At 33.4% G+C, this 72089-nt stretch overlaps 6 protein-coding genes across 7 annotated transcripts; 2 read left to right on the forward strand and 4 right to left on the reverse strand.

Annotated features, from left to right (window-relative positions):
• Positions 1 to 4620: 4620 nt before the first annotated feature.
• On the forward strand, positions 4621 to 8660 carry LOC107798787 (cytochrome P450 CYP72A219-like). The gene is given in 5 exon segments (NM_001325657.1): positions 4621 to 4913; positions 5616 to 5833; positions 6581 to 6822; positions 6955 to 7339; positions 8204 to 8660. Coding segments are annotated over 5 exon segments (1554 nt in total). The 5' UTR covers positions 4621 to 4630; the 3' UTR covers positions 8630 to 8660.
• Positions 8661 to 10694: 2034 nt separating this feature from the next.
• Positions 10695 to 14771, reverse strand: LOC107798788 (eukaryotic peptide chain release factor subunit 1-3-like). 2 transcript variants are annotated; one of them, XM_016621827.2, is made up of 3 exons: positions 14642 to 14771; positions 11043 to 12493; positions 10695 to 10833 (listed from the first exon to the last, which is right to left on the reverse strand). In XM_016621827.2, the coding sequence occupies exon 2, from the start codon at positions 12477 to 12479 to the stop codon at positions 11166 to 11168; it is 1314 nt and encodes a 437-aa protein (XP_016477313.1). In that variant the 5' UTR covers positions 12480 to 12493; positions 14642 to 14771; the 3' UTR covers positions 10695 to 10833; positions 11043 to 11165. The 2 variants fall into 2 exon arrangements, with proteins under 2 accessions (XP_016477313.1, XP_016477312.1); XM_016621826.2 differs by lacking the exon at positions 14642 to 14771 and adding an exon at positions 13491 to 13784.
• Positions 14772 to 17766: 2995 nt separating this feature from the next.
• On the reverse strand, positions 17767 to 19212 carry LOC107798786 (eukaryotic peptide chain release factor subunit 1-3-like). The gene has a single exon (XM_016621824.2). The coding sequence runs from the start codon at positions 19210 to 19212 to the stop codon at positions 17884 to 17886; it is 1329 nt and encodes a 442-aa protein (XP_016477310.2). The 3' UTR covers positions 17767 to 17883.
• Positions 19213 to 21779: 2567 nt separating this feature from the next.
• LOC107798793 (autophagy-related protein 18b) lies at positions 21780 to 28973 on the reverse strand. Its single transcript, XM_016621831.2, has 11 exons — positions 28803 to 28973; positions 28625 to 28698; positions 27308 to 27381; positions 27096 to 27205; positions 26061 to 26152; positions 25536 to 25648; positions 25219 to 25338; positions 24474 to 24619; positions 24148 to 24258; positions 22800 to 22865; positions 21780 to 22198 (listed from the first exon to the last, which is right to left on the reverse strand). The coding sequence occupies exons 1-11, from the start codon at positions 28859 to 28861 to the stop codon at positions 22063 to 22065; spliced, it is 1101 nt and encodes a 366-aa protein (XP_016477317.1). The 5' UTR covers positions 28862 to 28973; the 3' UTR covers positions 21780 to 22062.
• A 4196-nt stretch (positions 28974 to 33169) lies between these two features.
• On the reverse strand, positions 33170 to 39628 carry LOC107798790 (putative LRR receptor-like serine/threonine-protein kinase At2g23950). The gene is made up of 11 exons (XM_016621829.2): positions 39187 to 39628; positions 38947 to 39079; positions 38350 to 38421; positions 38107 to 38250; positions 37127 to 37198; positions 36866 to 36925; positions 36531 to 36628; positions 36311 to 36445; positions 35878 to 36222; positions 34486 to 34865; positions 33170 to 33784 (listed from the first exon to the last, which is right to left on the reverse strand). Exons 1-11 carry the CDS (start codon positions 39266 to 39268, stop codon positions 33434 to 33436), a joined length of 1872 nt encoding a protein of 623 aa, XP_016477315.2. The 5' UTR covers positions 39269 to 39628; the 3' UTR covers positions 33170 to 33433.
• A 29378-nt stretch (positions 39629 to 69006) lies between these two features.
• LOC107798785 (S-adenosylmethionine decarboxylase proenzyme-like) lies at positions 69007 to 71691 on the forward strand. The gene is made up of 3 exons (XM_016621823.2): positions 69007 to 69169; positions 69299 to 69480; positions 70242 to 71691. Exon 3 carries the CDS (start codon positions 70360 to 70362, stop codon positions 71506 to 71508), a length of 1149 nt encoding a protein of 382 aa, XP_016477309.2. The 5' UTR covers positions 69007 to 69169; positions 69299 to 69480; positions 70242 to 70359; the 3' UTR covers positions 71509 to 71691.
• Positions 71692 to 72089: the final 398 nt, after the last annotated feature.

The following is a 72089-nucleotide window of genomic DNA, read 5'->3' on the forward strand; positions in this document are numbered from 1 at the left end:
TAAACAAATGAATGACAGATTTTGAAAAAAAATAAGAGACCAAAATTTTTTTGTAGTTGAATTTAAAAATAATGTTCAAATTTGTAGTAGAAAGTGATTCAAATTTACAGCTTGTTTGGATGGTTGTTTTATATCGTTTCATAATGTATCATATCGTATTATATTGTATTGTATTGTACTGTATCGTTTGATGAATACAATGTTTGGATGAATTGTGTCGTTTTGCCATCGTTTCATATTATCACGCACCAGTAATATGATGAATAAGCTTGCAATATTATATAGAAAAATTATGATACAGTATATAAAAAGGTAGGGTAAATGATAAAATAAAATTATTTAATAATAATAAAGGGTGATATTGAGAGAAAATGACAAGGTAACGATGCGACCACACCAAATCGGTCGTTATATAAAGTGGCACATTTCATCATTACGTAACGACGAATTTAACGATACGATACGATAAAATTTAAGTAACAATCAAAGTAACAATACGATACAATACAATTAGTAACAACCATCCAAACAAGGTGTTAATGAATCCTACAGAGTTCAAATTATTTGAGATAGAGATTCCGAATTCTAGATGATTAAACTAAGATATTTGTAAAAAGCAAGAAAATGATACAAGAATTTTGTTCTAGTACCTTGTCACTTTGCTTTCCTTTATCATTATTTTTAATTAAAAAAATTCTGGAGCCATCTATTTTCACATAAAAAATATCCAGACATACCGGTATGAACAAGAAAAGGAAATATCTAGAAATCCAAAATATGTCATTGTCTGTTTTTCTAAATTTTTTTACTTTAATTAAAACCAAATAAGAAAAGACAAGGAAATTTAATGCACCTCAGTGTGAAATAAAATTGGTTAAATTATTGCTCTAGTCAACCTTATTGGTTGAGTCCGACACCTAAATAATAACTTTTGGGACTCAAAATATGTTTCTAAAGTTTTTTAAAAAAAATTACTTTTCTATCTAAAACGCAGTATAACGTTATTATAATAGTGCGTTTTACACCTTGCTAGAGGTCTGACAAAAAAACACCCTTCGATGTAGGGAGTATATGCTATTGCTTTCTTTTTTTTCTTTGATGTAGGGACTCAGGAATTGACCGATCAGGTTACTATGATAATAAAAATTAAATATGATAAAAACACCCTTCCATATCATTTGTCATTAATTATTTTTCTTTTTTATTTTTGTAAACATTTCCACAAATTGAACTCCCTGTATTTTTTTTAATATATTTAGTTGTTTGATGTAAAATATATTTTAATATTAATCATTACTTTAGTCACATGTATCTTTTTTCTAAGAGCCTACTTTTCTCTCTATCAAAGAAAAGTAATAACGTAATACATTCCTAGTAGTTTTTTTTATTTGGAAAATATTTTTACTTATATGATAATTTTGAGAAAAAATTGAATTGCATTTTTTTCTACTTAGATAATTTGATTATTTATTTTAAACATTAAAGAAAATATTTTTTTCATTAATTAAAAGCTTAATATTAATTCATCCCATGTTTTAATATTTAGATATAATTACAATTTGGGATAATGTTGAAACTTTCCTCTGAGATTTTCCTTATAATACAAACTTCTATTGCGGTTTGAGAATTACACTCACCTCTCTTATTTTTATTTTTTATAACGAAACAAAATTCACATGATAAAATCTAATAACATCTATTTAATGTTCAAATTGCCCTTTAATGGCATTAAATATTTTTAATATTAAATTTAGTAACACAAAATTCTTTACATGAGTACAAAATAAAAGTAATTTGCGGTTAATGCGAGTAATAAATAAGAAATTCTTTACATGAGTACAAAATAAAAGTACAAAACAGGTCATAAATAAGAAATCATTTCTTTGAACTCTGAGAATGAAGAAATTTGCGGTAGAAAGTGATTCTCCTTTAAAGGGTAATACGCAATGCGAATTTGAATTAATCGGAATAAATTTTCGAATATCAAAAACTAAACTCAAATAATTATTTCTTTGTACATATCAAACTATTTCCCCTCTCCTGACTCCTCCACCCTATAAAAGTAAAAGATATTTGCAAAAAACAAGAAAATGATACCAAATTTTTGTTCTAGTAGCTTGTCACTTTGCTTTCCTTTGCTTCCTAAGAATACAATCTCATTTATCATTATTTCTAATAAAAAATTTTCTAGAGATATCTGTTTTTACAGATAAAATATCCCGACATACCGACGTTTTGATACCACCAAGAACAAAAAAAAAAGGAAATTCCAAGAAATCCAAAATATGTCATTGTCTGTTTTCTAACTTCTTTTACTTTAATTAAAACCAAATAAGAAAAAACAAGGAAATTTAATGCACCTCAGTGTGAAATAAAATTGGTTAAATTATTGCTCTAGTCAACCTAATTGGACAAATAAAGAATAAAAAACACGTGTACAAAACTACATCCTCATTTTCCAGCCATGTGTATTCATTGATCACAGAAATTTCTTTAATGGACAGTATGCATTTATTGGATTATGAAACTTCACTTGATAAAGACAAGACAAAATGTAAAAAATGGTCCCTATATTTTGGAGTACGTTGAAAATCCAATAATGTTTGATTGACAACTTGGTATTTGTTTTATGGGTTAATGGGTTATTGGAGCGGGCTTAAGAGAGATCCGCCTATGTGGATGTCACGTGGATGTCATGTCAGCTAATTAATGCCTTTGAGAAGGTTTATATGGACTGCCGTTAAAATGAAGGCATTATTGGTCCAGTTTACTAATGTGAGGGATATTAATGGTACAGTTTATTAATGGTGGACAAAATTGAACTATATCCAATAGTTTAAGGATATTATTGGACCTTTTCCGTTTTCATTATCATAGTGACCGGTCAATTCATGAGTCCCTACATCAAAGAAAAGAGAGAAAGCAATAGCATATACTCCTTACATTTAGCGCGGGGGATTCTTATTTTGTGTCTCATACAACTGATATTAGTTGTATAAGACAACTTTTTTGTCTCGTAATTTCATGGACCCAGATTAAAGGGGTAATTTTTGGGAATAAATAGAAGGACAATAAAAATGGTGTAGTATCAGTTATTTGGATGAATTTTCTACACAAGCTGTAATATTTTTGTTCTTTTTTTAGTTTTTGTTTCTTTTCAGAGTTGTATTAATCCCCCTTGGGCAATAAAAATTTCAATAACCCAGAAGTGTAAGATTGAGTCCACAAATTTGTGAGATAAAAAGGAGCCTCATACAACTAATGTAAGTTATATGAGACACAAAATAAAACTTCTCTTAAGGGTGTGTTTTGTCCGACCTCTAGTAAGGAACAGAGGTGTAAAACGCACTATTATAATGCGTTATTGTATAATATTGCGCTTTACTTTAACGGCTAAAATTCCATTAAAGTAAAGCGTAGTTTTATACTGCGTTTTAAGTAGAAAAATAACTTTTTTTTAAACTGTAAAAGCGTAATTTGAGTCCCAAAAGTCATTATTTAGGTTTCGGACACTAACCTGGTTAAGTAAAAGAAGAAACTTCATCCTCATTTTCCTGCCACGTGTATTCATTGATCACATAAAGTTTTTAAGGGACAGTATGCATTTATTGGATCACGAAACTTCAGTTGATAAAGACAAGAGAAATGTAAAAAATGGTCCCTATATTTTGGAGTAAGTTGAAAATAGTTCCTTAAATATACTCCTGAGCAATTTTGATCTTTTAAGTTTATCAAAAATGAGCACTTTTTATCTCCGTCAAATATTTATAACCAGAAATTTCAGGAAAGTCCCGTCAAATCCCAAAAACTACAATAATAAAAACTACACCAAACACCAAAAATAGATTTAAAAAATTCAATTTATGTCGCACTTTTTTCTTTTTAATTTGTCCCAAAGAGAATGTCATCTTATATTTAAAATAATTTAACTTTAAAATTTTTAATTTACCTTTAATGTTATAATTTGTAGCCACACAAATGTCTAAGACTTGTTTTATATCACAAATTTTAAAAATCTTCCTTCTTAAACTCCATGTCAAATCATGTGATGCCATATAAATTGGGACGGGAGTAAGTAGCAAAAATAAAATAGCTACAACAAACTCCAGAAATTGACCAGGGACGGAGCCACAATATTAATTGCGGGTTCAGCCGAATCCAGTAGCTTTTATTCATACCCTATATTTGTATTAAGAAAGCCGATAAATATGTACACATTATTAATTTAAAATCCAATAACTTAAAAGGATTATAATCCTAAATCCATAAGGTTCAAATCCTAGCTCTGCCTCTGAATTTGACCATATAATATCAGAAACTATAAAAACTATACCACCAAATACAGAGTTCATATTAAATCATTTTATTTCATAGTTTTCATTAAATCTAACAACGAAAGTTTGCCAAATATTTAAAGAAGTACTTTTGATAAATTTAAAGGACAAAAACTACTTAGAAATATATTTAAGGGACTAGTTTGAACATAACCCAAATATAAGGAACCATTTTTGACATTTTCTCATAAAGACAACTTGATACTTTCTTCTCCACAACTATATATAAATGCATGTTATAGAAGTAGGAATACTGTAAAAGAAAACTCCATTATTAGAAACACTAAACAATAAAAATGGAGACATTATTTAACATCAAAGTTGCAGTTTCATTAGTAATTGTGATAATTTTTCTGAGATGGGTATGGAAATTCTTGAATTGGGTGTGGATTCAACCAAAGAAAATGGAAAAAAGACTAAAAATGGAAGGTTTCAAAGGAAGCTCATATAAGCTATTATTTGGAGATATGAAAGAAATAAATACAATGGTTGAAGAAGCCAAAACCAAGCCTATGAATTTTACCAATGATTATGTGGCTAGAGTCTTGCCTCACTTCACAAAGTTGATGCTCCAATATGGTATGTAATATTATTTTTGAAATTTTACAATATTAGTGCAATTTAACTGATTATAGCAGGTCATGACGCTATTTAAGAGGTTGTTATATCAGGTTTTGACATGTAGAGTTACTCTATGCACTCACAGTGTAATAATTACACAATCAGGTCATTATCTATGATAAGCTTTAATTAGTAATCTGATAAAAGTAATAACTAACTTGATGTCACAGGTAAACCTACACTAATAGCGGTGGCGGAAGCAGAATTTTCACCAAGGGGATTCAAAAAATAAAAAAAATAAACACGTAAAAAAGCTAAGGGGATTCAACTCCTGATATATATGCATTCAAAAAAAATTTAACATTATATATATAGTGTAATTTTTGGTGAAGGGGGTTCTGAACCCCCTTCCGCCTACCTAGCTCCGCCCTCGACTGATAGTGTAAACTATCTTTACATTGGGAGTCTGTCTATAATAAATCATATTTTAAATGAGGCTCAGTTCAATTCTTGAATCTCTTTTAACTTCCTTATAGATTCCCAATAGTTTGAGATTTGTGTATTCTCTAATCCTATGTTGCTCGGACTCTTCGAAAATATCACCGGGTGCATGCCGGATCCTCCAAAAATAGTGTATCTTTGGAGAATCCGACACGAAAGCGGCTGCATTTTGGAGAGTCCGCGCAACCTAGCTCTAATCTAGCTTGTTGTATCTTGTAGGCAAGAATAGCTTTATGTGGTTAGGGCCAAAACCAACAATGTTTATCACAGACCCTGAACTAATAAGGGAGATCTTGTCAAAAAGTTACATATACCAGAAGATTCAAGGCAATCCAATCACTAAGTTGCTAGCACAAGGACTAGTAAGTTATGAAGCAGAGAAATGGGCTAAGCATAGAAAAATTATCAATCCTGCATTTCACCTTGACAAGTTGAAGGTATTTTTAACATCCTAAATCACTTGATGCTAACTTATATTATTTTAGATGATTTTATACTACCACTGTATTAGGATGAATTCAGAATTAGAGACAGATGTATCAGTGACGGATCCAGAATTTAAACTTTATGTGTTCAACCTTTAAGGTTTTTAGCGTTGAACCTATCATATTTTTAAAGTTATGGGTGCATATCTACTGTTTATTACAATTTTAATAGATTTTTACACATAAATTTATGCTTCCTGTCGAATGTACAGGGTTCAGATGAACCAGGCATCCACCTATGGGATTTACAGTTTACATTGGATGAACTGTATAGCTGATATTACTCCCAGAAAGAAAAAAAATGTTATCGGTACAAGGTGAAAAGCCAACGCTCGTAGTAAAAATTGGATAGGTTCGATCTGTTGTCATTAGGGCTTCCTTAGGCTAAGTTCAACTAAATCGACAATTTTTTATTTAGAAGACCATCAATATATATATGTGAAAAGGGAAAAGCCCGAAACTATTATAAATATTACATGTTTTACCTTGAATCCATAAAGTTTACGTTCTGGATCCGCCTCTATCCATAATATTAGTTATTAAGAGTAGGAAATATAAGTTGTTTTTAACAATTTCACAATGCACGTCCGAAAGCACATATGCGCTGGACAAGACTTAATCTAGAAATATCAGTAGCCTATTTTGATAAAGTCTAGATGTGAAAAATCCAAGTATGACTAATTTCTGGTGTATATGTAGCATATGCTACCATCATTCTACTTGAGTTGTTGTGACATGCTCAGAAAATGGGAAAGTATAGCTTCATCAGAGGGATCAGAAATAGACGTGTGGCCTTTTCTGGAAACGTTGACAAGCGATGCTATTTCAAGAACAGCTTTTGGTAGTAACTATGAAGACGGGAGACAGATATTTGAGCTTCAAAAAGAACAAGCTGAGTTGATTTTACAAGCAGCGCGATGGCTTTACATCCCCGGATGGAGGTAAACACTTTCAAGAAAAATAGTTCTGTTATTTTACTATCATAGAGTAAACTTGACTTATAGTTTTCTGACTTCACTAGTGGATAAAAGCTAGTGATCATATGTGAAATTAACGCTGTGTTTTTGGCATAGGTTTGTGCCAACAAAGAGGAACAAGAGGATGAAGCAAATCGCTAAAGAAGTACGATCATTAGTGTTGGGAATAATCAATAAGAGAATAAGGGAAATGAAAGCAGGGGAAGCTGCAAAAGATGACTTACTGGGAATACTATTGGAATCTAATTTCAAAGAAATCCAAATGCACGGAAACAAGAACTTTGGCATGACTATCGACGAAGTGATTGAAGAGTGCAAGTTATTTTACTTTGCTGGGCAAGAAACTACTTCAGTTTTGCTTGTTTGGACTTTGATTTTACTGAGTAAGCATGTCGATTGGCAAGAAAGAGCTAGAGAAGAAGTTCATCAAGTCTTTGGAAGTAACAAACCTGATTATGACGCATTGAATCAGTTGAAAGTTGTAAGTACTGTCAATATCCACCATACTAGCTTTTGCTATCCAAAATTTGGTATTTTAGATTTTTTAGTGCTTAGCCTATATCACGTCTTCCTTAAAAGGAAGTTTTGACATAACTGGTAAAGTTGTTGCCATGTGATCAAGAGGTCACAGGTTCCTGGTCACGGGTTCGAGCTATGGAAACAACCTCTTGCAAATATGCAAGGTAAGGTCGCGTACAATAGACCCTTGTGGTCCGGCCTTTTCCGGACCTCGCGCATAGCGGGAGCTTAGTGCATCGGGCTGCCCTTTAGCCTGTAACAAGTCTGAATGGATGAGGGTCGGGGTAGGCTGACAACCAACGTATATTAGTCAATTTACGATGAATCCTTACAATACATTATTTTTTGGCATAACTGGTAAAGTTGTTGTCATGTGACCAGGAGGTCACAGGTTCGAGCCGTGGAAATAGCTTCTTGCAAAAATAGAGGGTAACAACAGACCTGTGGTCATGCCCTTTTCCGGACCCCGCGCATAGTGGGAGCTTAGTGCATCAAGCTGCCCTTTCGCCTGTACCAAGTCTAAATGGATGTGGGTCGGGGGTAGGCTGACAACCAGCGTATGATTAGTCAATTTACGATGATTTCGGGTTCGAGTCGTGGAAACAGTTTCTTGCAAAAATGCAGGATAAGACCGTGTACAATAGACCTTTGTGGTCCAGCCCTTTTCCAGACGCCCCGCATAGCGGGAGCTTAGTGCATTGGGCTGCCCTTTTACCTGTACCAAGTCTGAATGGATGAGGGACAGGGTTGGCTGACAACCAGCGTATGATTAGTCAATTTATGATGAATCCTCACAAGACAGTATTTTTACTACTTACTTTTACAGGTAACGATGATATTCAACGAGGTTTTAAGGTTGTACCCACCGGGAATTACCATAAGTCGAACTGTACACGAGGATACCAAATTAGGGAACTTGTCATTGCCAGCAGGGATACAGCTTGTGTTACCTGCAATTTGGTTGCATCATGACAATGAAATATGGGGAGATGATGCAAAGGAGTTCAAACCAGAGAGGTTTAGTGAAGGAGTTAATAAAGCAACAAAGGGTAAATTTGCATATTTTCCATTTAGTTGGGGACCAAGAATATGTGTTGGACTGAATTTTGCAATGTTAGAGGCAAAAATGGCACTTGCATTGATTCTACAACACTATGCTTTTGAGCTCTCTCCATCTTATGCACATGCTCCTCATACAATTATCACTCTGCAACCTCAACATGGTGCTCCTTTGATTTTGCGCAAGCTGTAGCGCGGATATATTGATTGGTTATCTACTGTAGGTTACTAAAACATATATCACTTTTTTGGTCGTAGAACCTTCTATCTTTCTTTGTACTTTGTTTCTGTTTGATGACAGTGTTGTCCAAGCCAGCTTGTACGGTTGTATCTTTCTTTGTACTTTAAGAGTCCATCAGGCTTCGAGTCCATCCCCTTTTTATATATAAAGATAACCAATCGATGCACAATGTTAATTATTTTTTGGCAAAGGAGATTCAATTGATCCAAGGATCCAATCTAATAGAGACAAAAATAAAATATACTGAGTTTTTCCCAACAAAATGACAACAAACCTAGTGTAGTCTCACAAGTATGATCTACGTAGGGTAGTGGTCCTTGAGCCGGAGGTCTATTGAAAACAATCTCCCTACCTTCGCAAGGTAGGGGTAATGTCTGCGTACACACTACCCTTCCCGGATTCCACCTATTGAAATTACACTTTGTTTTTGTTGTTGTTGTTGCCTAAGTCTTAATGGACAGAGTTACCTAATGTCTATCTAAAAAGTCGCTAGCAACTTAGTCGAAGAACGAGCAAGTTGATCCGAACACCAGTTATTTTTAGGCGAAGCAGATCTTTAGGTGATAAAAGAGGCTGCTAAAGAGTGGATTGTTGGGTATGTTGACCCTTAAAATCAACATTTCAGCACACTGAACTGTACCTTGGATTAACCGAGTATCGGTCATAAACAGTAGTTACCTTAGCATATTGCCAAGCAGTCCAGTATTCCAATGATATACTGTACTAGTATAGGCCAGTCTTCAGAATAAACAATCATAATATCTCACAATATGAATGTCATGAACATTGCATAATACTAACTTCAGCAGAACAGACTATCGGCAGTTCAATTCGAACAAAGACTATTCATGATCTGCAAGATAAGCAGTCAACTAAAAAACGAAGAGAAGAGAGAAAAGTGAAGCCAGTATCATAATCCTGACCAAGCAGTCGCAATCACCCAACAAAGTAGTACTACTATCAACCGTACCACGACATGAAATAGTCAGGGAGATCACATACTACTGACTTCAGTAGAATCATACTTGCATATCAGTAAAAACTCCCAACTTCATAGATACTATCATAGTATTTATTCATAGTACTGAAATCGGTCTATCACACGACATACCAGTCAAAAAGATCTCACAACGTGAAATAGTCATTGGGATTATATACAGCCGACTTCAGCAAAATCATACTGCATATTACTCGCTAGATAATATGATAATAATTAAGCTACTAGATAATATGATAGTACTCGGACATTTCACTCTTCCAAGGAGCGCATAGCAGGTAACTCCCTATCAACTCCAACAGAACAGATTAGGTTCTTGCATAGCTGCTACGCTGCCACATGGATCTTCTTCTCAGTTCTTTCAGCAGACAAGCCACTATAGAGATGAAAGCGACCCTCTTCAGATTGGTCAGACAAACATGAACATATCGTTAGCAGCTTCATTTCATCATCCATCTAGTAAACCAGGAAGAAAAGAACATTAGGAAGGAAATGATGCAAATATTCCCGATCTTCAAAAGAAATTGCATGCAAAATAAGATAATTGTTCTATCATCAAATTAAGGAGATCTTTACTGCTAAGCTGACTAAAACTTAACATTCAAAGGACATGCCCACGGACCTGAAGAGCTCCCGGTAACTTGTTGCTAAGCACATGAGCGGCCAAGTCAAACGCGAACCCTCGCACACCAGTGCAAGTTTCTTGCTTGACTCTTGCACCGGCGTTTATGAGATGAAAGTTACCTTCATATTGCTCAGACAAACTCAAAGAAATTAGTGGCAACTTCTCCATCTAGTAAACCAGGAAAAAAGAAACAAAATATTAGAAAGGGATAATGAAAATCTCCAATATTCAATAGACATTGCATGCAAAAGAAGATAGGTGGCTCGATTAAAAAAGTTGATCTTTACTACTAAGTTAATTCAAAACTTCACACTCGAGGACAAGACAAAGTCTATGCCCACTGACCTGAACAGCTTCCAGTAATTTGCCACTAAGAACATGAGAGGCCAAATCAGGCGCAAGCCCTCGCACACCACCGCAGGCTCCCTGCTCCACTCCTGCACCAGCACTTGTGAGATGAAAACAACCTTCCCATTGCTCAGACAAATGTGAAGAATTTACTGGCGACTCCATTTCTTCATGCAGGTCATCCATCTAGTAAACCAGGAAGAACAAAAAGAATATTGGAAAAGAAATTAAGAACAAAACGAATATTAGAAAGAAATTAAGGCAAATATTTATAATCTCCAAGAGATATTGCACACAAAAGAAGATAGGTGGTTTTGATCATCAAAGTTGGTTTTTACTGCTAATTTGATCATAACTTCACATTCAAGAACAAGACGGCGTCTCTGCCAACTGACCTGAAGAGCTCCCTGTAATTTTTCGCTAAGCACAAGAGCAGCTGGGCCACGCAAGAGCCCTTGCGCACCAGTGCAGGCTTCCTGCTCCATTCCTGCACTGGCATTTGTGAAGTTGCTTAATTGCTAGTCAGAATCTTCATAAAATTCACCTTCATCAGAAAGGTCATCAAAAGCACGAACATCAAGCTGGTAGCGGAGAATCCCTCCAATGCCACCAAAACCACGGCAAAACTGAGATCCTTCTTGTGATTTATTGGTAACAAACTCCAGACTACAACCAAACCTCCTGTACTCATTTGCAAACCACTCAAGCAGTGGCAATTTATCCTGAATTTCTAATTCTGCATTCGTAGCAGGGTCGCGGAAGTTACTTTGGACAGTGTCTTGCTCCTTATTCAAGTGTTTGATGACTGTTTCTCCAGAAGTGTTATTTTTCAGCACATACCTAGTCATGTCCAGATTTTCCCACACAATAAGGGTCTCAATAGCACCCATTTCCAGAACTTTCAAGGTATCATCAACCCCAAAAACATACTTCCCAGTGTCCTGACTAATCTCCTCAAAATACTTGCCTATCAATTTCTTCTCTTGTATAAATTTCACGTTGGCCAAGATCTCAGCAGACAACTCAATTGCTTGATTGAAACCATTTTCTCCTCCATAAGAAACATCGACCACATTCAATATTTTTGCCTGAAGACGAGGATCAAACATATCAGACTGGCTAAGCTCTGTCTTAAAGTCAGCTGATCCAGCTAGTATCAGGCCTGAAACATTGGGCTGACTGGTGGCAGGATTAATATAAAACTGGGTTGCAAGCTCTGCTGTTTTCCTCACATAGTTGTGCCGTTTCTCCATCCGAAGACGAGCAAAACGCAGTGCTGACTGTCCTCCTCTTCCGTGTTTTTTGGGCAGATCAACACTAAACTTGTGAAGAACCTCCCTGGTATTGCCACTCAATGTCCCGAAAAGTGTCCCATTTCCATCCATTATAATAAATCCAAACTTGTCATCAGATTCCAAAAGTTCATTCAGGGCTTCTGTGTGGAACTTGTTATCACAAAGATATAGAGATGCATTAATGGGCCTGAAGGGCTCAAAATCAATTGTAACCTTCTTCTCTTTCCCATCTTCAGTCATGATCGTTCCAGTGTAAAGCACAAGCCCATTTGGTGGAACCTTGTTATAGAGTTTAAGCCTCTGCTGAGCAGATGTGATTGCACCCAACACAGATTGACGATTAACTCTACTTTTAATGTTCGATGCAGTTCCAAACTCATCTCCAAGCATCTTAGTGACCCTAGATACTTGATCCCGTGGAGGCATGATAAGAGAAATCATGCTGGTACCATTGCCTCGAGCAGCTTCAAGTGCCTTTATAAGTTTCTTGATCTTCCATATCTCGATATTCTTATCGTTATCATGACCGTCAGCCATCAATGTACACCGAACTGTAGTTCATAAAAACAAAAAATCATCAGATATTAGTGCACAACCAAAGACTAAGATAAGTAAGCTCCAAGTGACAAATCAAATGCCCGAGCCTTCTAACAACCAATCAATGACAGCTATTGAGTGCTAAACTTATGATGGGACAGTTACAATATCCACTTAGAAGTTCGTATAGGAACTTTAATGAGCTTGTATAACATCCAATTTCCCCAATTCCAGAGCTAATATCTATATGTGCTGATAATCTTCACGAGTTTACTTCTTTTAAAAGGCCTAATGTTTACGGGGGCTACTATATCGCTGTAACATCAAACAAAAGCTAAAAACTATGTGATCACTGCCTCATTGAGTACTGAATAGTGAATATACATCTTGATATAATAAAAAATTAAAATCTTATAAAAGTTGATTTTTTCCTGAAGCGCATCTTATTATAGCTATTACAAAATCTTCTTTCTTTTTCCCCCTTAAAATTAGAATCTTGTGAAAGTTGATTTGAAGCTTCTTATTACAGCTACTACAAATCTTCTTTCTTTCTTTCCTTTTTTCCTTTTAAGGGAAAGCTCTTTCTTTAAACCCTCCCCACCAAACCCCCCACCCCACCCCCACCCCCACCCCCAAAAAAAAAAGTCTTCTAAGAGACCTTTTTTTCTGCAAAATATCTTCTAAGAGATTTAACTTCTTTTCTTGGATGATTAAATGATAGGCAACGTGTACTTCTCTTCACTCCACAACACCTCCTACTTCACCCCTTGGATATATCAATAATAAATTATCAAATTAACCGGCTAACTCAAACCGCGAAGAAGATTAAAACAACATGAATACTTGACAAACAAAAAGCTAATTCACTTGATGCTTTTCAAAGGGATAACATACCAAAGCAAGACGAATCAGTAGGTGGATTCAGTGTTTTATCCAAAAGATTATCAATCAAGTCAAAACCAATAAATTACATGCCTTCTTTAAAACAAGGATGGAGAATTTTTTACCAACCTTCCATGAACACTATAGTACACATTAAATTACTCAACTTTAACAAATTTCTCAGGCAAATTTTGTAATTTTGGACAATAAATTCAAATTTTTTTCAACGTTGGGGTCCGAACCAGCTTGCGCATGCCTCTGACTATTCCACCGGGTACCTGCTACCTCCCACCAGAATAAGTACAAAGTAACTGCCCACCATGGCTTATCCAGGTGAAGAAATGATGTGGTTTTGAAAGAAAACACAGAAGAAAATTGCAGAATTGAAATCTAAGAAGATGAGCTAATAGTATCTCATATCATAAGAACCAGTATACAGCCATTGTTTCGTACATATACTCTCATAGTTGGGCTAATTTGTAAAGTAAATAACTAATGGGCCTAATTGAAATATAAGACAAGGACCAAACTGTAACTTCTCAAACTAAGTAACTAACATAACTACTTTTATTCCATTACTACTCTTAAAGCCTAAGGTACTCCTCTCGTCTGTACAAGCTCTCATTCAGGTCATATCAAGAAATCACTAGTGTCTTTTGAATCCATTGGGATTTAATTTCCTACAATAAATTCTTTTTTTTTATGATTGTAGTGTCCGAAGTAGCTTGCGCGCACCTCGACTATTCCACTAGATTCCTAATACCTTCCACCAGTATCAGGTAACTTTACCCACCAAGCTTTAGTCAAGGTAAGAGATCACTAGCTTCTATTTTTTTTGTTTTTTTGTGCATCCGTTGGGATTTAATTTCCTACAATAAATTCTGTTTCTGTCTAATCCCGCCATAAATTTCCAGAAAAAAATAAACAGCCTTAACTCTCTTTGATTTTACCATGTTCTCTGATTAAACCAATTTCATTAATCATAACCACGTTTAAGATCACTTTGTTTAAAGGCGCTCACTAATTTCTCCAATAAAAGTAACTCATATAAAATAGTAAGAGTACTAGATTTTAAGCAATAATCACTAATCTAAATCATCAGTTTCATAATCCAAACAAAACAACATAATCTAATCGCTTCACCTAGTTAGATCAATAAAACATAATAAAAATTAAACAAAAAACACATATTAATAAACAAATGAATAGATCACTCATCAAGGAAACACAAATTTCAAGTTTAAAATAAATAAATAAATAAATCGAAACGATGAACATACCTTAGGGAGAATTGAGACGAGAATTCGTCAAAAAGAAAAGAGAGAAAAATAGAAAGAGAGACTGACACGGCAGTTATGGAATTTCTAAAGAAAACGGAGGGAGCGTTTTGTATATATAGTTATTCTAATTGGGCCCCACAAAGAAATATAAAATACCGACTTTACTTCCCTATATATTTTGTTGGCGTTTGAACATAAGAATTGTGAATTTTTTTAAAAAAAATAAATATTCAAGTAAAAATGGTATTTGAAAATTAGAGATATATTTGGATATGAATATCAATTGGAGCTATTTTTGAATTTTTGTGAGTGATTTGAAGTGAAAATTAATTTTTTGGAGCTTTTCAATTTTCAAAATAATTCTGAAATTCAACTTAAGTGAACGGGCCCAATTCTTTATTTTCATTTTCCCCTAGATTAGAAAAGTAAGGGAAAAAAACAAAAATAGCCATATTTATCATTGGCAATTGAAAAATAGCCACAGTTCTAAAAGTAATCGAAATCTAGCCACTTTTTTATGTAAAGATAAAATCTGAACAAAAATACCCTTAAAATTTCGGAAATATTCTAGCATAATATGCTGGAGTTCGAAGTTTTACATATGAGCTTCCAACATAATGTGGTGGATTTTCATAATGTGCTAGAGTTCCAATATAATATGCGGGAAGTTTATATGCAGGAGCTCCATAATCGAGCATATTATGCTGGAACTTTCCGTGTTCTGGAGTTCCAACATAATATGCTGGAAATTTATATGCAGGAGCTCCATAATCTCGCATATTATGCTAGAACTTTTCGTGTGGCGGAGTTCCAACATAATATGCTGGAAGTTTATACGCATGAGCTCCATAATTCTGCATATTATGCTCAAACTTTTCGTGTTTCAGCAAAACAATGACTATTTTTCAATGACTTTGCAAACACTGACTATTTTTCGATTACCAATTCGAAAATGACTAGCTCATGCTATTTTCACGAAAAGTAACCATCAACAAGTAAGTAATTTATTTTATGACAATAATATTCGAATTAACTTACGTGCATTTAAAACAAGCAAGTACTTATTTTAAATCTAGTTTAAAAAGAATATCAAAGAATTTTACAAAGAAGAGGATCTTGAAGGACGTTTTTCTTTAGTGTAAAACTATTCATTCTTTATTTATTTGAAATTGTAAAAAAAGATTCAGAAACTATTATAAATGATATTAGTTTTTTTTTTGTAAGTAAATGATTTTATTTACCTGTATCAATATATACAAAACAGCAAATCAAATTGATCCTAGACAGACCTTAGGCTCAAACAACTCTATCTACTCAGCAATCATACAATTCTAAGGATAAAAGTTCTGTTCTTCAAGCTTCCTTGATAGTCTACTCTGCATTAATCTTCTACTTATCACCTCTTGAATAATATATTTAATTAGCACTTCAATATGTTGTTGTTGCACTTGAAAACTCTCATATTACTTTCTCTCCAAATATGGTATACAACACAAACACAAGCCAGAATTAAATTTCTAGTAAATACATACTTGCATCCGGTGTTTATATCAAATCAAATAATTTAGTTTTAGTAGTTCAAAATTAAAGAAAAAAATATAACAGTTAGGGATACCGCTTCGTCAAATTTTTTTTACTAATCTTTCATATATAATCCAAATGAAAAAAATAAGAAAACAGTAAAATATAATAAAATGATAGCGCTTGTCACAAAGAGCTAAGTAACTTATGAAGTTGGAGTTTGAAAATTTCTATGTGAGGCCAGCCTCATTTTATGTTTTAATACTTTTGATGTGAGAGTTTGAATAATGCAACTTATTCAATGTTTTAATATTTTTGAACTACTAACCTCTTAGAGATTATCAAAGCACTAAACTAGTGGATCATAAGTGGTGAGAATATTACAATACATTTTTAATATTTAGGGGTGATGCTGTTTTGGATCTTAGTGCCAAGCTTTATCTCCTCTATTGATTTGGTTAGCGTGTTGCATTTACCAAAATATGGCCACTGCATTGTGTGAATCCCATCTGCTGAAACAGTCAAAATATCCAATGGCGAGCGATGAGCATCTATCTGCATCTCTGTTATGTAAGAGCCGACGGCTCGGTGCACAAAACATCCCCATTCACGCAGGGCCAAAGAATGTGATGTAGACAGCCTACCTTAATGTAAATATTAGTGTCTGCTTCCGCAGCTCGAAATAGTAGTAACTATAGTAACATTATCACTAACTCATAGTTCAGAAATCAGCTATCCCACAACATACCAGTCATAAAAATCAAGCAACATGATATAGTTATTGACATTACATACTACTGACTTCAGAGAATATAATACTGCATATTATTCAAAACTTCTTGCTTCCTAGATAATATGATAGTACTTAATCAATAGACTACTCGAAGGAGCATAGCGTAAAGCTGCTAAACCGCTATATGGATCTTGTTTCCGTTCTTTCAGCAGACGCGCCGCTTGAGGGATGAACATGACCTTCAGATTGCTCAGACAAACGCGAAGAAATTACTTGCGATTTTGTTTCTTCATGATGCAGGTCATCCATCTAGTAAACCAGGAAAAAGAAAAGACTATAAGAATGTTGCAGATTTTTCTACTTTACGTTCAAGGACAAGACGAGGTCTCTGCCCGCTTACCTGAAGAGTTCCCAGTAATTGGCCGCTAACATGAGCGGCCAATCCAGGCGCTAGACGCTGTGCACCAGTACTGGCTTCCTGCTCAACTGCTGCACCGGCATTTGTGAGATGAAAGTGACCTTCATATTCCTCAGACAAACGCGAAGAAACTACTCGCGACTTCATTTCTTCATGCCTGTCATCCATCTAGTAAACCACAAAAAAAGAAAAGATTATTAGAAAGGAAATCACTACAAACTTTGTCAGCTAAATTGCTCATAGCTAACAAGAGTTTCTGATAATTTGTTGCTAACCCGTAACTTAGTAGGATTAGCGACAGATTTTGCTGTTTAGCTACAAAATTTGTCCGTCTGTTTTTTAAGTAGTGAATGATGCAGATAAGTTTAATCTTCAAAAGACATTTTGCACGCAAAAGAAGATAGATTATAACATTCAAGAAATAAGACTACATCTCTGCTCACTTACCTTAAGCGCTCCCACTAATTTGTGGCTAAGCACATCAGCACCCGAGTCAGGCATGAGTCGTCGCGCACCAGTGCAACATTCCTGCTCCATTACTAAACTGACATTTTTGAAATTGGATGATTGCTATTCAGAATCAACATAAACTTCTTCATAAACTTCACCATTGTCAGAAACATCATCAAAAACTCGAACATCAACCTTGTAACGAAGAATAGCGCCAATGCCACCAAAACCACGACAGAACTGAGATCCTTCTTGTGATTTATCTGTAACAAATTCCAAACTACAACCAAATTTCCTGTACTCATTAGCTAACCACTCAAGTAAAAGCATTTTATCCATAATCTCTAACTCCCCATTTGTAGTAGGTTCGCGAAAGTTACTCTGATGTGCATCTTGCTCCTTATTCAAGTACTTGATTATTGTTTCTCCAGTACTGCTATTTTTCAAAACATATCTAGTAACGTCGAGATTTTCCCACACGATAATGGTCTCAATAGCACCCGTGTCTAGAACTTGCATTGTATCATCAACGCCAATGATATACTTCCCAGTGTCCTGACTAATCTCCTCAAAATACTTTCCAATAATATCGATCTCGTGCATAAATTTCACATTGATCAAGTGCTCAGCAGATAACTTAATTGCTTGGCTAAAACCATCTTCCCCTCCATACGAAACATCAACCATATTTAATATCTTTTCCCTAAGACGACGATCAAACATATTAGAATAGCTAAGCTCTGTCTTAAACTCTGCTGATCCAGCTAATATCAGGCCTGAAACATTAGGCTGGCAAGTTGATGGATTAATATAAAAATGTGTTGCAAGCTCTGCTGTTTTTCTCACATAGTTATGTCGTTTCTCCATTCTAAGACGATCAAAACGCAACGATGACTGTCCACCTCTCCCGTGTTTTTTTGGCAAATCAACACTAAACTTGTGAATGACATTCCTGGTACTGCCACTCAATGTCCCGAAAAGTGTCCCGTGTCCATCCATCACAATAAACCCAAACTTCTCATCACATTCCAAAAGTTCATTCAACGGTTCTGTATGGAACTTGTTATCACAAAGATATAAAGACGCGTTAATTGGCCTGAATGGCTCAAAATCATATGTAACCTTCTTGTCTTTCCCGTCTTCAGCCATGATCGTTCCAGTGTATAGCACGAGCCCGTTTGGTGGTACCTTGTTGTAGAGTTTAAGTCTTTGTCGAGCAGATGTGATCGCGCCCAATACAGATTGGCGATTCACTCTACTTTTGATGTTGGATGCAGTTCCAAACCCATCTCCAAGCATCTTAGTGACGCGTGATATTTGATCGCGAGGAGGCATTATTAGAGAAATCATGCTCGTACCATTGCCTCGAGCAGATTCTAATGCCTTTATTAGTTTCTTGATCTTCCATATCTCTATATTCTCGTCGTTCTTGTGATCGTCTGTCATCATTGTATGACAAACTGCAGTTCAAACAAAAAAATCCACAGATTATTTAGTACACAAACAAAGACGCTACAAAAAAAACTGGAATTAGCTACGAATTTCATCACTAATTTATCGTTAAATGCTCGTAGCTAGCAGAATTTCTTGATAATCTGTCGCTTATCCGTCACTAAATGACATTAGCGACGGATTTTTCTGTTTAGCTACAGAATTTGTCGGTCGCTAAAACCTAACAAGCTAATACCAAACGCAATCCCCTAATGACAAACAATGCCTAAGCGTTCGAATATTGAGATATGGAATATCAATAAATAAAAGAATAGCATCTTACAACAAATAATTTTGTTTATGAAGAGAATCTTATTAGAGATTTTACTCTTCTTACTTTCTTTCAAGGGAAAAATCTTTCTTTTATCATCCAAAAGTCATGATCGGTATATCTTTTAGAGGTATGGAAATAAAGACATACTAGGACGATCACAATAGGTCATGGGTTCGAGTCGTGGAAGCAGGGGCGAAGTTATGTTGGGTTAAGGGTGGTCAGTTCGTCGAAAAACTATAGTTTTGTGTATATAGGTAAAATATTAGGTTTTATAGGTATATAGTAATATATATTGAACACACTTTGTTATGGAATTTTTCTCTTCTTTCAAGTTTGAATACCCTTGGGAAATTTCTCGCTTCTCCATTGCGTGGAAGTAATACTCGCATTAGGATAGCTGTCTACATCACACCCCTTCCCCGAACCCTGCGTGAATGCGAGATGCTTTATGCACGAGCTACTTTTTTTTTAGGATGATCACAATATTATTTTTTTTGGGTTTCCCACCCGATGTCCGGTACCCGTATTGGAGCTCGACTATATTCGAATTCACGCCGCTAATAAGGGCCTCATTCGGGGGAAGCGCTCCCTACCAAGGATTTTTCCATATCCAGACTCGAATCCGAGACCTCTGGTTAAGAGAATAGCAGTCTCATCCACTGCCCCACATCCTTTAGTGGTAGGATGATCACAATATATTCTTTCAACAGGCAAAATTAACGAAACATATTGATCATATACCTTCTGAATTAATCAGCTAACTCAAGTCAAGTAGGAGATTAAAACAAGCATAATCAATATCTAACAAACAGATACGAATCCTCAGTCCTAGACAAGTTGAGATCGACTATATGAATCCTCAATGTTAAGCTCAACTCATACAGAAGTTTGAGATTTCAAGCAAAAAATAAAATTTAATTAAAACAATTTTGTTAAACATACCTTGGAGAGAAGTAAGACGAAAAACGCAAAACGAGAAAGAGTATAATACTTTGGTAGAATTCTGGAGGGAAAGGTAGGTATTTATAGGTTACTCTGGGCTTATAATTAAGTTTACGAAGAATTAACATAAATAGCCGCCACCCAACCGTTTAAACTAAAATAGTAATATATGTATCATTCATGTATTATATATTTATAATCTTGTATAACTAATTTATAATATATGTATACCGGCTAGCAAAATATAAGTAAATCCGGCTGGTTATTTGTATAAATATCCCTAATTTTATTGCTATTTTCTTTCTTAGTGGTTTTTTTGTGTGGTGGGAGTGGGGGTGGGGTGGTGGGGGTGCTATAGGTTAAATTTTCTTGGTTGGAAAGAATTATTGACTAGCTTAATTTATTTCCGTAAAAATTAGTGGTACTTTTCTTGGAAAACAAGATTTTCTTCTCCAATAAAGATTAATGAAGAGAACGATAATTTATGGAAATATGTCTTCGGAACGGGATGAAACTCTCTATTATTGTAAAAACTAACTTTATGTGCAAACACATATCATGTATTTATTGGTCGATATAAACACGTGGGTTATTTTAAGAGTGAATAATTATGGCAAGTGAATTATTGTTGGGAACTTAAAAAAATTGTTATTAAGAAACTGTTGGTGAGATTAATTAGATCAATATTTAATCAAATTAAATTTGACATTGTAAGGGGCATATTTTCTTTATATTTTCATCAATTTGAAACTCCAAAATCCAAATAAACATGTTCCTAAATCCTACCGGGACAGTTTATCGCTAAAACACTCAGAAACTGAAATTTTAATGCGAGTTTTATCTATTAATTTAATGTTCTCTAATATTCATGATATTATTTTCTGATCTGTTTTTAGTGTAAGGATTGGATATTTGAAATTCTTGTATCTTTTTTAAGTGTTAAATTGGATATAAAAGTATGTCACATGTGATAACCATATTATAATGTTGACAACATCATCAACTGATTTTTGCTCTACGGCTTGAACCTATGATCTCCTTGGCACACGGCGATAACTCTTACTATGATTACGCAGAGGCAGAGCTAGAAATCCGACTACGGGTTTGGCTGAACTCAATAGCTTTTGCTCAAACAATATTTTGTGTCAAAAAATTCATTGAACATGAACAAATATTAAATTTAAAACTATTATTAACACTTGAAATCGTCGTTCTAAAATCTAGAACCCATAAAGTTTAAAGTCCTAGCTCCGCCTCTGTGACGAGGAACAAAACTTAATTTACATATCAATGTATAACAAGGCTAATATTACAAAGGAACTTCCATAAATATAACTTCAGTTTTTTGGCTGTACAATTGCTACACAGATGAACTATCAAGAGCAGATTAAAAGTAACACTAAAGTTATATGCACAGTAGATGTACATTTTGGACAAATTGTCAATTGTGTTCTACTGGACAAGTTATGTAGAGTTTCTTCTTCTACTGTACATTCACCGATAGAGTGGCAACTCGAGCAGGACAGGCTGCAGTTTCGGCTTTAACATAAAGCTACGATGAACCTCAAGATTGTTGTTCGCAGTCTTTACTTTCATGATAATGAGGACGTTTCTGCTGTTAAAAGATTGAATTCCCGTTCCAAGGTCCACGAAGACTTGTTCTGATGGTTGACATTGTAGACGTACTCCAGGAAGTATCCGCCATATGTGATCATTGATATAGTGGCTCTACAGAATCAAATACAGACCAAAGAGAGTAAAAAGGAAGAGCCATCCATTTTCAAACACAAACTCAAACGATTTACGGAAACTTGGTATGATAACATACCAATAAATCTTCAGTAAATCATCCAATACTATAGAAATGTCACATTATGAGTTAAATACACCCCAACCCCAAAAAAAAAAAATGAAAACCAAACCGAGGGAGGATCAAAAGGGTGCTACGTTGACATAACTCGAAATAGGAGTACCATTTAAAGATAATACTTATAACCTGAACACTAAAACCCCAAAGCTTCGAGTTTCATTAACTCAAGATGCTTGGATTATATAGCAAGTAGCTTTTTTGAATCTGCAGATCATATAACTAATAACTAGAGGCTAGAGCAGAGGATTGTTGACACCTCGTGCTCAGCCTCAGTATTACTATGTCCAAAATATAAAAAAAATTATGTATTGTGACATTGCATCTCATTGGCACTTCGGCCGCTCATTAGAAGCTTATGATTACTAGTGGCAAATACTAATATTACCAGTTCATGAAATAGGGTGAATATTACAGGAATAGATGCACAATAAATAAATGGAAACAGTCACATTTTCTCACCTTAGTACGACATGTTCAGGTGTTGCTGTCTCGTCAAATTTCTCTATTTTGCGGATCACTGTATTACTGCATGACAGTGTTTAAGAAGAATTTTGATGAGAGATAGATTTCAGGAGATTTATTTCCTAAAGATAGAAAAGGCGGAAGACAAACTGAAATTCGATTGAAGAGTACAGAAGAAATTCATACTAGTTTCATTGTTCAAAAGCAAGATTTCTTTTTGATGCAAAACAAGCCAATTGAAAAAAATACAGATTATCAAGTCGATTATATCTTCTTTATAAGAAAAGGATTATTAGTATCTCCTCCACATTTGTGAAGTCTCTTTCCAACGTAGTGAAGGGGAACTTTGATGGAGTAATTAGACCTCTTTCTGCAGCTACCAGCAGCTGATCCCAAAATTTCATTAACAATCTTATAGGTCAAATTATGCGCTTTCAGTCATAGAAGAACTCCAGTTCTTTTATCCAAATAATTCCAGCTCTTATCTTGGTATGAACTCAAGAAACCTATTATTTTTCCATAGCGTTTGAAGGGCAATCTTACTGACTTTGAATTCCAGGTACAGGTTGCCCAATTTATTTTTGAACAAGCTTGAAATTGCTGTTATAGTTTATGTTGCACGGACTAGAGTCTACTGCACCTGTGTCGGATCCTCCAAAAATGCTTTGATACACACCCGACGATATTTTCAGCGAGTCCGAGCAACATATTATAGTCACTTTGTTAGGAGAATCTGATATTAAAATGTCAATTCTACTCAATCATCAGAAATAGCGAGGCAGTTGAAAGAGGTAACAACAAAAGTCTCTGTCACTTGTAGATGCGAGGAGCAGAGGTGACACCATCATTACGCAGGATAGCTAAAGCGGGAGACACCATATTTCATAATAATAGGCAGGACAATTTGCAACACCTATTTCTAGAAAAGATTCGACAAGTACTATAAAACATCTGGAATTTCAGTAATGATGTAAGGTCTTTAAAGTTTAATCCGAGAAGAGGCTGTGGCCCTTGGTACAGCAACCAACTTGCTGGCTAAGAGAACAATGACAGGGTAATATTTTGGAAATCATAATATCAAAGTAATTGTGTAAAATCTCAATATAAATAATTTTCAAGTATAATCACAGGATCAAAGTGCAGAGAGGTCATCTGAATAATTTTCATGAAAGTAGGGAATATAGATGCAAAAAAAAACAACTTCAAGTGCGTGAAAAAAAGGTAACAGGTTTTGATAATTAGGTTGCCTTTGTTAAATATGTACTGAAAGTTGCAAATACTGCCAATTTAGTATACGTCAAAACATCAAATTTGGATGGTATACTTTGTGGATAGAATACAATACCTTCTCACTCCAGCTGGAACAGCACGATGCAGTATGCAATGTTGAGCAGGATCCAGGGCGTCGCTAACAGTATGAGGTATTGGTATTATTGATGCTAAAAGACCAGAAGACCTTGTACAATTTACAGTGGAAGTAAGGAGAAGATACAAGATAAGGAAATTGAATAAATCATCAACAGTGCAGCTTTATTTCGCAGTTGAGCAACAAAAAAAGATGAGGGCTAATCTATTACGAAATAGAAATGTGCATACTTATGTATCAAGAAATAATAAAGGAAGAGAAGTGATGGAGGTTAATAAAATGCACTTGGGAAATTGATATCTCACCTTTGATTTGGGGGTGAACTCAAAGAGAAAACATGAACAGAACCAGAAGAACTAGTTGCAAGAAGAATATCTGGAAGTTCTGCTGCTGGCGCGAACGACAAAGAAAAGATATTTGAAGTGTACGTCCCTCTCCTGAAGCTATATGACTGCCAAAGGAATTGAATTAACAATCAATCAAAAGGCACAATTCAAATGAAGTTGTGACACAGAAGCATCAATTACCTGACAATTGTAATGATACATAACATAACATATCGCAAGTGAAACAGTACTTTCCCACTAGTTAACGACCTGTTTTGTTTATAGGTAATGTATTAATTACCACCAATAGTTTTCCGTTCTCATTTTTCCCAAATAATGTACACACGCTATTTACTTCTTTGTATCAAACTCAAACTAGTTCTAGAATTTGTAAGCTGAGCTCGACAGTCATCAGTATACATACCAATGCAGAAGCTCTATGATGGCAGAGAAATACATCTCTCGAAACATATACTCCCTCCGTTTCAATTTATATGAACCTATTTAACTGGGCACAGAGTTAAAAAAAAAAAAAAGACTTTTGATCTTGTGGCGTAAAATGAGGCACATATACTTTGTGTGGCTACAAATCATTGCATAAAGATATATTGCTTCCAAATATGGAAATGGTACGGACTAAAAACGAAATAGGTTTACATAAATTAAAACGGAGAGAGTACTACTTAGTATCACATTTTGATACAATATGTTCTTAAGGGTTCACCTTAGTCGCATCTGAAACAAGATGAACTCTGATCATGGTCCCTTGTTCAGACGCCGTTGCAATGTGAGTCCCGCCTGATGAAAGTGTCAAGACAGACAATGGCGCTCGATGAGCATCTATCTGCATTTTTATAACAGTAACCGAATAAGACAAACTCCTCCGTTTTGTAAAGTTAAAAAATGTTTGTAAACAGAGTTGGTTAAAGGATAGGAAAGCGCTAAACTATTAAAAAATTATGATATATAACATCTCAAACCCATTGATCTTATTATAGATAATTTCGCAAGATCAATACACATAACGGTAAGAAACACGACCTCACAGTGTAAACGGAGGTCGGAAACATTATAGACTAACAAAGATCCTTTGGTTGTACTTGCTGGAAGAGCCAAATATGAACCGTCCAAGCTGGGTGAAAATGCACAAAGTCCTAAAATTGGAAACAAGAACTCGTCGATAAGCAAATGTGCTAGGCCAACTGGAACTTTATAGCATCTACTTTCATTAAACAAAAACCTGAAAGTTATAAAGCAGTGAGAGCAGGTGCACTAAACTCCCGCTATGCGCGGACTCCGGGGAAGGACCGGACCACAAGGGTCTATTGTACGCAGTCTTACCCTGCATTTCTGCAAGAGGCTGTTTCCACGGCTCAAACCCGTGACCTCCTGGTCACATGTCAACAACTTTACTAATTACGTCAAGACTTCCAGTTATAAAGCAGTGACTTCTTTTATTCTTTTCCTTTTTGGTTGATCTTTTTATGCAGGATGGCGTAAGTCATTGCTCCAATGATTATAAGAGTGAAGTCACTAAAACTTGAAAAAAAGATTTTCCGGACAAACCTTTTGGATTCGGCACCGTATCAATAGTGTCTAATATCTTAAGACTGTTTATATCATAAATAAATGTCTTCTCCTGCAATATGACAATCAATCTGCAAATTCGAGGACATTGTTTGATAAAGAATCGGAACAAGGGAGAAATAACAAATTAGGGGTCTTTAATCAAAATTGATTAAAAGAATTGAATGCATTAACAATCAAGTCACAAAGAACAAATACGTTCATTCTGTTCTCATTCAGAATCAAGTGCATATTCCATAGTACGGGGGGGGGGGGGGGGATCCTAGCTGCCACAAGAAAAGATTATATGGAAGTCTGATATAAAACAGGAAAATTTTGAACACTAGTATGATCTCAGACTAATCGATAGTAACCATTGTCAGTTCAATGAGAGAAAACCTGCTAAAGGTTGTGCTATGTTTAGTCTTTCTGCATCTCAAAATGAATTCTTATCGCTCGTTTAATTTGTTTATTAAGATAAAGCCATAGAGGTTTACGTAAGTATGCTCTTACTGCAGGTTATAAACTTAACATACATTGAATGCATAATGCCTATTCATGCAAAATGCAGACTGAGGCAATAACCAAAAAATGGCAAATCCAAAGAGCAAAGTAGCTGCCACAGAAGTGGAACAAGAAAGATAACAGTAGCCCATCTTGGTTATTTTTGTGTAGGATATTAATTATCATATCTAAGGGGACTATATATAGGGATATGATTAGGTAATAGTACCATTGGAATTATAAATAGAATTAGAGAATTCAAGTTGTTTGAATGCAAGAAAGGTTTCATTTTCGTTTTGCTGTTGGTCGACCTTAATTTTAGAGTGTTAATAAAGTAAGAAAACTCTCATCTAAACGTTCAATCTAATCTTTATTACCAAGGCGAATCGATCCTAATATCAACTTTTCTTAATCGATCCTAAGAAGAATGCTACAAGCTTTTTTTGTTACCATGAGAATATCTGACTACGACATGCGAAACAAATAGAACACTGGAAAATGAGAATCTTAAATGAAGCAAATTATGTTTACCTTTTCTTATTCATACGAACAGCAAGGATAGAAGTTAAGAAGTTTAGTTCCTCAAGAGCTACTCCAGTCATAGTATTAAACATACATAGTCTTCGAGGCGACAAAGATGGCTGTAGAAACGACACAAATAGTAAAGTAACTAAACAGAAATCTTGTAGATCAATGAATAGTTAGAAGGACTATAACTAGAACTTAGTAGTAAATTGCGGAACCTGTTCACCAGCCCCAACGATTGCGAGAAGGCTTGAGCTAAACAACATTTCTACTATAATGAATGCTCCAGCAGCTAACATAAAATCAATTTGTCAGGATACTGAAGCTAACTTGTATCTCTAAATTTTTATGCAAGACCAACAAAAAGATCATAAATTTAAAGACTTTTATATCCCATAAGCTCCTTTTTTTGACACTAAAATTTGAATATTGATTATCAACTACATTGAAGCAGCAAAAAACTAAAAATAAAGATATCCCCTCCATCCCGAATAACTTGTCATATTTTGCTCTTCGAGAGTCAAACTACATGATCTTTCACTAACATTTTAACATATATTTTTTCATTATATTGATATGAGAAGAATTGCAAATTGTACTACTTTTCATATAGTTTTCAAATATCAAAATTTTAATTTTAAATTACTGAATTAATCTGATTCATATTAGCTTCAAAGATTAGTCAAATTGACTCTCGAGAAGTGAACCATGTCAAGTATTTTGGGACGGAGGAAGTATAACTTTTAGCTGAGTTTCCTTCTACCTGAACTTTACAAGAAAGCAAATACACCTTAAAACTAGTGCAAGTTTCCAATTTTTCCACAAAATTCAATCAAAGATCATCACTTTATAAGCTTTAAAAGAAACCCTTTTTAGTTCATAAGAAAATACTGGACCTCCAGCCAAGAAAATAAGCAAAAAAATCAAATTTTTGGTTTAAAGATTGTTATATCCCATTGGTTCTGTTTGACACTAGAAATTCTTCAACTTTTAGCTGGATATTGATTATCAACTGCATTGAAGTAACAACAATAAACCCAGTATACCCTCACAAGTGGGGTCTGGGGATGGTAGTAAGTACAAAGACCTTACCCCTACAGTGAATGTAGAGAGGCCATTTCAAGTGGGACCCTCGGCACGAGGAAATTGAAGCAACAAAAAATAAAAACAAAAATACTACTTCTACAAGAAACTAGTGCAATTTCCACATTTTTCCATAATATCAATCAAAGATCATAAATTCATAAGCTTTAATATAAACCCTTTTTAATTCACAATTAAATACTGGACCTGCAGCCAAGAAAAGAAGCCCCAAAAAACCAAAATTTTGAACTTTTAACTGGAAATTGATTATCAACAACATTGAAGCAACAAAAAATAAAAATACTACCTTTAGCTGAATTGAAAACTTGTCCAACTTCCAAAATATTCCATATTTCAATCAAAGATCATCACTTTACAAGCTTTAAAAAAACCCTTTTTAGTTCATAATAAAATACTGGACCTCCCAAAAAAAATGGAGATTGTTTACATACCTCTTTCATAAAGGAGTCTTCCAGTATTACAATCAAAGATTTTGAAGCCTTCCCTTGTTCCAATTGCAAAACAACTATTTAAAGATTAAAAACAACAATTAAAACAAACAACTAAAACAATATTGACGAATAATTAATACCCACAAATTTTCTTGTAAAAAAAAAAAAAGAGGATTACCTGTTGTCTTGATTGAAGGAAGCACAGAGAATTGGATAAGAAGAGGATTGATTTGCCATTCTTTTAGTAAGAAAATTATTGTATATGAATGATTGATTAAGTAGAGGGAAATAAAATGGCAGATTGCAGAGAAAGATTGAAAGTGCAGTGTAGTTAAAAATTGTAATTAGTATTAGTTTATTTCTGTATTAGTTTTGGATTAGACTTAAAAAACAAATTTCAGAAGGTAAAGGAATTAGTAGTAGTTTGTTTGTCTTGATATGGGTAATGAAGTTGGGATTGGAAAAAAAAAACTAGTTGGGTCCAATTGTTTTGATTTTTATATGAGGGAAATGACACGCGTAGTAACTTTTAAGTATATTGTTTAAAATATATTCGCAGTTTATAATGTATTTAAACATTAGCTAAACGTTTAAACCTCAAGATTCAAACTTTCATCGCGCCCTAAAATTCAAAAATTATGTCCAGAAATTCGAATCTTACGTCACGAATTTTAAATTAGATGTTCAAAAATTCAAGATACTTAGTTCTGAATTTCAAGTTAGGAAAATTTTAGGACACTAAGTCGTCAATTCTGAATTAGCAGATCAAAAATTCCGGATACTTAATCCATAAGTTTGGCGAATTGGCTAATTTTTAAATATATTATAAATAACGAATATATTTTAAATAGCATACTTAAAATAGTTACATAAACAATATATAAGTATCAAATCTTGTCGGTCCGACAGAACTTGTGAATAATTAAACAATATATTTAGGCATGTTTTGTCCATCCAAAAAAATGTGTGAATTATTTGTACCAAATTAATACTTATCTCGCATAATTTTGAACAAGCCAAGTTTTGTCTATTCGGTAAAACATATAAGTAATTTATACCAAAGTTATGACATGTAGGTGTAACTTGTGAAAGCATAATTTTCATTCTTCCACTCTACATAATTTATGAGTTATGACCCGTAAGGTTATTTTTGCACAAATTCCTTAAATGGGGTCAAAATTTAAACTGCAGTCGTATATGATCCTATTTGTGCAAATCATCCTATTCTGAAAGGGCCTAATGCTAAAGGACTTAAGCTGAAGACTATGGGCCAAATAACATGGGCCTTTATTGGGTTCGTAGTAATAGGAGTTGGGCAAAATTAAACTTGGCCAGACGGCCGAAACTAATTGCATCCGCTAGTCAAAAAGTATATAAATTATATCTATTTTTTGTTTATAATACATATATATACAAAAAAATATATTTTATCGGCTATTATTTTTGGGGTGGTTAAAAATATATATTTCTAGCTTGCTTCAGAGTGCAACATTGTGTATCGTTTATGTCTATTTCATCTTTTCTATTTTTTTTAATGTAGTTTAGAAATTATTTTGCAAGAAATCATTTTTAAAATTATTTCAACTGAATATATACTCATTGTTACATATGTTTGCAGGCGTGAAGAAAATGGAAAAGCAACAAGTTTTTAGGTTAAAAAGAAATAGTACATATGTTTGGAAAATATACACAAAATACTCCTTCTACTTACAATCAAGATCACTTATAAAATAATTATATGTATATTTTTGTAATAAAATTAATCGATAGATCTCTAAAATAGTTAACGACCTACATTCATATATTAATGTTCACCAAAAGTGTAAAAATCTTTACGATGTCAATGTATATAACTTAAATTTTAATCCACTAATAGGAAGAAAAAAAACTCAACTTTCTCTCACTACGCATCGTTTAATAATGTATTGTACAACAACAACAACCCAATATAATCTCACTTAGTGGGGTCTGGGGAGGGTAGTGTGTACGCAGACCTTACCCCTACCCTGGAGTAGAGACTAGAGAGGCTGTTTCCAAATAGACCCCCGACATCCTTCCCTCCAAGAACTTCTCACCTTACTCTTGGGGAGACTCGAACTCACAACCTTTTGGTTGGAAGTGGAGGTTTCATAATGTATTGTATCGTCTTGTCTTGTATTGTATTGTATCGTATCGTTTGCTAAATACAATGTTTAGATAGATTGTATCGTTTGCCGTCGTTTCATGATATCATGCACCAGCAATATGAAGAATAAACCTGCAATATTATAAAAATAATTATGAAACAACGTAAAATTACTATATAAAAAGGTAGGATAAATGATAAAACAAAATAATTTAATAATAGTAAAGGGTGAGATTGAGAGAAAAAGACAAGATAACAACACAGTCACATCAAATCAGTCGTTACATAAAGTGGCACATTTTGTTGTTATGTAACGGCGGATTTAACGATACGATACAATAAAATTTAAGTAACAATCAAAACAAACATTGTATTTAAAGTAACAATACGATACGATACAATGGGTAACAATCCAAACAAGATCTTAGTTTTTTCTTTCCTTCCAAAGAAAGCAAAAAATCAGCAGAAAAATCTCATGACTCTGAAAAAGCATCAAAGTGGGAAAAAAAGACTAATTGGTAGTTTTTCACCAATAGCTAAAACAATGCATTGTCACACTTTTAGTCAAAAACTGTCAAAATCTCTCTCTCTTTTTTTTTTTTACTTTACCCTTTTACTGTCTCAAGTTCTTTAGAGATTCTAGGCAAGGGCATCTTTATGATGACATCCCACCCCCACCCCCACCCCACCCCCACCCATCCCCCTCCACCCCCAAAAAAAATCAAGAAGAAAAAGAAGGGGAAAAAAAGAAAGAAAGATAATCTTTGTAGAGTTGTTGGTGTAATGATTGATTTACCATAGTCAAATTACTTAAATACTTATTTATATTTACACAAAATCAAATGATTTAATATTCGCAACTAAAAATTAGGCAAAGATATGTTAAATAATAAACATATGTATGAGAGAGATATGTCATGCATTCCATATTTATTAAATTTGGTATAAACATGATGAAGTTTTACCATCAACTTTTCCTCGAAGAAAACTTATCTTCTATCTCTGGCCTCGTTTGCCACGAAAATAAATTCACAAGCTCATATATCAAATCAGTTAATTAGACATGTCCTTTCTATAATATAAAGATTTTATCGTTTAATCGTATATATTAAGAATAATAAATTTGAAATAATGAAATAAAAAAATTTAAATTTATAGAAAAGATTCATCACCAAAGAAAGAGAAAAAGAAAGTAAATTGAATGTTAACCCTTAAGCAACAAAAATAATTTGTAATAGTTGTTTGATGCTAACTCTCAAGAGTCAAATTAACTTAAGACATAAAGATAAATAATAGTTGTATTAAGTTAAATTAACTTAATACAAAGCATACAAATGGAGAGCACAATCACAATCACAATAAGAAAGATATTGATTATATATAGTGCAAAAGACTATTTAATCTAGAGTTTTATTTTTATATACTGTCCGTGTATATAAATTAAATACTTTGATAAAGACCAGTACATATTATTTATAATATAGCCAAAAACACCTAGAAAAGGTATCAAATGGAGCAAAGGCCAATTTCCTCTACAACCTAAAGGTAACAACTAGAAAGACCATTTACTCTGGAGTTTAACCTTTTTATATTGTCAGTGCATATAATTTAAATACTTAGAAAGACCAGTAGATATTATTATTTACAATATAGCCAAAACACCTAGAAAGATATCAAATGAAGCAAAGGCCAATTTCCACACCCTCTACAACCTAAAGGTAACAACTAAAAAGATTATTTACTCGAGAGTTTGAACTTTTTTACACTGTCAGTACATATAAGTTAAATATTTCGATAAAAACCAGTAGATATTATTATTTACAATATAGCCAAAAACACCTAGAAATGTATCAAATGAAGCAAAGACCCTCTACAACCTAAAGGTAAAAACTAAAAAGAATATTTACTCTAGAGTTTTAATTTCTTTTACAGTGTCAATGCATATAAGTTAAATATTTCGATAAAGATCAATAGATATTATTTACAATATAGCCAAAAACACCTAGAAAGGTATCAAAATGAAGCAAAGGCCAATTTCCACACCCTCTGCAACCTTGGTAACAACTAAAAAGACTATTCACTTTAGAATTTAACTTTTTTTACATTGTCAGTGCATATAAGTTAGATACATTTATAAAGACCAATAGATATTATTTACAATAATAACAACCCAATGTAATCCACAAGTAAGGTCTGGAGAGGGTAGAATATACACAGTCTTACCCCTACTCTGGAGGGTAAAGAGATTATTTCTGATAGACACTCGACAAAATAAATAACGAGAAGTAGATAATATTTACAATATAGCCAAAAACACCTAGAAATGTATCAAATGAAGCAAAGGCCAATTTCCTCTACAACCTAAAGGTAACAACTAGAAAGACCATTTACTCCAGAGTTTAACTTTTTTATACTGTCAGTGCAAATAAGTTAAATACTTCGTTAAAGCCCAGTAGATATTGTTATTTACAATATAGCCAAAAACACCTAGAAAGGTATCAAATGAAACAAAGGCCAATTTTCACACCCTCTACATCCTAAAGAACAAAAAACACAAAGAACAACTTTCTTTTGCTCCTCCTAATGCTACTTCAGACAGTGATTGTGGTACTAAGCTAAATAATTAAAAAGAATATTAAGCACCTATTTTTGTTATATTTTCTTTTCTTTTGGATGTTTAGCTATTATCTTGGACCTGAAAGTTCCATAGCATGAGTGTCATAGTCATCATCCATCATCCCAAACATGGTCAAATGGTCATGATCATGATCATTGTCATCATTTCCAGGGACCATAGAATGTTTAATCTGAGTTTTGTTACTATCATAGTTATGAGAGGCTGCCCATTTTTCAGCAAGGCCGTCGCCTTCAAGCATTCGGACCACCTCGGACATCTTGGGACGGTGGGACGGCAAGTATTGAGTACAAAGTATAGCCACTTGTAGCATCTCCCCTACATCAATCCTGTCGTAGTTGCTCCCGAGTTCTCTGTCGATGAGCGCTTCAACGTTCTTCTCCTGCTGCATTTTCTTAACCTGCAATTAATTCAGCAGCCATTATTACTAAGCACAGTATTTCCTGAGGAATTCTAGATCAAGAATGTATAAAACTAACCAAATCAAAAAAGCTTAACCCTTCTTGCTAAAGCCACTAAACAAGTGAGAATGTTACCCTCAGACAAATTTAAACTTGATTCATCTACTTGACTGCAATTAAATACCAATATAACGACAAAACCTATCCATCAAGGTGATCTTACTGTTATAGTATGTAAAATTTTCCGACTGTACAGTTTATAATGGGTAAAGTATAGGTACTTTCATGTGATAAAAAGTAGTATTGTAACTTTATTATTATTGTGAGTAAAGTTTAGTGATCATATATGAAATTAACTCTTCTTTGACTCAAAACACATTTTTCACTTTTATTAAATTTGTTGCAACTTTGCTGCCATGTGACCAGGAGGTCACAGGTTCGAGCCGTGGAAACAAACTCTTGCAAAAATGCAGGGTAAGGCTGTGTACAATAGACCCTTGTGGTCCGGCCCTTCCCCGACCCCACGCATAGCGGGAGCTCAGTGCACTGGGCCGCCCCTATTAAATTTGTTGTAACTATGAATGCTAGTATGTTCGCCAAGTCCTTAAAACAGGAACAGCTTTGTCTTATAGTTTACTAAAGTCAAAATTCAAGAAATAGGCACAAGTTTAATAATTGGTAGAAGCAGAAAGAAACATACCCATTCAAGTACTGCTCCTTTCTGGTTTACTGTTTTTCCTAACTCAAATGCTCTCATCCCAGTTATGAGCTCCAACAAGAGGATACCAAATCCAAACACATCTGTTTTCTCGGACGATTGACCAGTGGAAAGGTACTCGGGTGCAATGTGACCAACCGTGCCACGAACAGCTGTTGTAACATGAGAATCTGCATGATCGAGGAGCTTTGCAAGGCCAAAGTCCCCAACAATAGCCTCACAGTAGTCATCTAATAGCACGTTCGCTGCCTTCACATCTCTGTGGATTATCTTGGGATCACATTGTTCGTGAAGATAAAGAAGACCTCTAGCAGCTCCAATTGCAATCCTCTTCCTAGTATTCCAATCTAGTGCCGGTTTTCCTGTCATTGAAAGGTAGAAATTAAGAATGTTTAGAGTACATACATTTTTATTTTTAAGTCTAAAATTGTAAGATTGACTTCTGGAAACAGAGATTTATTCCCTCCTACCTCCTTTATACAATGAGATAAATAACCTTCAATCGTGCATACTCCACACTTAACAGAAAATGCAGACTCAAAATACTGAAATCCCATGTTCGAGAAAATACTTCCTAATTGAGCAGGTCATCTAATTTTTTTCAGAAATTTGATAAATGGATATGAGCCTAGTGCAATACACAAGTCTAAGATAACTCATACAGCACAAAAGTGTCGTAGAGTTGTAAACTAACGAACCAAGAATTTCATTAAATAAAATGCTTTTGTAGGTCTGCGAACACACTATCCTCCCCAGACCCCACGGTGTGGGATAATATTGGGTATGTTGTTGTTGTTAAAGTGCTTCTGTAGCTTAGTGGATGCTAAAAAGGCCCATATATTATTAGAATGTTTCCCGAGGAGTTCTAATTCCTCAACTCACCGCCGTACTAACAAAATTGCTTGTGCGCGAAATGGGATGCAATCCAATTCTCAATCTCGGGCCAAGAAACCCCACACACACACAGAGAGAATAATGAAAATGCCTAATTGCTAGAGAGACATGTCGAATGTCTCGTCTTTGCTATTTTAGATTCTTGCAAGTGAAAGTTAGTCATGACTTACAAACATGTATTCCTATTACTTGAAAGAGTCATTATAAGAGTTTGGTCACATCATATTCAAATAGAAAGTAAGTGGGGGCATATCACTTGTCTTGTTATAGTTGCACTATGTCTTTTAGCCATTAGAAGCATGTTGGAATTGTCATCTCCCTCCCAAAAACTTTAGATAAAATCATACAAAAAATCTTCAAGAAACTAAAGCATATTTGAAGCAATTAGGCGTGCCGACAAATTGTAGCCAAATTAGTTAGAAACTAGAAATTGAAACGTTACGACCCCATAAAAACAGTGTGGTTTGCTGCAAAATTTACCTCTAAGTCTTGATGCCACACTGCCATTAGACATGTAAGGATATACGAGGAGTCTCTCGTTTGGTGTAGCACAGTAACCAATTAACCTGAGCAGATTTCTATGTACTGCCAAGCTAATTAGCTCCAATTCTGTCCGGAACTGTGACTCTCCGGCAGTTCCACTAATATCTTTCAGTCGTTTCACTGCCACAAACGAGCCATCCCCCAACTTTCCCCGGTAAACATTGCCAAATCCTCCCGCACCAAGAATGTTCTTGGAGCTGAAATTGTTCGTTGCACGTTGAAGTTCTTTAAATGTGAAGCTTCTGAGATTTCCTAGTCTAACTAGATCCTCCTCTTGCATATCTGGAACAAAAAGACGAAGCCTAAATATCTTATAACAGTCGTCAAATAGACAAATGTTGTCGGATGTAATAATTTTGTGATGCCTCACCATTAATGTTAAGAATTGACTGTTTCCTGTTCTGGTTTCGTTTCCAAAATATGAATCCAAAGCCTATGAGGAAAATAGAGACAAAGCTGATGCTAAGTCCCAGTGCAACGGCTAGTCTTTTTGACCTGCGTTTATCTGGTTACAATGGGAAGCAATTTAAGAGGGTTAAATTGTAGTTATGTTTAAACATTCTACAACAAGAAAATTTTCTGAACTTTACCAGTGGAATCAATAGACATTGAAAGGGGCATCGGATTTACTGATCCAAAACAAGTCTCAGTGGAGTGATTTCCACAAATCAAAGGGTTACCAACAACACTACAAAAACATTAACGATAAAGAAAATCACAATTAGAACATACTAAGTATATTCCCACAAGTGGGGTCTGGGGAGGGTAGTATACACGTAGTACTTACCCCTACCTTGTGAAGGTAGAGAGGCTGTTTTCGAGAGACCCTCGGCTCGATACATGATTTGAATGTATATATATATATAAATTAAAAACACATGTTTAATGTAACATAATAAGTAAGAATTAGGAAAAGAACACATACTTGAAAGTTCTGGCTGGAAATTTAGGAATAGGTCCAGTCAAGTTATTGAAGGACAAGTCCCTGAAATGATAAGAGGTTCACAAAAACAGAAAACACTATTCATTCCCTTTTCACAAAAAACATTTACATAAGGCTGAATTCAAGAAAGTGACTAGAAAATTACAGTGAAGATTGTATGTCTCAATTCTAAGGACATTCAGACAAAAGAATAAAACAAAATCACAAACAAAGACATGGATAAAAAAGAAGAATTATACTTACAAGAAAGCAAGTTGAGGGACCCTTGCTAAAGAAAGAGGAATAGCACCAGACAAACTGTTGTTGTTCAACCTCCTACTCCATTAAATGACAAAAACCACATAACAAGACATCAAAAAAGCATAGTCAAAGAAAAAGATAGCACTTAAACATAGTCAACATACCAAAGCATAAACTAAAGGAAAAGGGTACTTAAAAAAATCAGAAATTTTCTTAATTTTTTCTATAACCAAGAAATTTCCTTGCGCCACGGTACGAAACTACGAAACTCGGTGTATAACCCGGCTATCTCTTTACCCTTCTTTGATATGCGCCTAACCCACACATCACATGTGGCGCACAATTAGAAACTCGATAGATAATGGCCCCTCCCCTTTAAACCTTCTTTGATATGCACCTAACTGACACACCACATAGCGTACTATTTGAAACTCAGATAGATAATGGGTCCCGCCCCTTTACACTTCTTTGATATGCACCTATCCGACACACAACATAACGCACAATTCGAATCTCAGATAGATAATGGGTCTCGCCGCTTTATCCTTCTTTGATATGCGCCAATCCAACAAACCACATAGCGCACAATTCGAAAATCAGATAGATAATGGGTCTCGCCGCTTTACCCTTCTTTGATATGCGCCTAACCCACATATCACATAACGCACAGTTTGAAACCTAGATAGATAATGGGCCCCGCCCCTTTACCCTTCTTAGATATGCACCTAACCCACACACAACATAGCACACAATTCGAAACTCGATAAATAATGGGTCCTGCCCCTTTACCCTTCTTCGATGTATGCCTATCCCACACATCCCAGGGCGGATAATTCGAAACTCTATAGATAATGGGTCCCGCTCCTTTACCCTTTTTGTCGTGCGTCTAACCCACATATCACAAGCTATGCTCTTACAACTAGAGGCAAAAAAAACTCTCAATAATCACACAGAAACTAAAATATTGAATATCTCTTACTTACAGATATTGAAGACTGTTTAGTAGACCCAAAGATTCAGGTACATGACCAGAGAAATGGTTATTAGACAGATCCAATGTTTGAAGATTGGGCAGTTTCCCTAACTCCTTTGGAATATGCCCAGAAATATTGTTGTTTTGCAGTAAACTACAAAATTAAAAACACAATTATCAAAAACTTAAAAAATTAACCAAAATGGGGTCATTAATATTTAAATTCTTGTACAAAAAAAATGTTGTCCCTTACACTTGTTTAAGGTTTGTAAGGTTTGATATCATCCCAGATAAAACCCCTGATAAACCTTGACTTGGTACTCCTCTGCACAGTAAAAAAACAGTAAAATAATTTCTTGACTACAAAAATAATGATATATCATAAAAATTATTTATGACAACAACAAATTCAGTGTAATCTCACAAGTGGAGCATAGGAATGGTAGTGTATACCAGTGTACCCAGATTTTACCCCTTCCTTCAAGAAGGCAGAAAAGTTGTTTCCGGTGGAGCCTCGGCTCAAGAAAGATGAAAAGGAAGGGGCAATGACAAGCAAAACAATCGGACATACGAAGCGAAAATATAAGATTACACTGAGTAATGCAATCAGAAAACAAAAACACCATACAAATTATATATAACAACAAGTAATCATACAAGTGGGGTCTAGGACAGTGTGTACCACCTTTACCCCTGCCTCTAGCCTCTAAGAGGGGAGAGAGTAATAAAAGAGAAGGGGCAACAAGCAAACCAATCGAAAAATCGAAGCGAAAATACAAGACTAACGCTAAGTAATGCAATCAGAAAACCGAAACACCATAAAAATTATATTAAAAAAACAATAACTTACAGTGCAGTGACAAGATTTTCAGAAGAGCAAGTGATCATAGCCCAACTACAAGGATCAACAGAATCTTCATCCCAATTACTTAAAGCTCCATTTGGGTCATTTAAACTTCTCCTTATAGCAATTAAAGCTTCCACTACACCAACAAAAACAAAACAAAACAATGAGCAAAAAAAAAAGTTTTTTTCTAACAAAATATGAAAAAATAATAAATGGGGTTTATTCTTTTTTCTTATTTTTTACCTTCATGATTTCGAGCTTCATATGAGAAAGAAACAGTAGCAGAAAACAGAAGCAAAGAGAGAACTAAAAACATGGTAGCCATAATAATATCAAGAAAGTGAAATGTTCCAACAAATATATTAAGCAAAACCCATAAAAATAGATTTTAATTTATTTTTTTTCAGTCAAATAAAAAAGTAAAGAAAGCTAAAGAGAGAGAGAGTAGTGCAGAACATGAGAAGGAAGAAAAGAAAGCTTCTTTATATGTCTGTCTATTTTGTTGGTATTTGTACCAAATACACTCTTTTTTTTTGCTTTATCTATAGGGGAGTAAATTTTTTTTTTATAATTATTTTTTGGATATTTGATTTTCCTAGTTTTTGTACTAAGCGAATCAGGTGGAGATGATATGATACGAGAAGCCTGCAGTGACAGAGAGAGGACTCAGAGAAGAGCTGGTTTGAAGCTCAGAATTTGAGAGTGACAGCAATATATTGTTACTGGAAACACACACACAGTGCCCCCCCTCCCCCTCCACCCCCCTCTCTCTCTTAAAAAAAACAAATTTTTTTCTTCGAAAAATGTATTTTTTTAATCGTACTTAAAAATAATAACCAATAAAATATATATATTTTTATCTCTCTATATATATAATATAATAATAACAATAACAAAATTAGTGTAATGTCGTAAGTGGGGTCTGAGGAGCATAGTGTGTACGCACACCTTATTCTTACCTTGTGAAAGATAAAGAGGTTATTTTCAAAGACTTTTGGCTCAAATAAAACAAAAAAAGGGGCAGAATATACATATATATAATGGGGTATTATCATATTTAGCTCGCGCTAGAAACTATTTATATATGATAGCCGAAAAAGTCTATAAAATTTGTATAATTTTTGTATATAACATGCAGAATGTGTGTGTGTGTGTGTGTATATATATACAAATTTTGTACATTTTTCAGCTATTATTTTTACAGCGGCTATACAGTGTCATTTTTGTTATATATAATACACATATTTTATACTCTATATTTTTTGGCTAACGAATGTAGTTAGTTTCAGTTGACTAGCCAATTTTGTATTTTCTCTTCTTTTTTTTTTAAATGTTTAGTACTTGCTTTGGGCCTAATTAATATAAATGTGCGCCGCATAAGATGTATTAAAAGTGAAAATGCTTCTTGAACCGAGAGTATACTAGAAACAGCCTCTCTCAATCTCACTTTGTGAGATTTTACTGAATTTTTTATTGTTATAATTATAAAATAATCTAGTTATAAAATTTTTTTTTAATTAAAATTTTTAATTCATCTCACTACAACCGTCGATAATAAAAAGAACTTTGACCAAGAAAAAGGGAGAAAAAAATGAAAAAAATGTGTGAAGGGATATTGTAGAAAAAGCAGAAAACACACTGTTTTGGTTCTGAAAATACTAGTCTATATGCATTTTGTTCTTTCTGATAGCCTATTAATGATAAGACTTGACAATATAGGGAGTAATTATTAAGGCTATGATCCATTTCCAAATATTAGTAAAAGTTTTAATTTCTTGTTTCTTTTCTTTTTTTTAATTTTTAATTTTGGATGAAATAAAAGGTAATAAAAGGAAGAGCCATGTCAAGTGTTAGGTGTCCAAAGACTTTATTTACATAGATTTGGTTATATATTGATTATTAGGGATTATTATGTTTAGTTTCTTGTATCTTTCAATCATATAAATGAGTATTACAAAATTAGAAATATTCTCCCTTTTCTAGAAATTTTACTATTTCCCCTTTGAAGTAAAATAGTCAGTAAGTATTAGTTGCGGCGGAGCCACAGTCAACCAAGAAGGTGTCAATCCACACCCCTTCGTCAGAAAATTACATTGTATTACTAGATAAAACTTTTTGTTTTATGTATATTTACTATAGATTGACTCCCATTGACTTTTCAGTGTATTTATTTTTTTCATATTTTGACACCCTTAGTGAGAATCCTGGCTCCGCCACTGAATATTAGTCCATTCAGGGGCTGTTTGGTTCATTGGATTAAATGAATTATTCTGATATAAATTTTAAAATTAAATATATTTCGTGTTTGGCTATAATTATAACCTAAAATTCGTATCTTTTTGTATTAAAATCTTGATAATATCTCAAATAAAAGTTGGAATAAATTAAACTATTTAGATTATAATCCGAGTTATATCACAAAATTATAATCATAAAAATAACCTGATTTTAAACCAAGAAATAGAACTTTTGGACCATTAAGAAAGTACTAGTAGCCTAGTAGGAACTTTAACTTATTAAGGTGGGGAAATAATTAATTTCGAAAAAAATCATTTTAAAATTGTTTTAATAGTTTTGTTTAGAATAAGCATAATATTTAAGATAAAGTCCAAAACAATCGTGTCATATAAAATGAGGAAAATAAAAAATAAAATGTAAATTTGGTAGACTGACATATAGTACACACAATATACTTGTAAATATTATATATATATACGGCTATACCTATATACAAAAAAAAAAGGGTGGGGAAATAATTAATTTCGAAAGAAATCATTACAAAATTTATTTTAATAGCTTATTAGAATAAGCTTAATATTTAAGACAAAGTCCAAAGCAATCATGTCATGTAAAATGAAAAAAAACACGAGTTTTATCTTCTTTTTTCCTTTCTAGTGTTAATTTGTTGAGTTCTATTTATGAAATCTTGGCTTTAGGTTTTGTTGTTCTTTTGTCGTTGTAAATTTGGAGCTGAAGTTCTAATTAGGGATTCGGCAAAATTCAATAGTTTTAACTAAAATATTGTTACATTGAAAATGGCGGAGGTAGCCCGTTTGGACATAAGAATTTTTTTTCACTTTCTTCGATTTTTTTTTTTACTTTTTTTCGAAATTAGTGTTTGACCATAAAATTTTTAATTTTCAATTGAAGATGAATTATGGAATTTTTCGAAAAATTGAAAAACTCCAAATGCTGTTTTTCAAAAATTTCACTCGGATCACTCATAAAACTTTAAAAACAACCCAAAATTATATTCATGTCCAAACATAACTCTAATTTTCAAATACGATTTTCATTTGAATTTCTTTTTAACTTTTCTTTTTTAAATTTTACAATTTTTATGTCCAAACGCCCACTAATAGTTACGGTAAAATTCAATAGTTTCAGTCAAGACTACGTATTTATTTAACATATATAAATACTTTATTCAGAATTTAATAATATTTTTTCTAAGATCGAAAATCCATAAACTCAAAATTTTGAATCCATTAATTTATCACTAGGAAAGCCATGCAAATTGTGTGTTAAAAGTTTAAATTGATTGTGTAAACCCCATTTCACACGTAAAACGCATTGCTTCTCCAATCAATGAAGCTCAATTGGAAAGCAGGTTATAATTGAAGTCATTAATTACTTGTCATTATCATTTTTATTTATCATTTTTTGTGTTACTTTTCTCATAGGAAAAATATTAAAGAGGGAGGAGGAAAAAAATTACCCTACACTTTTATCATCAAGTTAAGAATAATTTTCATATATATATGACCCACCACATATATAAAGACTTAGGGCTGGTTTGGTACAAGGGATAAAGAATAATTAATCTCGAGATTAAATTTCAGAAGAGTTTATCCCATGTTTGGTTGGTAGAAAACTGCAGTAGAATTAATCCCAGGATTGTAGTTTTTTTATCCACATAGAAAGATGGAATAACAAATCCCGAAATAACTAATCTCGAATTAATTAATTGTAGGATAATTTCTTTCCAACCAAACAGCCCCTTACAGTCTAGTTGTACCGATAAAAAAAATGATAAAATTCCAAAAATTTTTTGGCCTCCCTTAAAACTCTTGGCCACAAAATAAAGTTTTTATTTTTTTGTAAAGAAGATTTGCGAAAAGAATGTTCTTCCTCAACCAGAGTAGATTATATTTTGTGGGAAATATTCTTGAACTCGTGATATACAAAATCCTAACTAGAGGACTCGGCTTCGAGCTTCACGAAGTAAAATACATATCTGTAGAAAGTGCTTTACTAATTTTCAACATGAATTTGAATTAATCGGACTTATAACTTTTAAGAACCGGATGATTTGAAAAACGAGTTCCCCCTCCCCCCCCCCCCCCTTTTTTTTTTTGAAAATACTTGGACTATAAATACTAAAAAAAATGTTGTTGGAGTACAAATCTTTAACGAATAAATTCCTCAAAAGAGGACCATGGTTTTAGAATCTTTACTCTTATAGGGAGAGTTTAGGATCTAATATTCTTATTTCAATTGTCAACTATTCTTTATCCACCACTCCTTTTCCTCCTCTTTAGAAGATCTTTTTTGTTTCTCAATCCGTGTGTGGTATTCGTATTGAGGCTCGATTAAATTTGAATTTTCCTCTTAAAATCCCAGACGTTTTAATACCCATGATTCAAATAGAAAACCTCTAGTTAAAGATGAAGAAATATTTATCGCTCTACCACAATAGTTCTTAGTTTAGAAATATTGGTTATATGAAGTTCGGAGACTGCAGGTACTATGGATCTTCGGGCATCCAATCGGGTTGCCTTCCCGGATCTCGCCGCTGTTACATGTAAGTCGTGATGTGCCTTGAGATGGCCTCTATATTTGATCATAATAAAACTAGAAAAATCCCTTTGAAATTCATGTAGTTTGACACTCACAAATCTTATTCAAGTACAAAGACCTTTCGAGAGAATCATTTTTTGTTGGTAGTTTTTAAAATTGCGACATCATATTCGATTCTCACCAAAATGTCCTTTCCAATCCATTCTCACTATATCATGGGCTCCCTTTCCTCTCCCAAAAAAGTTTTATTTAGAATTAAAATAAACTATAAAAAAAAGATCTATACCCAGGGAAGATCCATCCCTCAATATATATATATATATATATATATATATATATATATATATATATATATATATATATATATATATATATATGTATTGGTGGATTTATTTCTTTCTATTTAAATGCTTGTCCAATCAAAGATGATAACTCTAAATATCTTAGGTATTTTCTAGCCAATCCGACAACTTATGCAAGAGTTTTCCAACAGACCGGTTGCTGCATCCAAAGCTAAGAAGGCCGAACTCGCCAAAAAAATTATAATAGAAAAAATTGTTCTTGCCGGAAGAGTAGCATCGTAAATTTAAAATAATTCTATATGATCTTTTCCTATTCCTTCTAGTCGTTAAAAAGTGACAATTGTTGTTTCAGTATGGAATAGATGAAATCCATTCATCTTAATTAGATGTCTCGAACTTGTGTCCTAGGATTGGACATGATTGTGCTTCCTCTTTAGTAGGCCATAATCGATGCGAATTGAGACTTATCGAACTAAATATTTTCGAATATCAATGAATGCATAAAGCAAAAAAAATAAATGCTGACTCAAAACTCATGTTATCTTGTATTAAATTTTTTTATTGATACATCTTGTTCCCTTGAAATAATTTAGGATGGTAACAGCTTGTTTGGATGGTTGTTACATATCGTTTCATAATGTATCATATTGTATTGTACTTTATCGTTTGATGAATATAATGTTTGGATAGATTGTATCGTTTGCCGTTGTTTCATGATATCACGCATCATTACTATGAAGAATAAACTTGCAATATTATAAAGAAAAATTATGTACGGGATAAAATAATTATATAAAAAGGTAGAGTAAATGATAAAATAAAATTATTTTATAATAATGAAACATGAGATGAGAGAAAGAGATAAGGTAACGACGCAACTATACCAAATTGGTCATTACATGAAGTGGCACATTTTGTCGTTACGTAACGACGGATTTAACGATACGATATAATAAAATTTAAGTTATAATCAAAACAAACATCGTATTTAAAATAACAATGTGATACAATAGGTAACAACCATCCAAATAAGTTGTAAATAGAACAACTAAACTTTTGCATGTAATATATTAGGGTGTTGGGAGAGGAGTGATCCTTCATAGAATAATGCTTTTTTTATTGAGGGTGGAAGTTTGGAACTTTAGAATATTGACTTGAATATAATAAGGTGATGAAAACTAAATGGACAAGTATATATCTAAAGAAACCAATCAAAATCCAATAATTAGAGCATTATAAAATTAAACCAATCTCTTTGGTTCTTATAAAGTCACAAAGTTTGTAAAGTTGTGGCTCAAAGTTATATTCTGTCACCATTTTATTTCATAAAGATTGTAGGAATATTTCATAACTCTTCAACTTGAACAATTCCTGTCTTTTAATATTTCCTTCCCTTTAGTCAAGCGCTCTAGCTGCAATAAAAAATAGCGCTAACCAGCAAGAAATCAGATGCGCTAATTAGGCGCAACTTCTTTATGTATATATATATAACTTTTTTTTTATCCTAGTTGGGTATTCGTTGTTGTATTGAAACCTCAACTAATTCGACTTTGTGTCGCATAAAACCTACTAAAAGAGAAAATGCTCCCCATCAAATATTTTTCTTTCCTTAAGCTCGAGCCCGAAGCTTCTAGTTAATATCAAAGAAATATTATTCATCCTTTGATGGTTATGTCCTTTGACTTCAGCACTTTACTTTCGTTTCTAACAACAAAGTCATTGAACTATGCATATTGCATTCAGAAGGTCACTCAACTAGAATTTTCAAATTTTGGATTGTCAAATACCCATTTTGCCCTCTAAATTATAAATATTTATCTTCTTTTTATTTTTTTAAACTTTTTAATATTATGATTTTTTCCTTTTTTATTTACATTATGGAATTACCTATAGAATAAATAAATATTATTTATAAATTAAAAAAATAAAAATTATTTAAGCATATATAATGTTGGAAAATGAGCATAGCAAGAAAAAAATTAATTAGAATAATTTGTTAGTAATAATTATTTTAGTATTAACAACAAAAATTCAAAAAATTATTTACACAATTCAGAATGAAAGAAAATAAAGGTTGTAAAATATATATTCCATGCACGTAATATAAAATAATTATTTAAATAAAGGTATTTTTATAATATACATTATATATTCTTGAAAATTATGCTCAATTATATTATATATATTCCATGCACGACCTAACATATTTTACCCTATACATATAGTTTCCCTGCTTTCCGGTGACATTACTTTGTATCGTTGTAAAGTTGGTAGAAATATAATAATAATAATAATAAATACATGAGTGAGTGATTTTTTTTACATTTCTAAAACCCAAAGCTTTTATTGAAAAGTGTGTGCAAACAATAAATTACTAGTAGCATAAACTTTGCAAAAGTACACAAAAATAAAATAACAATAATTATGGGAATTGCTAATAATCCAAATCTTTGTTGGAATTCGTTTATTCTTCTTCTTCTTCTATTCTAATCCATTAATAGGAATTGATTCTTCCACGTTGGATCTTTGCTTTATCAATAGTCCAAAATGTGAGGGGCCACTTTGAAATATAATAAACTTTAAAAAATTAAAGGGGCTAAAATATAAAGCCATAAAGTTAATTGGGAATAGTGGTGAAAAAGAAAAAGGTATTCACCCGTGCCTTCACATTTTCAGTCCTTTGCAGTTTGCCCCCACCTTTTTTTAATACATATCCTTTAACAATTATTGATAGTATCCAATTTATTTTTCATAAATATTGTATTTTTTACCAAAGTGTTGTCTTTTTAACTTTTTCCCACTTTTTCTTGTTTTCGGAGAAGAATATAAAAGACACTATGCAAATTGCCTTTTCCTTACCTTTGGCAAAAAGAGAATGTGCCAATTCCCCATTTAGAAAAGGAAAGAAAAGAAAAGTAAAGAAAAGAAAAAAGGAAATTTTAAACCGAGTTCTAGTAAGAGTAATGTTGATATTTTTCCAAAGTATAAGTGAAAAAAAAATTAAGAAATAAAATCTAGTATTATGGTGTTTCTACTCACTACAAAAAAAAATATAATTAGCTACGAACGTCATCGCTCATCTATCGCTAAATCGTCGTTAAGTAGGATTAGTGATGGATTTTTCTGTTTAGTTACAGAATCTGTCCGTCGCTAATTTCTGTTTTTTCCATAGTGACTTTACTTTTTGACAAGATAACTATTTTCCTTGCGATACAATAAACCCTTTTTTGCCCTAGTAATGTGTATTAGGAAGATTGGCTCTTTAGGAATAAGGAATAAGAGGTGGAGTTTTCAACTTTCGCTATGTATAGAGCAGTAGCGTACGCATGATTTTGTTCAAGTCAGATGCCACAACTTGGTTGAATGTATCTTCATCATTGGTTGTGAGTTTCCACTCAACATCATTTATATTAAAGCTTGAACTCCATCATCTTTTTTACTTCATCGTTTCTCTGAGATTTATCGAGGGAAAAAAAATGCCAATTATTTTATTAAAATTATAAATAAGTTTGTTTTCCCTTTAAATTGATGATTGTAGGTAGTGAACTTAATCTTATGTTTACCAAAGTCCAATTTTAAACTAGGGTTAAGTACCAAGTTATACCACATGAGCTTATCATTACTTACTGCCAAAGATAAAAACCAATTAGCATGTAATAGATTACGTAAATGCATGTACTACTCTTCAATGATGAAAAAGGAAGTTGATAAATTCAAAATTATGAGATTGTGCTAGTCAAACATTAATTCAAACGTGCTATGATTGTTTTATTTAATGTCTTACTATCATATATTAACTTATTTATTTTTTCTAAGCATATTTGTTTGTTCAAGCTAATGTTCTAATAGTTTTGATTTTTAGAGTGGAGGCACAAACACTACGTAATTTCTTCTCATCCATCTAAGTTTCAGTTCTTGTGCTGGTAGGAGGTAGCAAGTAAAAGTTGTAATCTAGTGCATAAAGTATCTCACATTCACGCAGGTGCACGGGAAAGAGCCGCATCATAAGGGATGTGATGTAGACAACCTACCCTAAACATTAGTGGTTGCTTTCACGGCTAAAACTCGTGACTTATAGGTCTCACGGAAATTATATTACCGTTGCACCAAAGCTCTCCTTTTGATATGAGGTAGCATGTATCACGTGGAATTAGTGCGTCCAAATTGGTCTGAATATCATGGTTATAAAGAATCAAAGAATTTTGATGGAAAAAACTACACAAGATGAAAAAAGAAAAAGAAAAAAAACCAACAAATCTTGAAATTCCGTTTCCTTTGTTCTCACTCGAGTGGTTTAGGATATTAATTCCCTTTATTTTTGCTTTGTGATTATTTATCATACTTTGGCCAATGATAATGCTCCTAATTTCTTCCTAGATGGTAGGGTGTATATACTTGTCATAGTATTTTACAATATATAGAGATGGCAGCGGGCGGGGCGGGGCGGTTGCGGTGTGGGTTAAATCTTAACCCGCAAAGATTTCAACCCGTCCCGCCTCGCCCTGCATAACAAAATTTTCAGTTTTCAACCCACGCCAGCCCCGCCACGACCCGCATAAACCCGCCCCAACCCGCCCCGCATAGCAAAAGTTTTCTTCTTTTTTTTTTCAATTTTAATGAGTAATTTTTGCCCTATTATTATATTACTAGTGGTGCCATTTTCCCTTGGCAAGAGTAAGAAATCAACGTATTAGTATGTAATTTTTTTTCTGTATATGGTCAGCTTTTAAAATTTTGTTGTACCGTTTTCCTCGATTAGTATTTGAATATTCGTCTATGATTATACAAATGTCTAAAGCTTCTTATTCTTATTTATATACATCAAAAGATCACTGCAATCCACTACGAGATCTATACTATCTAAGAATTTTTGGTGAATTGCAGAGTTTTTTTTATACAAAAAAATGAGATTTTGGTGGGAGAAATTCAAAAATAGTCTGATTTACAACTGGTCGTTCAAAAATAGCTCAGTTTCAAAAGTAATCAAAATTTAGCCACTTTTCATGTAAAAATAAATCTGAGCGAAAACACAGTTCAAAATCCGGAAAATACGCCAGTATATTATACTGGAGTTCCAGCATAGTATGCTTGAACTCCAGCATATTATAGTGGAGTTCCAGGATAAGTATGCTGGAACTCCAGCACAATATGATGGAGTTCTAGCATAAGTACACTAGAACTCCAGTATAATATACTGGAGTTCCAGCAAGTATAATTATCCAGTATAATATACTGGAGTTTGGAGAACCGGTACTCCAGTCTCCAGTATATTATAGTGGAGTCAGCAAAGTATACCGGTCCAACATAATATGCTGGAGTTCATACACAGGTGCACCGAACTCCAGTATATTATGCTGGCCCGGTCTCTGTTGCAACAAAATAGTGGCTATTTTTCATTGACTTCGTAAACGCTGACTATTTTTGAATGACAAGTCAAAAAATTGGCTATACCGTGCTATATTTACGATTTTGGTGGCAGCTGAACAAAAACAAAATTTTGTATTCATGAAAGTCTATTAATCATCTTTCAAATTTTCAGGTCTTTCTTGTCAAATTAACATTTTTATTATTAAAAACAGTCAATTATATATGACTGATAGCCAATGGAAGAACCATAATTTTGTGAGAAAAGCAGCAAATTCACGATGGTATTTGTCAAAAGTACCTCACCCACAATCGCCCCGCAACCGTATCAAGATTTTAAAAAATGTTTGCACCTGCCCCGCACCAGCATAAGTCTAAACCCGCCCCGCCTCGCATAAGTTTAAACCCGCCCCGCCCCATTGCCGTTCCTGTCAATATATAATTTTGCAAAATAAACTTAACGTAAATTCTGAATTATAAACTTTACCCATTTCTCTTGAACCTAATATATTGTTTGATATTTCAATCTTCCTTCTAATTTGCACGGTCATGGGCCAATTGTGTGCTTTTCTGCAGAAACGGCCCACGTACTTTACTGGGCCCTGATCCTCTCAGAATAAATCGGGGCATTTACATTTATACCCGTTTTTTGTGTCACATTTTAACTTGTGTCCGCTTTGTAAAAAAGATTGCAAGTGTACCCGCTTTTTCACATAACTTCAGCATACGGGACTGAAGTAGCAAAGGCAATCACGCAAAACTTCAGCATTCTAGTAGCCGGCTCTGAAGTTCAGCTCTAGAGCTGAAGTTTTTGTGTTGTAACTGGAAACTTCAGCTCTAGAGCTGAAGTTTTATTTTATAAGTTTTTGTTAGTAACCGAGAAACTTCAGCTCTAGAGCTGAAGTTTGCCAGTTATAAAATAAAAACTTCAGCTCTAGAGCTGAAGTTTTTGGCATATAGGGATTTGCCTTTTTTTTTTTTTGGTTTTTCTTTTTCCCTCACCTTTACGTATGCCCTGCAATATCTAGTCTAGTACGCAAACACTGTAAAGTTCCTCCCCAGCTCATATTTCGAAAAAATAAGCTACGTACTCTTTATATTAATGTATGAAAATGTACTGTATTTCCGTGCTTAAGTCAATCCATTAATAATTTAAATAGATGTGCAGTTGAAACAACACGTAAATTCAAGTGGTCATAAAATAACAGAGGCATTGATGAGTTTAAAAAGTAAAGTTACGGGTATGGATTCGATGGAATCAGATAGTAGAAGAAGAAAAAAGAAAATGAAGGAGGAGAAGGGGAGGAGAAAGGGAGCTGAAGTTTTTTAACAAGTGGGTACAAGTTAAAAAATTTTAAAAAAATGGGTATAGATTAAATGGGGGCGACCAAATAGGGTTCCCGTGCAATTATATAGAACAAATCCAGGCCCATTTACATCTTCTTGCCTAATATAGGCCCATCTTGTTTTAAGAACGCAGAAGCCGTTCTTTGAGTAATTAATTTAATGACATTTTTTCGTTCCTATAAAATATTTGAAACTTATTTAATAAAATTAACCAAATTTTACATATTAACCGCCCTAAATAAGATGTGCTTACAATTTGTATATAATCTATTATTAGTGTCTTAAATTAGGGGATTCAGTTACACTTTTTTTCTTTTTTCTCTCCTGTCCTCTTTCCCTGTTCTCTACCGCCTCTTTTCATGTACAATCCTTTATTAATGCCTTAAATTAGAAAATTTTATTATGCCCTAAAATTTCACCAGGAATAATGCTCTCCTCTAGACAAGAATTTAATATATGAGAAATCATCTTCCTGATTTACTGGGTAGGGGTAAGGTCTCTCGGAAATAGCCACTCTATTCCCTTGGGGTAGGGGTAAGGTCTGAGTACAGACTATCATCCAGACTCCACTAGAGAGATTTTACTGGGCGGTTATTGTTGTTGTTGTTGTTGCATCTTCCTGATTTAAGAGAAAATGCCAGCATCTGTTATGGTGGAATTACCCTCATTTGAGACTACACAACATGTTTTCTTGCACATATAAATAATTTTTTTTATACAATTAATTATATAGTATACAACTTATTATAACTTATTTATAATTTTTATACATCATTTTTATCCAGTTAAATACAATCAGAACATCATATAACTTAAATACAATTTTCATAAAAATGTTATACAATATGTATTTTGTATATGATTTGTATATATTTTGTATATGGTGTATTCTTCTTCGTTTCTGAAATTCCAATCAAAACTTTCTCTCTTAATACAATTTTGATACATATCAATAATTTTATGTAAAAAAAATAATATTTATAACTCAAACACAAATTTCATACAATGATTTATATATTATACAATTATTTTTCAACTTTCATACAATATTCAAATAAAAAAATATAACTATAACAAAATACAACCTAAGTATTATTTACATACAACGTTAATATAATTTTGTATGTATATTGTATGTCATGTCTTCTTCTTCTTCTTCTTCTTCTTCTTCTTCTTCTTCTTCTTCTTCTTCTTCGAGTTTCAATCTGATATATAGCCAAAATCAAGTCTAATCTTCACCAAATACCCTCAAAATTAAAATATAAACTCCAAAAAATATTCCAAATTATTTGCAACAACACCCAATCCAAACAAATAATATTTTTTAAAAATTCAAATTCGATTTCAAAGCTTCGACGCTCTTTAATGGCTGTCAATGGTGGAGAGTTAAACACCTTCAAATTTTATTGACTGACAATTTCAATTCGAATACCAATTGTACAACATGAAAGGAAATTGCTAAGTTAAAACTCTGTAGTAAAATGATTGAAATCCATTGATGAATTTCATTAAAACTCTATACAACATGAAAGGATAAAAAGCAGAGATAATCGAAGGAAAAAAATTGGGGAAAGAATAGAGAGAGAGAGAGACTAATTAATATTAATTTATATATAATTGGTAAATTATATATCAACTTATAATTAAGTTAAAACCTAAACAGCGAGAGTAAATAAATTTCCAATATAGTACATATAGAAAAAAAATCTCTAATATATTGTGCAAAAAAAGGTTCGGTTGAATTCTTTTGTCTGAAAATTTTATATATACTAATTACGCGGTACGCATGTTGTATATGTACCCTATATTTTCTATGAACAAAGAATGACAATCAAATATTGGGCAAGTACGTCAAGAAACAATATGTTCATAATCTATATGTTAAATATTTTATTATTATATTTAAGAAAAAGATAATTTAATTTATTTTCGGAGGCAAATCTGAGCTTTGGTGTTGAGTCATTAAATTAACACAACAACAACAACAACAACAACCCAGTATAATCCCACTTAGTGGGGTTTGGGGAGGGTAGTGTGTACGCAGACCTTACCCCTACCCTAGGGTAGAGAGACTGTTTCCAAATAGACCCCCGGCATCCTTCCCTCCAAGAACTTCCCACCTTGCTCTTGGGGAGACTCGAACTCACAACCTCTCGGTTGGAAGTGGGGGTTGCTTACCATCAGAGCAACCCCTCTTGTCGAGTCATTAAATTAAGGCGAGCAAATTTTCTTACTAGACATGCACTAATCTGTTAAATAACTTAACACAATTCACCTTCTCATCTGAAATGTAACAACACATTTAGGAACCTTTTACTTGTGGTGTAATAAAATTTTGACATTTTGCATAAGTTTACTCTGAGGAACCTTTTAATATCACTTTAATACTCTGTTTGGTTAGCAAACTAGGTATAAGTTATCCCGGTATTGATTTTAACACCGGAATAACTTATACCTTATAGAGTGTGAGATAATTAGCGCCGATATAAGTTATTGCATTCAAAATCTGAACCTAACTTCAGTCTAATTGCATTGAATCTAGATATTTTAAGAATTCAATAAAGTGAAAGATTTTCTTTTACTAAAGAAATATTGACATTGGATAACAACATGCAAGAGGAATTGGTAAATTATTGGTCATAAATTATTTTGGATAAGATAAGCCCAAAACAATTGACATTATATAGCCAAGTTTTAAAAAAACATACTTCCTATTTATTCTCTCTGTATAATCGTCCCCACCCCCACTCTCTAACCTACGTATTTTTTCCTTTTCCCTCTCCTTTTCTCTCATTATATTTCTTCTTCTATCTCTTCTCTTTCGCTCTCATAATTTAGCATAAATTCTCGTAAAACTATGCAAAAAAATCAGTGGGATGAAAAGGCAAGGTTGATCTCACATCAGAGAAAATCAGAAGCAAAAACTAAGAGAGAAAAGTACATTTCAACTTTGTTTTTCTTCTCGCTTCTTTTTTTTTTTTTTTGTGGATGGATTGAATGAGTGGGTTGATTAAAATTGGTTGAAAATCGAGTCTATATACAAAATTTTAAGCAAGATTAGAAGTGATTTAGACTAGTTTCAGGTAAATAAAAGTCAAACCTAAAAATCCAATTGCGACATGTGTATATCGCATTGTATATCGTGTATATCACACACATGTTTTTATGGACGTCTGTATATATCACTTTGTATATCGTGTATACAACACAAATTGTTTATGCATGCCTGTGTATATCACATTGTATACCGTGTATATAACACAAATTTTAATGAATATACACAGATACACATGATATACATGAGATATCATTGATGTACATAGAGATATACATGGGAAACAATTGGGGATACACATGTGGAATCGTCTTGAAATTGAGTTTTCAATCTGAAATGTGTTATACAAAGAAGGAAAATAAAATTTTTATATGCACATTATTATTATGTTATACACTGTGATATACAAATAATATAATTATTATTGTGTTATATATATTTAGATATACAGATAAATAAACTAGAAAAATAATTAAAAAAATATTTGGGAGTTTTTTTGGATACTACAGCAAGAAATGGAACCTAATTTCTAGGATGATGATTGCTACGAGAAGAGAGAGAGAGAGGGTTTTAAATATTGTTTGCTATTTTTAAGGAAAATAATTTTGATGGGCTTATTTTTGGGATGATGGTTAGAACTATTAGAAGAGAGAGAATAACTTTAGGTTACCATATGCCAAATCCTAAAACGTTGGCTTTTTTTATGCCAATTATTGGACTTAGTTGTCATGTCATGCCAAATCTCCTTACTAAAACCAAAGTTTGTAGCAATGAAATTCAACAACGTTCTTGATAGGGGTGACAATTTGAGCCCAAACCCATCCAAACCACCCAACCCGCCCAGAGATTAATGGGTTGTGGTACAAATATTTTAGCTTATGGATCTATTTGGGCTGAGCCCAAGTTAACCCATCATTTTTGTAGCCCATTCTGACCCATGAAGTAGCTCAAATACAACCCATGAAGTTCATCCAAAAAGGGAACTCAACCCAACTGAAAGCGTGTTTGAAAATTTACTTAGTTGCCCCATCATTAATTTCTTAATCTAAGTTTAAAAATGAGAATCAAGGAATTTAGTCTTAATATAAATATGAATAGTTTTGTAATTGAGTTGTGGTAAAATTTACTTATTTAGAAATAACATAAAAGATATTTTCAAACTTACAAATTTTAAATACTAATTTATTATTTAAGAAAATATATTTTGATTCTCAAAATACTAATATTATTGTTTTTTATCTATGTATAAAAGGTAAAAGGTTTTGTTTATGTAAGATAAGCATGGTTCTAAAATATGGGTCAAGTTGGATGGGTTGAGCTATGACCCGTTGTTTAGCCCATCTTGACCCAGCCCAAATACACTATGGGCAGAGTTGGGTAATGACCCATTTATTGACCTAACCTATTTTGACCTGCCCAAATTCAGCCCAACCAGCTCATTTGCCACCATTAGTTCCTGATTACTACTCTCATAGATTTGACAATACAAAGGCTTGAAAAATTGCCAATGCATAAAGTACTCTGATGAAGGGTTAGTGTTCGAGCAGTTGGCAATCATCAGGGGCGGCCCGACCAATTTCGTGGCCTAAAGCCAAACTTTATGAGGAGCCTTAACTTTTTATTAATAAAAAATATTTTATTTTTATTTGAAGTCTATTTTTCTACTTTTTTTAGATGCAAAGCTATTATTAATTTTTTATAATTAATTTCTCCTAATAAGTCTTTCTCAATTGACAATATAGCTAATTCATTTAATGTCTTTAAGACACTGTTAATCTTAGGTAGGGGTGTGTGAGCACGTGATTTTTGCCCTAAATATGATTATTCCCAAAATCCCAAACAAAATAAATTTTATTTATTTATTTATTTATTTTTTAATTTTTTTTACAATTGTTGTGCATTTTGGTGTCATTTTCTGATGATTGTTGCATTCTATTTGCGCATGTTAATTCTTATAAAAAACGGAATATGCATTTGCATTTAGGTTTTAATTTTCATATTTAGTATCAATTAAGGGATAATTGGTTTAGAACAAAGCATGAAAAATCACAAAATTAGCCCACTTTTGCATTTTAATGATTTTTATTGTGAATTTGTCATGAAATAGCTTTTGAACAATTTTAGGAATTAATTAGTCTTTGTTTTGAAATAACTAGGATTTCATGTTAGTTTTACATCTCCATAAAAATTAGAAAAATTATAAAAATTGTAAAAGTAAGAAAATAAAATAAAAAGAAAATAAGAATAGAAATTTGGTCTTAATAGAAGACCCAAATTTGGGCCAATTTGTTGGATTTTTCATGCCCAAGCGCCTTAAATCCGTTCCAAATCAGTCCAGCCCAAACCCCCAACCCGGTCCGGTCCCTAGTAAGTCCAAACGACGTCGTTTCCCCAGCATTCAACCACGACCGTTGGATCTCATCAATCCAACGGTCCGGATCTAACTAGGTTGTTTGTATATAAATGTCCGAAAACTCCCCCTACCCCATTTGCCTCATCTTCCTCACCCTACCTATCCTCAGCGAACCCTAATCCGCGCCGCCATCAAACCCCTCGCCGGCGGTGAACGTCACCTGCACCGTTTAAGCCCAAAATTACACTACTCGTCCTCCTCACTCCCCTCTTTCTGTTCCACCCACTGGTTCCCTTCGAATAAGGCCGGAGCTCGTCGAATCTTCGACTAAAGTTTCCGATCAGATCACAGGTTGATCCAAACCAGCCCAAAGTCATACCACACAATCCCCGGTCTTCCCTCAACACTAATCCATGATTATTTTCCTTCAAATCTCTGTGAAACGGCTCGAATCTTAGATCTAAGAATTTCTGGCCAAAACCCTAAACCAAAATCTTTGTGATTTCGAACCGTAGTATCCTTAACCATGTGTTCTCTTGTAAGAACACATGGTTAGGGATGTTACGCGCCAAAAATCTGAAAGGATTCAGACGTTAGTGATTGGCCGGAGTTCCTCGTGCTTCTGTGAGTTTTTCTTGTTTCTTTTATTCGCATGGTTGAAGTTTTAGTTACAGTTTTTGTTTCATTAAGTGTTCTGTTAATTTTATGATTTATTTGTATTAGTATAGTTCTGTCAATTACTGTTAGTTCTGAGTTTGATATTTGAATGGTCGATTGTGAGTTTATTGGCTAAGAATTAGTTTAACTTCGATTAACGTTGATCATGTTAGCTTAAGCCCTGCTTTGATTGATCCTAGCTTCTGGTTTGTCTTAGTTTGATTAAGTGAGTGTATTTGAGCAATTAGGATTGGTTAGTTTAATTAGTTGATTTCTGAGTGCTAATTAATCAATTTCAGTTAGTTTTAGATTAAATTAGGGGATTGGTTATAGCTGTTAAGGATGAGGGTAGGATCAGTAACTTAGAGAAGCCTTCAGGGGTAGTCTGGGTATGGAAAAGGGTAGTTCTGATAGGAATAGTAATTTCAAAGCATATGAAAGGGCAGTATAGGTATTGTATGGGTAGAAGAATACCCTAGGGCCTTCTAGAATAGGATTTTAGTGCACATTTCAGCACAATAGGGGTGTTTACTTGTTTAGCAAGTCAAGAATAGAGGGACTAAATTGAAATAAGGGAGGGACTAAAAAGAAGGCCTAAAATCTGATCTATTCTCTTTGGTTGCCTATATAAGGGCATGAAATGCCTTGGAAAAGGGGGTTCTTCTTCTTCCTTCAGCTCCAAGCTCGAAAATCCCCACAAAAGGCTCTCCTCCCTGCTTTCCATTCCAGTTAGTAGGTCCAGTCCAGTATTCAAAAAAAAAACATCAAAAAATGAAGAAATCAAAAACAATCTTACAGTTTCATTATTAGTTTTGGATTTCAGTTGGGTTTTGGGTTTAGCAGTATTACATAGGTGCTTAGGTTCAGCTGTGAGGGCTAGGAGTGCATTTGAAGTGTGTGTTGAATTGATCTGTGGAGGCTGTTTGTATTTCTGGTTTTCAAAAGCAGTTCCTGGCATGTTCTGTGGTATATATTGTTGAGTTTGTTATTGTTGCTATTCAAAGTAGTTGACTCCTTTCCTTCTCATATTTTCATTTATCCAGGTACACAATTGTACCCCTAATGAATGTGAGCTCAAATAGGCAGAAATAAATTATTTGAAGAATGAATGTACATGCAGAACTGAGTTCTGATTTAGCTAACTTCCAGATCTAAGTATTCAGTGTTCAATTCATGGATATTGCTTAAAGTTTTGCTTGCTTTAGTGCTAAATGGACTATATGAACTGTTATATTTTAGAGTCATGTGAATACTATAAAGTGAACACCAGTGTTAGTTGATTACATGATAGATTGATAGCAATGTTGGCATGAATTGATTCAGAAAAAGCTCATTTGCTTCATGTTATTGAAATTGTGTTTATAGCTTGGTTTTACCTTGATGATGTCTAAGAAACTCACCAGAATGTCATTAGATGAATTAACATGTATATGAAGTGGGAATTCAATTGATTAACTTCCTTCTAAGTTAAGTAGATATGTACTATTTCCCCTTGGCTGATTATTGAATACTTGCAATGGCTTAGAGATAATTTCAAAGGGTTGTCGGGGTAAGCAAATCAAAGCCTCGCCGGGCTCAACGATAAGCCATCTCAGGCTGTTACGCGAACAACCTTCATGAGTTTGGGCTTCTCAAGGGATTCGATCTCAGGTGCTGAAGTCTGTCGCTTGGGCCTCCCTTTCGTTTGCCTGACCCAAATTTTGGGCCATTTCTGAGGCCCATCAGTGGTCCAGTCCATTGTAGAAGTTGGGCCACTGAACTTTTTTAGTTTACATATAATTAAGTTCTATTTTTAGGGATATTTGATCATTAGAAAATTGTAAGTTACTTTCAAAATGGTTTTTTTTAATGTTAGAAATGAACTTCGCTCAACACAAATCACGTATGCGGGTTGTCAACAATTGGTTATTAAAATGATTAGAATTTGGGATGGCCATTTAGCAAATTCCACGGTCTTCCCCAAAATAATGTTACGTTAAAATCTTTAGGCGCGATTTTAATTAAAGTACCTTCTTAAACTCGGGTGCGCATTGATGCGACCCAAATCCAAATCTCGACGAAGTCGAAACGTGTTGACAACCACGGGTGCATTGATTGCGACGTGGATCGAAACGCGTTTTCACGACGTTGTAATTCTTTTAAAATAAATAACAATAAAAGCGGTTTACGAATAAAAGGCACATGAGCTAGCATGTATTAAGATTAGATACAATTAAATACAATAGTTAAGCGACCGTGCTAGAACCACGGAACCCGGGAATGCCTAACACCTTCTCCCGGGTTAACAGAATTCCTTACTTGGATTTCTGGTTCGCGGACTGTTAACAGAGTCATAAATTTCCTCGGTTCGGGATTCAACCGGTGACTTGGGACACCACTAATCTTTCAAGTGGCGACTCTAAAATTTTAATAATCAAATCCTGTTCTGATTGTCCTTTAAATGGAAAAACTCCTTTACGCCCTTACGGGTGTAGGTATAAAAGGAGGTGTGACAGGGTGTTCATAAAAACCTGAACCGACCAAAAAAATCGATATTTTTTTGTTTGGTTTGGTTTTGGTTTTGAATTTTAAAAACCGATCAAATTTAGTTTGATTTTGGTTTTAATTAGAAAAAAACCAAAAAAAATCGAACCAAACAGACTATAGGAGTAGCTATTTCAAATTTATTATTGTATGTATATTTTTATACAAAATTTTAAAAATTTAATGGTAAATGTTAATAGTTTGCACTTTTAGTATAATACTTTACCTTTACATTCTAGTTTGATTGGTAGTTTTGGGTGGCGACCTCGTCTTAAGATAAGATATAGGCAATAAGACTTTAAGCGCACCTGAGCGCCTTTGCCCATAGAGAATACTGGGGACGAAAGTCTCTGGGGGGGGTTCTATGGAGCAAGTCTCCCATTGCTTTCGCAAACCAGTGGGGACAACCCCCCCAAAAAAGGAGTTTTCCACGCGGCGATCTTTATTTGAAATATGAGCCGCTAAAATTTTTCCCTTTTGAATGTATTTACCCCTTGGCAGTGCTAGCTGTCCATCTAGTCCATTCCGTCCAATGCACGCAGGCCAAGTCAAGAAAAGGACTTCCTTACTTTTCATTCATAGTAGTCTTAATGACTAGTAGTTTGAAGCCTTAAGAAAGCGGTTTTTTTTCGGCACTCGCTTCCTTCGTCTTAAGTAAAGTTCAGTTTACTTTTTCGATTCGGAACTCTTAGTCGAGCTGATGGCGAGATCGATTTTTTGTTCGAGGTTCAAGAGGAAGGAGAGGAACCACCGCCCAATGGTGCTTTTACGAAAGTATGGTCACCGGTGGCTAATACCTTCTCGAGACTATCGAACCTGAAATCCACTTTCCATCGGCCGACTGGATGCTCCTACCCCACCATGCCTGGCCCTTTATCTTACCTTAAGAAGAAAGAGGAGGTATGAAGCGTGGGACAGAATGCAAGAAGTGATACAACAGATAACCTTTGTTAAGTGTAAGAATCCATTTCATGTTAAAAATAATATATTTTTAATTGAGCCATTAAATTAGTCATCATTATTTGATTCAATTATCATTAATATATCTTGGTAAATAATAGATTTCTCAATGGACAATTAATTTGATAGTGTTACGTTGAAAATGTGGTCGCCTGAATATGTGTTTGATAGTGTATGTTTTATATTTAAGAAAAAACAACAAATAACCGAAAAAACCGAAAACCGACAAAATTCGACACAAACCGTATCGAGAAAAAACCGACTTAATTGGTTTGGTTTGGTTCTAATATTTGAAAAACCGACTTACTTGATTTGGTTTCTTTTTAGGGAAAAACCGATCCAAACCGAACCATGAACAACCCTAATCTCAGGTAAAATTTTATCAATTTTAATTTTGAAACACTTTTTTCCGCAGAAGCAACGGTAATAGGAGTTATTAACATTATTCTATAAGTAATATAGGCATTTGAAAAATAATCAAATCTTTTTATTAGATTGAGTATATCAATTAAATTGTTATCTTCTAATTGTAATATTTTCCTTAATATTTTTTAATTCAGAAAATAAATCTAAACTATCAATATCTGGTTGATTATTATGATTTAAGGAACATTCAAGATGAAGGCAATATTTTTTCAAATTTCCATCATCTAGTGCTCTCAGTTTTTACCGTTAAATAGAAAATCAAAAATATTTTCATATGTCTCTAATTGTTTAAATCTATTTTAAAGTGAAAAAATAACCTTGTCTACTACTCTCTCCGGGTCTATAATAAGTGACTTTTCGGCTTTTATTTTGGTCCAAAATAAGTATCTTTTATATAATCGAGAAGGAATTAACTTTATTTTTCCAAAATTTGCCCTTATTTACATATCTCAATGTGTCAAGTTAACAACATATAAATTTTAATTAAGGATAATCAGTCAAAATACATTTTTGTTCTAGGAGGCAGTATTTTTTTAAGGGGCATAGCAAAGGATAAAAACTCTATTTATTATGGACGAGAGGGAGTATGTATAAAAAGTAATCAATTCTAAAGGACTCTTCTAGAGATTTTGAGATTTTACTATTAACATTCTCCTCAAATTGTTTCTTCCTATATATTACACCTTTCTTATGAAATTCGGGTTCAATATTAATTTCAAATGCAATTTCCTTGGTCGGAATCAAAGCAGTTGCAAATCCTTCATCTCTTTCTTTTTAAATAAAGAAACCAAACCTTTTCAATTCACATAACTTTTTTTAAAAATATTTATATATAATCTATTAAGTGTAAAAAAAAATGGGGCCTACTTTATGGACGGGTCGCCCCCGGCAATCATATATAAGTCTAGGGCCTATATGACCAATCATAACACAGCCTAAAAAAAGCCAATAAAACCTCATGCAGAATAATCCGAAGAAAATCTAACATATACAAATTTACTACGTATTTATTTATCATAAACCGGAACATAACAAAAAGAAAACAAAATGAGAAAAATATAGAAGAAGAAACAAGGATTATCCAATAAAAAGAAATGAAGAGCATAGGGTAGAAAAGTCCATTCTCACTTATCTTAATGAAAAAATGGCTATTTTTCAACTAATTTTCAAATGGCGATTAAATAGTAATTAGCGCCACAAAAACTAGCTAGCCTACGCTATTTTTACAATTTTATCCGTCCGAAAAGAAGATGTAAAAGCAAAAACATAATTTATATATGGAAGCAAAAACACTTGAAAGCATAGTTTATTACTTATGGAAATTATTTCTTGAATTTATTTTGTTTATTTCACTTTGATCTTAATTCTTAAGTTGTTAGTTCTATTCCATTAAAGGGTGTATTTAGCATCCACAATTGGCCTTTTCCATTTCTTTTCTTTTTCTCACGCTTTTTTTTTAAAATATATTTTATTTTCAATAATTAATTGTAGGATCAATGCCTATAATTCTATCCATACACCTAGTAAGCAACACGTCTGATTTCTTAGTGACTTCTATCCTCATATATTTGTGAAAATGACCAATTATACTATTTAAAACCGTCATTATTCTCGAATAATTCATTATTATAGGGAAAAAGAATTTAGGGTGGGGAAACTTTTATTTTATTTGATAAAAAGAACGAGAACATATTTAAAGGGAAAAAAGGGTTTTTGCATCTATACCCGATTTTGGGGTCACAATTGAACCTATACCTATTTTGCAAAAAAGTTTGTAAGCGTACCTACTTTACGATCAACTTCAGACTTATCGGGTTTGAAGTTAAAAAAAAATGCCTGAAGTGAAAAAATTGCACTTAAGGCTAAATAGGTTTGAAGTGTAACCAATGATTTCATGCACTTAAGAGTTAAGACCAATAAGTCTGAAGTGAAAAATTGCACTTCAGATACACTTAAGAACAAAAGGTCTGAAGTATAACAAACGTCTTGCTACACTTAAGGCTAATAAGTCTGAAGTGCAATTGCACTTCAAATGCACTTAAGGCCAAAAGGTCTGAAGTGCAACAAACGTTTTGCTACACTTAAGGCCAATAAGTCTGAAGTGAAAAATTGCGCTTCAGATGCACTTAAGGCCAAAAGTCTGAAGTGTAACAAACGTTTTCTTTCACTTAAGGCTAATAAGCTTGAAGTGAAAATTGCCCAGAAACGGAAATTTGTTCCACGAATTATGACAATCCAATATATGATTTAGTACCTAAATCTGCTCCAAATGAGCTCAAATTTAAAACATAACCTCCAAATATCATCAGGAACAAACCCCAATCTTCAATCTGTCAAAATAACAATAAATCTAATGAACCCATTTTGCAATTAAGAAAAATAAGAAGAAGAAATCCTAAGCAATAGTAAAAAATAAAGCGTCATAACATCTCACCATTGTAAAACATCATAAATTACATTAAAATATATTCGCAACCACAATATAAAATTATTATCACCCGAAGAAGGAGAAGGAGAAGGAGAAGGAGAAGAAGAAAACGTAGGAGGAGAAAGAGGCATAGAGTTGTTTAAAAAGTGATTATAAATTAAATTTTTTTAAAAATTGGATATAAATTAAATAGGGACGACCAAATAAGGTGTCCATGCAATTTTTACAGAAAAAAGAACGATGAACACATGAAAAGATTGTTGCTTAAGCATGCATAATAAAGTAAAATCAACGCTAACTATAATGAAGCACGTGCCGGACAACGTCCGCTACCAATATTAAGGCTCGACTGATTTTAGATTCGCGCCGGAAAATTTCATATTTAGGATCAGTAGCGGATTTAAAATTTTGTGCAAACAGGTTCAATCTTAGAAGTACATAACTTTAGTCGTAAAATAGTAGTTGTCAAGTGGGTTCAATAAAATATTTATGCAAAATTTACGCAGCTTTAATCGTAATTTATACATATACACAATATTATTTTTTGATGAAGCGCGTTCAATCTTGCCACCACGTGCGTCCACCACTGTTTAGGGTTAAAGCGATTTTTAACAAAGACGACTTCATATATACTCAGGGCTCAAACACGAAATCTCCGATAAACCAAATTCTCTTCACTAAATACAATACTAAAATTCTAATGAATTGCTGCCTTTGATCCAATATGTATAATTTGAATTGATTATTAACAAAATTTGGATATTTTTAGCTTTTGGTGTTAGCCAATTGGCACCATTCTTTGTGAGTTTATAGAATTGTTTCCAGACTAGTGACTACTTGCCAATAAATATAATCTTTTCTCATATTGGAGATTAAAGTCCAAACAATTATTATGACAGCTCCATATTCTTGAATTAGATAAACTGATTTTAAAATATTAAATTCCCTATTGTTTGCAAACTTGTGCAATATTACCTAAGTGATTATGTCATAGTTAAATGGAAAATTACCAGTTATGTCCATTTATAGGTAGCTTATTACAAAAATTGGCTAATTGATAAAATATTACTAATATAAGCCAAATTAGCCAATTAGCTATTTGTAGCAAAAAAATATCAAAATTTTGCTTTGTTTTGAGTGGGTGTTATTAGAATAGATTGGGCACAACTCAAGGAGCTTGAATCTCAGTTTTGGGATGATTTGGTGAAGTTTTGAGGTGGTTTGAATTGAAAATTCGGTAAAAACTGAACATGAAAAAAATGATATGTGTATCACACTGTGTATCATTTGTGTATCACATATGTATCATATTTGTATCTATTGTGTATCACATGTATATCCATGTATACCTGTGTGTGAGATACATGTGTCGCAAAAGACTTTTTTGAACTCGATTTAATTACGAATTTTGATACAAAACCAGTCCAAATCACCTCCAATCTTCCTCAAATTTTGTATATTGACTTATCTATATATTTTAAATGAATTCCAACTATACCCGTAGAAAAAGTTCTTTTTTTGTTTAGATTTTTGGAATATTGTATATATTTTTTATATTTCATCACCTTATTTGCTACCTCATCCATAAAATTTCATTTTCGTCTTGTATCTAGTGTTGCTAATCACGCTTAAAAATATGGAAGATGATTTTTGCATGTGATTCTTTGAGAGAAAGAACCCTATTATTTGGTTTTTTAATTTTTATTGGCTAGTTTTGGTAATCTATGATTAATGGCTAGAAGTTGATAAGTTGAGATTTATTTGGGAAATTTGTGTAAATTTTCCTAGTTAAAATTCTATTTTCTGATTTGTGCATTATTTCATTAAAAAAGAAGCTGAAAAAGATTTTATAAATCAATTCATATTCACACTGACTCGATTAATTAGGGGTATTATTTGAATAAAGGATTAACGATGAGAGCAAATTATTTCGAAAAGTATAACGAAGGTTAAATGTAAATTATTTTAAAGGTACAAAGATAAATTAGACTATTTTCCCTATTTAGAAAATAAAGGGGATAATATCACTAACCCATAAGTTGGGAAAAAAAATAATTAATTTTTCAATATTTTAGAAAAGTAAAATATACTTGCTAAATTAAAGAGGAAGGGAAAAAAAAATAGACAACTTTTCAAAGAAATGTACAAATTAACCAATCAAATCTTAATGATTAGAAATATATAGTGGAAGATGAGTTTGTGCCTAGGAGGATGCACAATATAGAACATGAGTGCTAAAAATTATAAAGAATTACATTATATTAACTTAGTGGTCAATAAAAAAATTATGAGATTTCATGTTAGAATTCAGTATATATAGAGACAAAAATACTAGGTGATTTCATTTCATCTATTCAAGCCTTAGTATACTTAGTAACTCGGTATTTATCGCGCTGGTGGGAGATAGCAGGTACCTCGTAGAATTAGTCGAGGTGCACATAAGCTGGCTCGAATACCACGTTTATCAGTGAAATATTTGAAACTATATTAACTGCATAGACCATGCGATTAGGTTATTAACTTATTATTAGGGGACACAATTAGCTATGGTTGACTTCAGACTTCATAGTAATATAAAACAAATTTAATAATAATAAACTTAAAATAAGGAGAGAGTATGCAATAAATTTCTTGATTAGCCTCGTGTGTTTCCAAGATCTCCTTAAGAAACTAATTATTCTCTTTGTTTTCTCTTATCTCAATGATTAAAAGTAAATAAATAAAAATTATATTCAAATATTTTTATGATTAAACATAAACTAATATTATAGAAAAGAATTTTGAAATTCAAATAGCTTATTTGAAAATTCACATTTAAGTCAACAAATAATTTTGCCTAATACTTGTCCATAGTGTATTGGAAAAAAAACTGAATTTATATTAAAGATGATGTGACATGACACGTGGATTAGTTGAATGGTCAAAGAACAACAATTGACTAAGAGGCACGGTGAAAACAACCACGGGAAGAAGAATTTAAATAGGCACGAGACGACGTATAGATACGAGTCTCGTACCAATTTAAATTATTTACAGCCAACGGATTAGAAGGCATTGAAAGCAAGGATCAGATGACAGAAAGGAGTCCAAATTCATTATTAAACGTTTGAGACGTTATAAAGTTGGTATTAATAGGAATGATTGTATAACGGCTTATTTAATGTCATTTATTGCTCATGATTATATCATTAAAGCTGAGGCTTTATTCCTTTACCTAGAATGATCTATAAAAGGAAGAAGTATCATCATTTGTAAGGACACGAAATACTATTGAGAATTCATTGAAATACTTATCTATTTACCTCCTACCGTTGTTCTCAAAAGTATTTTATTTTTTGTCTCCTGATTATCAGTAACCCGAATTTCTTTTTTAGCTTTGACCAAGGACTCAGATTTTTGGTTAAACACATATATGTGGTACTACTTACCTATATTGTGAAATCGATATAAATAAATCAGCAAGCCCTCGAGACATAAACAAATAAATAAAATTTATGGGTTTTGAACTTGTATCAAACTCATATTTATAGTAATTAGGTAAGCTAATTAATTAAATAATAATACATATTTTATGAATTTTCTTGTATACCACAGAATCTAAATAAAAGCTAATAAATTTCTATTGTGATAGAAGAAAAGGAAAAATGTATTAACTCAGACTTCCCAAACTTTGATATTTAAAAAATAAAGTTATATAGTCCCAACTAAACATTTTCTTAGAGCTAAGATTAACATTTAGGGTGTGTTTGGTACGAAGAAAACATTTTCCGGAAAATATTTTCTAATTTTACCATTTGGTTGGCTTAAATGTTTTGGAAAATATTTTTCTCCAATTGGAGGAAAATGTTTCCCTTCAATTGGAGGAAAATGTTTTTCTTATCAAGAGAAGGGAAAATATTTTCCAAAGCTCCTTCTCAACATTTCCCACCCTCACCAACCCACCCCACCCCCTCTCCAAAAAAAGGTTTTTTTTTTCTTCAAATTTTAATTTTTCCGTCACCACCCACCCTATTACCCCTCCATTCCCTCCCCCCACAATTTTTTTTTTTTACTTTTTTTTGTAATTTAAATTTCTGTTTTTTTTCGTTTTACTCCCCCCCCCCTCGAAAAAAAAATATTTTTTAAATATATAATTTTTTTTTTTGTAATTTAAATTTCTGTTTTTTTTTTCGTTTTGCTGTCCCCCCAGCCCTCCCCCTCCTCCCGATTTTTTTTAAAATATATTTTTCAGTTTTAATTTTATTATTTATCGGTTTAAAGGCTCAAAATTTTATAAGTTCCAAAATTATGAGTTCGGAGGTTTATGTGTTTAGAAGTTTACGAGTTTAGAAATTATAAAGTTTACGGGTTCGAAATTCCGCGATTTTGAAAGTTTAGCGGTTGAAAAGTTTGTGAAATTTGTGAGTCCGGAAGGTTGTTGGTTTGAAAGTTTATGGATTCATGTTTATTATATCTAAATTATATATGAATACTCTTGAGAAGTCATTTTCTTTAATTTGCGTACCAAATATCGGAAAATGAATAAGATTACTACTTGTTTTCCAAGAAAATATTTTCCGTTATACCAAACACACCCTTAATGTGAAATAAGAAAAGGAGAGGCCTATGAATTTTAATTTTCCACAAAATTTGTTTGTAGTATAATTTATTGGGCACAATAAATTAAGTAAGTAATTGTGAACAAGCAAGAGGAAATGTATATTAAATTCTTCTTTCCACAAATAGTAAAAGGAAAAAAACAGTTAGATACGTGTCAAAATATTGAAAGACATGCAGAACAAAGAGATGTGACTATTACAAGGAGACAAAATTAACCTCTCTCCCCGCTCAAGAATTTCGGATTCGGAAAATTTTATTTTGTGTCTTATACAACTGACTGTTTGTTACTGTCAGTTGTATGAGACAACGTTTTTGTCTCACAGTTTTATGGACCCGGATTTCTGTGAACTCAGAAGTGTAAAATTGGGGTCTACAAATTTGTGAGATAAAAGGAGTCTCATACAACTAGTTTAAATTATACGAGACACAAAATAAAACTTCTCCTCAGATTCACACTCAAGTTTAATATCTTTATTGTTATTTATATTAGATCAAATAATTTAGTTTTAGAAACCAAAATTTTAAGCGGTAGAAATTAAATAAAATACTTATTGCACTTGATGTTTATATTAAACGATATTATTTGACATTAATAAGTAAAAATTAAAGAAAAATGCATAATATTTCACCACAGTTAAGTGATACGTGTTGTATGAATGTTGTATGTTTTATATCCTTTTGTATATGTAAACATCGAGTAAGTCTCTTCACCGAAAAATTGGATAAAATTAATTAAGCCATGCTAGATATTATATGTAAACCAAACGAAATAATTTAATTTTAGTAGTTAAAAATTAAAAATAAGAATACATAACTCTTAAGCGTCTCTCACATACTCCATAGATTAGAGTCTCGTCTATCTTTCGCGTAATAGATGTAAATTTAATTTTTTTCTTATTATAGTGATTCTTTTTTAAAAGTTCTATATACTTATGCATGCGTGCTTCGAGCCGATAATTTATCGAAAATAGTCTTTCTACGTGCATAAGGTATGAATAAGATTACGTACGTATTCATTCCTTCTCAAATCCCACTTGTGAGATTATACTGAATTTATTATTATTGTTATTGTTGTTGATTCTTTTTGAAAGAATAGATAAATATGTGGTAATTGACTCATTTTAGATTGTAATAAAAATGAGATTACTTATCCAAAAAATAAAAAGGAAAAATGAGTAATTGCAGTCCTAGTTTTTTTTCCCTCTCCCCTATCTATATATACTCTCACTCCCTTCATTTCTCTTCCTCACCCAATTTCCAAACAACAAATTCCTCTTCTTTGCTTTATTTTGCTACTTTCACATCGTCCTTTTTCCCTTCTTGCATAGCAAAAAAAAAAAAAAAAAAAAAAAAAAGGAAAAAACCAGAAAAAGGAAAAAAAAAAGTCTGCCCTCTAATCTTCAATCAGAAATGTAAGACTTCTTTTTCAAACATATCCATGTTTATTCCTTCTTTTAAATTAATGTCTAAAATAATTGAGGAAATTTTATATTAATTTGATATGAAATTTATATTGATAAAGTTCTTGAATTTTGTTGCAGAAAAGATTGATGTTGTAATGGAAACCAAAGGTGGTAAGAAGAATTCTTCTTCCAATAGTAGCAGTAATAAAAATAATAAAAATAATAGCTATATCCGATACGAAGCTCCTCTTGGTTATATTATTGAAGACGTTCGTCCCAACGGTGGCATCGAAAAATTCCGTTCTGCTGCTTATTCCAACGTAAGTTTATTTTCCATATTCATATAATCTACGGTAAAAATTTACTCGCATTCGCTGTTTATATCAACTATTAATACACATAACATGTATTTTCACTTAACACTTCTATAATGTTGCTCGGACTCTCCGAAAATATCGATAGGTGCGTGTCGGATCCTCCAAAAATAATGTATTTTTGGAGGATCCAACATGGGCATACGAACCCTGAGGGGTAGCTCGGCTGGTAAAGGCTTGAGGACAAAGTCCTTCAGGTCGCCGGTTCGAGCCCCAGTAGGGCCACTGGAGGCATTACAAACCGGCCGCGTCTCCAGGGTCCCGTAGAACTAACCGTGGTGGACCTGCCTTGAAACAGCGGGACCCAATAAGTACAGCTAGTCGGGTTCGCAAAGCGACACCCGAAAACCACGGCAAAAAAATAATAATATGGGCATACGATATTCTGGAGAGTCCATGTAACATATACTCTACCATAGTTAGTTAATATTTTTACTTTGATTTATTAACTAACTATGGGGCATTAATATGTTTAGATAACTCAAATGAATACATGACATGTATTTTTGAATACACAACTAACACTAGACCATAATTAATTAAAATAATATTATTCTTATTTTGATTTATTAGTTAACGGTACTAAATTAGTATATTTGGTGTATATGCGGATGCGATAAATTCTTATCTAGAATCTACATCATTTTCTATTTTCTAATTTTTTTTTTTTTTTGTGTGTGTGTGTGTGTGTGCGTGTGTTAATGCAGTGCGTGAGGAAGCCATCCTGATAATCCCTTTATTTCAATTATTTTCACCAATAATCCATAACTTTTTAAAATAATTCTCATTTTTTAAAAATTCTGGTTTTCATCTTTTACTACTAAAATGACTGGTGCTACTACTGTTTCTGATATTGGTTTTGAAGGCTATGAAAAACGCCTAGAAATTACATTCACCGAGCCACCCATGTTCACTGACCCAAACGGGCTCGGTCTCCGAGCCCTGACTCGGTCACAACTCGACTCCATCCTCGAACCCGCTGGTTGCACCATAGTGTTACACCTCTCCAACATTGAGTTCGATTCTTACGTACTCTCTGAGTCGAGTTTATTTATTTATCCTTTAAAAATTATTTTAAAAACTTGTGGGACCACAAAATTGCTTTTGTCAATTCCTCGGATTTTAAAACTCGCCGAGGAACTTTCCCTCGGCGTTAACTCGGTAAAGTACTCACGTGGCACCTTCATTTTTCAAAATTCCCAATCGGCCCCTCACCGTAGTTTTTCTGAAGAAGTGGCGTTTTTGAATTCGTTTTTCAAAAACGGCCATGCTTATGTACTCGGCGATCTCAACTCGCCGAGTCGGAATTGGCATGTGTACGTGGCAAATGTGGGTCCACGTAAGTTGACCAATCAGACGGATGGGATTACTCTGGAGATGTGCATGACGGGCTTAAAAAGAGAGAAAACTGCCGTCTTTTTCAAAAAATCGGGAGACGATTCTTGTGAAATGACCAAAATGTCCGGGATAAGTGAAATAATACCAAGTCATGAGATATGTGATTTCGAGTTTGAGCCTTGTGGATATTCTATGAATGGGATTGATGGTGCAACGTACTCTACGGTGCACGTAACACCAGAGGATGGGTTCAATTATGCCAGCTATGAAGCCATGGGGTTAGACCCTGGGTCCATTGGGCTCGAGCCGTTGATCAAGAGGGTGCTTATGTGTTTCGAGCCAGCCGAGTTCAGCGTGGCCATCACGTGCCATGGTGGGTCCCGGGGGGATATTTTTGCTGATGTGGAAGGGTACTCATGTGACAATTGTATCAACCAAGATTTGCCAGGTGGCGGGTACATAGTCTACCGGTGTTTCACTGTGATAGCCGAGGCGGAGAAAGGCCGCACGGTCCACGTTGCCACCAACTCCGATTCCAAGATGGTGGCGCGTTGCTTGAAGGAATTGTCGGAGATGGCAGGCGTTGGTGGTGGGGTGGCAACCCAATCAGATTTGTCAGTTATGGTTAGGGTCTAATGACTAGCATGTTGTTATAGCAAGAGTTTGTTAATATTTTCATTTTAGTTTAATAAAGTCCTTGTATTTTGGAGTAAATGGACTGATAATCCTACTTAATTAAGTCGAGTCTTCTCTTTGTAGTATTTGGTCTTTGCCTTTGATATGAGGCTACACAGCAGAGACGAGCCAGGATTGTAAGTTTATGAGTTCGAAATTTTAATCTTCTTAAATCATTGAGGTCTAAATTAATAATATATACATATTTAATAAATTGTTTAGACAAATACAGAATTCGAACCAAAGCTATCGAATTAAGCTGAACATGCTCTCGGCACTCTAGCTCTGCCCCTGCTACTCAATTAGTATTTTTATGGCAAAGACTGCATATTCTCATTTTTCTAGAGGCCCAGTTTAGTGTCACGTATCAAATGAGGTGACACGCCAAGTTAAACGGAAGAGCCAATAAGAGCATGTCACGTATCAAAATGACAAGGCATGTCAAGTCAAATTAAAAGGCCAATGATATCGAGTCATATGTGCAAGTGACATGTTCTGACCAATCAAATGCTACATTGTCACTGCTTCAATCTGATTGGTCA

This window comes from Nicotiana tabacum, chromosome 9, assembly GCF_000715075.1.
Source record: "Nicotiana tabacum cultivar K326 chromosome 9, ASM71507v2, whole genome shotgun sequence".
NCBI classification, from domain to species: Eukaryota; Viridiplantae; Streptophyta; class Magnoliopsida; order Solanales; family Solanaceae; genus Nicotiana; species Nicotiana tabacum.

What these genes read in the sequence shown, in the direction of transcription:
- LOC107798788 (XM_016621826.2), bottom strand. Translation starts at nt 13,515, where the DNA reads ATGTGTACTATAGTGTTCATGGAAG. An exon ending in TACTATAGTGTTCATGGAAG is followed by an intron (nt 12,494 to 13,490) that starts GTTGGTAAAAAA and finishes TATGAACTACAG; the next exon opens with TTCGGTGTACATTGATGGCT.
- LOC107798786 (XM_016621824.2), bottom strand. Translation starts at nt 19,212, where the DNA reads ATGATGACAGACGATCACAAGAACGACGAGAATATAGAGATATGGAAG.
- LOC107798793 (XM_016621831.2), bottom strand. Translation starts at nt 28,861, where the DNA reads ATGGCAAATCAATCCTCTTCTTATCCAATTCTCTGTGCTTCCTTCAAT. An exon ending in ACCTCCGTTTACACTGTGAG is followed by an intron (nt 25,339 to 25,535) that starts GTCGTGTTTCTT and finishes ATAAAAATGCAG; the next exon opens with ATAGATGCTCATCGAGCGCC. An exon ending in CCTGAACATGTCGTACTAAG is followed by an intron (nt 22,199 to 22,799) that starts GTGAGAAAATGT and finishes TTGATTCTGTAG; the next exon opens with AGCCACTATATCAATGATCA.
- LOC107798790 (XM_016621829.2), bottom strand. Translation starts at nt 39,268, where the DNA reads ATGGCTACCATGTTTTTAGTTCTCTCTTTGCTTCTGTTTTCTGCTACT. An exon ending in GTCAATTCTTAACATTAATG is followed by an intron (nt 36,223 to 36,310) that starts GTGAGGCATCAC and finishes TTTTTGTTCCAG; the next exon opens with ATATGCAAGAGGAGGATCTA. An exon ending in AAGGAGCAGTACTTGAATGG is followed by an intron (nt 33,785 to 34,485) that starts GTATGTTTCTTT and finishes AATTAATTGCAG; the next exon opens with GTTAAGAAAATGCAGCAGGA.
- LOC107798785 (XM_016621823.2), top strand. Translation starts at nt 70,360, where the DNA reads ATGACTGGTGCTACTACTGTTTCTGATATTGGTTTTGAAGGCTATGAA.